Raw genomic sequence first — 72089 nt, 5'->3', positions numbered from 1 at the left:
TGCTGATGACTCTACAAGCTACACCAAAGGAAGCATACCACAGTAATACTATTACATTTGAGCCCAGGAGGGGTAGTAATTAGAAAACAACCTCCCCCATCCTTGTGCAAGGTGTGCAGAGAGATCTTCAATGCTACCACTGGTGGTTTATATTACCCTCCCAAGCAGAACATTTGTTAAAATCTCTCTCAACAGTCAGTAAAATTAGGAGAGATTTTAAAGGATTTGAGCTTGATTGGTGTAGTAAAAGAACAATCCAACCACTCCATTGGCTACTTTTTTTACAAACAGTTTCTGTCGAGGTTCATGAACATCGGGAGAGACGATGAAGAACGAGAATATCATTTCAAAAATATTGAGTTGCGTGAATATCATGTCAAAAATAATGCTAATACAAAAATATCAAGGAAGAGTACAGAAGATATTTATATATAAAATGCAGTTTCAAAAACTGTTGCTGTATACAACACCATTTAGTTTAATGTAGCTGTATTAATACATTTAGTATACATTAATCATAACATTCATTTTAGGTGTCATATTTGGTTAGTAAAATAAAATGTAGTGGCAGGTGTTTGAATTTGTAAGGAAACAGGTTGAGATGTTATTTAAATTATTGTTTTTTATTTTAAATTTCATGCTAATTTAATATTTAAATGGCAGTTAATTATGTAAAATATTAAATTTATTATCATTAATTTAATTATTTAAGTGAATTTTGTGATCTTTAATGTATGTTTTATTTATCTATAATGTAATAATTTATTTATAATTGAGGAATTTGTTTTTTGGGATTGTATGGAGAATGGGGTGGAAAATTATTTAGATTATAAATGCTTTTTAGCAAATTAACACTGAATGTTCATTAAATATTTATTTGGTAATTTGGTGAAGCATGGGGAGATTAAGGGCTTTGTCCAGAATCACAGGATGTTGAGCGTCTTTGCAGAGACTCGAACCCCGTTCCCCAGATTTGAGGTCGACAGATTGAGAGGTTGGCTGCCCAAGCTGTTAGGCCAACTCCTCTCCCCCTTACTACTTTAATTCTATTATTGTTTCGTTTATGCCACATTTTGATTTTGGGTAATTGGTAGGGAAGTGTGTTTGACTTAAATTTGTTTATTTTGTTTTTTATTTGTTTTATTATTTGCATTATTAATTGTTCCAAATAATTTATTTATAAATAAGGCTCCCGGTTTTCTGTTTTTACGGATTTTTACAGATAAATACAGACAGAAAGCAATGTGTTTTCTGTCTGCATTTATTGTTAGAAGTGGATAAAAACAGAAAATTGGGCTTCTTTTAAGTGACTCTGTGCTGTCTTTAATGAATTATAGGCCAGCAGCTGAGCAGATGGACATCATGAGAAATAAAAAAACAGGATTCAATTTCATTAAATAATGGCATGTATCAACAAACATTTGTGGCATCATGCTAATATTAACCAGTGGATGTACTGTTATGTAATATTTGGCAGCTGAAATAGCTAAAGCAGACAGACATCCAAGTATGAGTGCACGTCTATCAGTTAAATAAATATGGAAATGTACAGTTTTACAGCTTCATTTATCCGCAAAACAGAAAATAAATATGGATAAATACAGATAAAGTGGGCAAAAAAGAAATATGGATAAATACAGACGGAAATGCTAAAAAAATAAATACCATAAAACCGGAAGCCCAATTTATAAAGCATTTAGTTTTTATTTTTAATACCTTTTAATAGTTTTATTTGTTAGGTACTTAAATTTTATTTAATAATTGATTATAAAGTGGAATTTTCTATTTACTATTCCTACCTCCAACGTTTTCCCTCCTTTTTGTTACGTGGGAGTGGGAATAATAAATAGAACCCCTTCAAAATCCAATACTTTCCCTAATGATGCTTAAATTAGAGAGGAAACAATAAACCTAACCCTGCCAAAGTCCAACAATTGCCCTCATTTTGCTTTAATGGAAGCAGGAATAGTCAATACAACCCCTCCAAAGTCCACCAGGCTGTTGGACAGGGAGTGTGTCTACTCGTATTTCCGTGTCATTCAATGGTTGTTGTGTGGTTCTATATGACATTTTGTGGGTGGCCATAGGAGAGTGGGTGTGTTCACATATTGTAGTTGGGGTGTCGGCATAGGATATTGATTGTTTGGACATATGATTGTGAGTACCTTGGCATATGATTTATTTTTATGATATATATTGTGTAGTAAGTGTGCTACTTTGGTTTGAAAAGGCAAGTGGCATTCTAAACAGTCTATACGACGGTGGGAGTTAAACCTTTCTGTGCTCACGACGGAATGGTTCCATCATAAGCACCAGTGCTCCTGTGCTCATGACAGAACCATTCTGTCATGTGCACAATTGCACTGAATTCCTCTGCTGAAAAAAGCAGAGGGATTTCTTCTTTTTTCTTTTGGCCTCAGGAGGTGGGGAAGAGCTTTCCCAACCTCCAGAGGCATTATTTCTTCCTGAATGCAATGATGATTCCACGCCTGGCGCACTGATGACATCACATTGAAATTGAAGCTTAGTTTCAGTTTCACTGGTTTGGGGTTCATGGGCCACCGTCCCACGCATCCATAGAGCCACAGCTGGAGGCAGATCCTTCTCCCACCGCGGCGCCACAACCTGGAACACCCTCCCCCTCATCCTACGACAAACCGAAGACCTACTAACCTTCAGGAGACAACTCATGACCAGTAGCTACAGCACCCCCCTTCTCCCCTCCCTCAGCACCTTGGAACCCTTGCGGGTATGTAGTGCGCTCTACAAATTATTAGATTGATTAATTGTTGGGGCTATCTCAGCCCCCTAGCACTGAAACACATGGGAGAGGTATCATTGGAAAGGGGAGAATCTCCCATTTCCAATGATATTCTTCCCTAGTGGATCCCTGCTTGGGGATCACCCCAGGAGGGTAATCACCAAGTAGGGATCCACCCACTAGCCACCAGGGAGGGGGAGCAGCCCCTTGGGCAAGACTCTTTTCTCTCCCATTACTAATAGGCATAGTCAGTATTTCTGCTCCCCCCGGGGGCAGTACCCCCAATCTGCCCCCCCAGGGCCAGAAAGCACTCTAGACGCCACTGATTATTTTTTATGGTTCAGGGGTGGGGGCTGGCCAGAATGGGCATGCTGATGTCTCCACCCTCCCCCTATGAAATGACAAAGTCTTCCTAAGTCCCCCAGGAGGCAGATGGAGGCAATAGCACCTGATCTGCTCCCGGGCATATTTCAGGTGTTGGGGCTGCCCAGATGGGCATGCCAATGCCCCCACCACCCCCCAAAAAAACCACAGACGTTCAGCTCCCACAGGAGACAGATGGGGCATTAGCCCCTGAGCTGCCCCCCCCCGGGGGTGCAGTGAGCCCACTAGGCACCAGGGATTATGCTGGCTTTTTCATACGTAGGAGTAGAGGCTCACCAGAATGGGTATACCAATGCCCACACCCCCAAAAAATAGCCATAGTCTTCTGCCCCCCTTGGGGGCATATCGGGGCAATAGCTCCTGGTCTAACCCCCCCAGGGGGCATAAATCCCACTAGGCACTGATCTTTTTTTCGCAATGTGCCTATCTGTGGATTTGGGGGGCACTAGCGCAGCCGGCACCTAGGGAAACCTAGCAAACCTGTACATTTGTGAAAAGACTTGTGTGCCTCTCACCAGGTTCTGTTACCCAGAATCCCTTGCAAACCTAAAACTGAGTAAAATGAAACACATTTTCCTCGCATTTCTGTGATGGAAAGTTTTGGAATATAAGGGGAGCAACAAACTTCCACAAAACCATCATTCCCCCGAGTCTCCCGAAAAAAATGGTACCTCACTTGTGTGGGTAGGCCTAGTGCAAGTGACAGGAAATGTCCCAAAATGCAATATGGACACAACACATTTTTTCACTCAAAATTGACCTTTTTTTTCAATGTGCCTATCTGTTGATTTTGGACCCAAGCTCAGTCGGAACCTAGGCAAACCTACTAAACCTGTACATTTTTGCAAACTAGACACACAGTGGAAGTCAGGATGGGGTGACTTGTGTGGCTCTTAACCAGGTTCTGTTACCCAGAATCCCTTGCAAACCTCAAACTTTGTCCAAAAAATTAGCATTTTTCTCACATTTCTGTGATGGAAAGTTCTGGAATTTGCATGAATCTACAAATTTCCACCCACCCAGCAATCCCCAAACTCTCATGATAAAAAAGGTACCTCACTTGTGTGGGTAGGCCTACTACCCGTGACAGGAAACGGCCTAAAACACAACATGGACGCATCACATTTTCCCAGTGAAAACGGACCCTTTTTTCACAACGTGCCTAGCTGTGGATTTCGGACCCTAGGTCTGCCAGCACCTAAAGAAACCTAGCAAACCTATACATTTTTTAAAATTAGATACCACGGGGAATCAAGGATGAGGTGACTTGTATGGCTCTCATTAGATTCTGTTACCCAGAATCCCTTGCAAACCTCAAACTTTGTAAAAAAAAAAAAACAAGTTTTCCTCTCATTTCTGTGATGGAAAGTCCTGGAATCTGAGGGGAGCCACAAACTTCCAGCCGCCCAGCATTCCCCAAATTCTCCCAATAAAAATGGTATCTCACTTGTGTGTGTAGGTCTAGTGCCCGTGACATGACACGGCCCAAAATGCAACGTGGACACATCACATTTTTCCAGCGAAAACTGACCCTATTTTTGCAATGTGCCTACCTGTGGATTTTGGACCCTAGCTCTGCCAGTACCTGGCAAACCTATACATTTTTGAAAACTAGACATCCAGGGGAATCCAAGATGGGGTGAATTATGTGGCTCTCTCCAGGTTCTGTTACCCAGAATCCTTTGCAAACCTCAAACTTTGAGAAAAAAACACATTTTCCTCAAATTTCTGTGATGGAAAGTTCTGGGATCTAGGGGGTGCAACAAACTTCCCAACCCTGCATTTCCCCAAGTCTCCTGATAAAAATGGTACCTCACATATGTGGGTAGGCCTAGTGCCCACGATAGGAAACGGCCCAAAATGTACTGTGGATACTTCCAAATTATCGATTACAAAAAGACCTTGTTTTGCGAGGAAGTCACCTGCGTTTTTGACCTCGGGCTCGGCGGGCATCTAGGTAAACCTACCAACCCCATACATTTATGAAAACTACACACCCGGGGGAGTCCAGGGATCTGTGGCTTGTGAGTATCCCCCAACATTTTTCTACCCAGAATGCACTGCAAATCTCATGTTTAGCTAAAATAAATCACATTTTCCTTACATTTCTGTGTGGGATCACCGTGCTGGCACAAATGTCCTACCACTCAACATTTCCCTCAGTTTTCCTAGTAAAATGACACCTCACTTGCATGGGTGGGTCAAGGGCCTGTGACTGGAAAGGGCCAAAAACATATGGATTGCGGGGACAGCACAGCGAACTCTAAGCACTATATTTAAAAAAAAATACATTTTAAGGTGATTCTGCATTGGACACCCACACAAGTAAAGTATCATTTTTATCGGGAGACCAAGGGGAATGCTGTGTGGTAGGACATTTGTGCTGGGTAGGTAATTGCTGGGGGATCCACACAAGCCACACATCACTGGACTCGCCCGGGTATCTAGTTTTCAGAAATGTGTGGGTTTGGTAAGTTTCCCTAGATGGCCGCCGAGCCCGGGACCAAACACGCAGGTACCCCCCTTGCAAAACCAGGTCATTTTGTGATAGATAATTTTGATGTCTCCACAATATGTTTTGGGACCTTCCCTGCCGCAGGTACTTGGCCCACCCACCCAAGTGAGGTTACATTTTTATCAGGAGACCTGGAGGAATGCTGGGTGAAAGGAAATTTGGGTGTGACCAATGATCCTACAACTTTCCCACACAGAAATGTGAAATAAATGTGATTTTTTTCAGCTAAATTTGATGTTTGCAGGGGATTCTGAGCAGGAAATCGTTGGGGGATCTACGCAAATAACACCTCCGTGGACTCCTCAATGTGTCTAGTTTTCAAAAATGTCTGGGATTGATAGGTTTCCCTGGATGGCTGCTGAGCCCGGAATCAAAAACGCAGGTGACTCATTGGCGAAACAAGGTCTTTTTGTAATCAATACTTTTGAAGTCTCCACAGAACGTTTTGGGATATTCCCTGCGCGGACACTAGGCCTACCCACACTAGTCAGGTACCATTTTTATCTATAGACTTTGGGGTATGCTGGGTGCATGGAAGTTTGTGGATCCACACAGATTCCAGAACTTTCCATCACAGAAATGTGAGGAAAATGTGTTTTTTCATACAAAGTTTGAGGTTTGCAAGGGATTCTGGCAGTAGCCGCCATCGGCATTGCAGCGCGCACAATGTGATTCATTTTATTTATATATTTAGTTCCTTAAATCTGTTCGGCTGTATGCCGGAGTTTCCTACACCCCCCCACCCTGCACCTCCCCCGCCCCGCTCCACAGCCCCGCAGGACTCCCTCGAGGAGCCGCTACTGAATTCTGGGTACCAGAACCTGGTGAGAGCCACAGAAGTCACCCCATCCTGGTTTCCTCTAGATGTCTAGTTTTCAAAACTGTATAGTTTTGCTAGGTTTCCTTAGGTGCCAGAAGAGCAAGGGTCCAAAATCCACAGCTAGGCACATTGTGAAAAAAGGGTTAGTTTTCACTGGAAAAACGTGGTGTCCACGTTCCATTTTGAGACGTTTCCTGTCATGGTTACTAGGCCTACCTACAAAAGTGAGGTACCATTGTTCTCAGGAGACTTCGGGGAATGCTGGGCAGGTGGGAGTTTGTTGATCCACACAGATTCCAGTACATTCCAGCACAGAAATGCGAGGAAAATTTGTTTTTTTGACAAAGGTTGAGGTTTGCAAGGGATACAGGATAACAGAAGTTGGCGAGAGCCACACAGGTCACCCCATTCTGGAATTCCCTGGATGTCTAGTTTTCAGAAATGTATAGGTTTGCTAGGTTTCCTGAGGTGCCGGTAGAGCTGGGATCTAAAATCCACAACTAGGGGAGGAGCCTAGCGCGCAACCAAGATGGCCGCGTAGGTGCGAGGCTCCCGAGGACCTCCGCGACCTCCTGAATAAATCCTGACAGAATCCTGTCCCAGATGAGGGGACTGTATTTGTGAGCCCGAGCAGAGGTGACGCCCGTTTTCCGTTTTTAAATCGGACCTCGGACACCGGCAGGAGCATCGATTGAGGTTTGCGGCCTTCTCCACACCGGCCCCCCGTACTGGAGTTGTGGGGCGATCCGGGCACAAAGTGAACAACAGCGGCGGGCAAGGCTGGGTGACTCGCGTGCCCCGCACTTTCACTTTCGCTTTTGCGCCCTCCTTGCTGCCAGGCGAGTTTGGGCTGCGGAGCGGTGTGCGGTGGTGTGGTCTCGCTGGGGTGCCCTGCCGGTCCGCCAGCTGCGGTCCGTCCTGCGGAGCGGTGGTCGCTCCCCCCTGGACCCCTTGAACTGGATTGTCGGCCCCCCTTTTTTCTTGAGGAGACTGACTCGTCTTGGGGATCGAAACCATGTCCACAAAACAAGATGGCGATCGGGCTAAGATAAAATCGACCCGCCGTGGCGCGGCCCAGCAATCCAACAGTATGGACCGCTACACCCTCCAGAAGGGATCCCCAGAGGCGCCGCGTAGGTCCCCTACAGGCCCGACTGATGCTTCCGCTCTGCCCACGGACCTGACCCTCCGAGACGTCATGGGCGCCATCGCCGAGATGAAGGCCTCGGTGGACCAGCGCTTCGACACTCTGGCGCAGAAGATTGACTCGGTCCTCGTGGACGTGGGCCTCGTGAGGGCTGATTTGTCTAAAACCAACGACCGGGTCGACTCCTTGGCCCACTCTACCACGGGCCTCACAACGGACGTGGCGGCCCTCCAACAGGAGGTGCGCAGGCTTGGCCAGGCGAGCGCCCTGATGAATCGTCGGCTGGAGGATTCCGAGGGTCGGGCCCGGAGGAACAACGTTCGCATTGTCGGGGTGCCGGAGGGACGCGAGGAGGAGGCGGCGGATCTATTTGTTGAGGACTTGGTTCTCACCCATCTCCAGCCTCGGGGGCTGAGTAAATTCTTTGCGGTGGAGCGTGCCCACAGGGTCCCCGGGGGTAGGCCTAAGGTTGGAGCCCCTCCGAGGCCTCTCATCGCCCGGATCTTCAATTTTCGGGACAGAGACGCTATCCTACAGACTTCCAGGCTACAAGGGCCGGTCAAACTTGACAATATGGACATCAATTTCTATCCTGACTTCACTCCGGCAGTCCAAAAGCAGAGACTGAGCTTTCTTGGTGTTAAACGTCGCCTAAGGGACCTGAATCTCAAATATGCGATGCTTTTTCCAGCTAAGCTGAGAGTGGAGGTGGATGGCCACACGCACTTTTTTGATCGACCCGAGGTGGCCGGGGACTGGCTAGACACTTTGCCCGGAGATCGGGGCCGGGGGGGTGGGGGGGGGTGCGGTTGGTGGGGAGGGCCCTCCGGATCAGGACTGAGGGACTAATGGTAGGCCTTGCTCTGGACTGCGTTGTTGTCACTATTGACTGTTAGGGTAAGTTCCCCTCCTGTGGAGGTCGTGTGGGGTCTCTTGGGGGATCTCCCTCCTCCTCTGGGGGACTAGTTAGTTTTCTTATCTATGGGGCGACAGGCACACTGCACTTTGGGGGGGCTGTTTGGGCTCATGCAGGGGTGCAGGGTGGGGGGAGTTCTGTTGGGTTGGGTGGGTTGGGGTGGGGTGTGGTTCGTTTCTACCGCAAGGCAAACCCGTTATTGTATTGTTGTTTTTGAGATGCTCTGGGGGGGACAAATGATGGCTTCGCTATGTGATGGGGGGTAGGGATTTGACTTTGTTGTCCTGGAATGTTAACGGACTGGGTGATAGGATCAAGCGGGGTGTGGTCCTGCAGTATCTGAAACGGATTTCGCCTGATGTGGTCTTTCTGCAGGAGACACATCTTATTGGTAACTCCTTTTGTGCCATGAATCGCCGTGGCTTTCGCTTGGTAGCCCACTCGGGCTTCACATCAGGCTCACGGGGGGTGGGCATTATGGTCAAGACCTCGCTCCCGCTAGAAATAGACGAGGTGCGCCATGATGAGAGGGGACGCTACACTGTCTTGGTGGGGATGATGGAGGGCAAGGTAGTTGTCTTTGTCTCTGTGTACGTCCCACCGGGGCTACAGTCCACCACCTATGCAGATCTGGGGCGCCTCCTCCTTGACCTCCCGGGGGGGCTTCTGGTGGTTGGGGGGGATTTCAATGCGGTGGCTTCTGGGAATATGGATCGTCATCCCCCTAGGGACCTCCCCCGGGCACAGGCGTGGTTAGCGGGCCTTTTAGACACACTGGGATTGGTGGACTGCTGGCGTTTAAAGCATCCCGCCCAGCGGCAGTACACCTTCCATTCGGGTGCCCATGGTAGCCTCTCGCGGCTTGATTATGTCCTTGTCCCTGCGGCTCATGCCGGGAGGGTGGGGGAGGTGCGCCATCTGGCGCGGGGTATTTCAGATCATTCCCCGCTCCTATTGCACTTGGGTGTCTTCCCGAGGGGGGAGGGCAGGGTAGCCCCAATCAATGCTTGGTACCTGCGTGACCCCACTATTCGTGCTGACCTGATTAAATCATTGCAACGGTATTTTGAGGAGAATGTGGGGTCCGTTCCGTCGGCCATCTCTCTGTGGGAAGCCTTCAAAACAGTTCTCAGAGGGGAGGCCCTCTCCTTTATCTCTCATGCCCGCAGACGCGCACAGGAGGAGGTGACCCGGGTGGAGGCCGAAATTACTGAATTGGAGGGTGGTCTGGGGAGTGGGGTGACTGACGCGGCGCTGCATGTTCTACACCTTAAACAGGCGGCCTATAGGGCCCTCGTCACGGAGGCGGCCAGGGGCCTTAGCAGAGAGCAACAGGGGCGACTGTACGATGTGGGTGATAAGGCTGGCAAACTGATTGCGTGGTTGGATAAGAAGGAGAGAGCTAGTCGTGTGGTCCCGCTGATTGAGAGGATGGATGGTGTACGAATTACTGAGCCGGAAGGCATTGTTTCTTGCTTCGCGGATTATTTCCGCGAGGTATATTCTCCGGTCTCTCCCTGCTCGGAGGAGGATTCTCATGCCCTGCTGCGGGACATCGCGCTGCCCTCGCTTTCAGTGGAGGACAGGGATTCGTTGGATGCCGCTCCCACCTCGGATGAAATCGCCCTCGCCATACGCTCGGTCGCCTCGGGCAAGGCCATGGGCCCGAATGGCCTTCCTATTGAATTGTATAAGCTGCGACCGGATGTACTGGCACCTCACCTCCGCGCGATGTTCCTTGCGGCCCACTCGCGGGGCTCCCTCCCGCCGGACCAGCGTCTAGCTACCATCGTGGTTATCCACAAGGAGGGGAAACCGCGAGACCGGGTTACATCCTATCGGCCGATCTCGCTTTTGAATGCGGAGCCTAAAATCCTCGCCAAGGTGCTTGCTAACCGGCTGGTCGGCGTGGTGGGCGATCTGGTCCACCAAGACTAGTCCGGCTTTATTCCCCATCGCAACACGGCCCTTAACCTGCGGCGCTTGCACGGGGTGCTCGCGCGTGTTCCATTCGTGCGGGAGCCGGCCATCTTGGCGTCCTTGGACGCCACCATGGCGTTTGACACGCTCGAGTGGCCGTACATCTGGGCGATGTTGGCGAAATTTGGATTTGGCCCGGGATTCATCAGCTGGGTCAAATTGTTGTACTCTGACCCATTGGCGCAGGTGGTGGTGAATGGTCGAGTCTCGGCCCCATTCGTGCTGGGACGGGGCACGCGACAGGGTTGCCCCCTGTCGCCGCTCCTGTTTGCACTGGCCTTGGAACCTCTGGCGGAGTGGCTGCGGTGGCACCCTTCTATCCGTGGTCTCCGTTGGACCCCTGAGTATGAGGACCGCGTGTCCCTCTACGCCGACGACATCCTGTTGTACTTAGCCTCCCCGCGTAAATCACTGATTGTCCTGGTCGATGTTCTGCGCTCCTTCGGCCGTAACTCAGGTCTTGTCATCAACTGGGCTAAATCCTGTGTCTATGTGCTCTCCGGGGAGGCTCCTGTCCTCCCGCGGGGCTGCCCGATCCAGATTGCCTCGCAGGGGTTTCGTTACCTGGGCATCTATATTACGCTGGACCCGGTGGCCCGCTACGAGCGGAATTTGCTTCCCCCCATCCAGCGCCTGAAGGAGGACGTCGCGCGCTGGCGGCGCTTACCGCTTTCGCCGCTCGGCCGGGCGGCATTGTTCAAGATGATGTCATTGCCACGCTTTCTGTACGCACTTCAGAACTCGATGGACCTGGTCCCGGCGCGTTACTTCCGCGAGGTGGAGAGTTTGCAGCGCCGCCTGTTCTGGGACGGGAGGCCGCGTATAGCCCTGGCAAAGTTGACGCTCCCGTGGTATGACGGAGGGATTGCCCTCCCGGATATTAAGCGGTATTACTGGGCCTCCCAATTAGCTGCAATTAATCACGGCCTCTACGGGCCCGCCTTAAACCCGGCATTTGAAATGGACAAGATGCTCCTGCCCGGTGGCGATTACAATCGAGCGCTCTACACTAGCGTGCCCGATTCCCGCCTGACGGGACCCACGCGTGTCATGGTGCGAGTATGGCACGCGGCCAATGCAGCTATGGGATGGAAGGACCGTTTGACCCGGGCGTCACCGTTGTATGCATCTGAGAGGTTGGGCTCCCTATGGACCTCGAGGGGCTTCGATAGGTGGGACACGATAGGCATCAGTACAGTGGGGGACCTCTGGACGAGGGGAGGATTCAAAACGTTCGAGACACTGCAGGCGGAGTTTCAGCTGCAGGGCAGTGAATACTTTCGATATCTGCAGGTCCGTCACGCACTGGGTTCTGTCTTCCCAGACGTGGCCGCCATCCCGGAGTCCTCCCCACTGGAGGATAGAGTGCTAGATGGCCACGTTCCGGACAGCACGATCTCCCTCATCTACAAGAAGTTGATTAATGACCGCTCGGGCCTACTGACTGGGCTCCGCGAGGCTTGGGTTGCCGATGGGTTGGAGCTGGACGACGAGGACTGGATTTCCGCGGTGGCCTCCCCGAAGGAGGTGGCCATCCCGGCTCGCCTTCGCTTCGTCCAGCTTAAGATACTTCACCGGGTGTACATGACGGGGCCAGGGCTTCTGCGCATGGGCTATGCCGAGGATGGACTGTGTAAGCGTGGGTGCGGTGCATTGGTGACTTTTTTACATATTCTGTGGGAATGCCCGAGGGTGGAGCGATTCTGGCGTGGTGTGCATGAGGTCCTGCGAGCGGTTACGCATGTCGTGCTGGTGCCTGAAGCGAGGAGATGCCTGCTGAATGTGTGGGAACCGACCGACTACTCGGTTCCGCAGACGCGATGGGTGACGCTGGGTTATATGATTGCTAAACGTGACATCGCTCAACTGTGGGGATCCCAGAGGCCCCCGGCTGTGTCGGCCTGGAAAGAACACATGGATTGGTGCATGTTCCGAGAGAAGGTGGTGTATGTGGCGCGGGGTAAGCCTGGGGCGTGGCTGAAGGTGTGGGGCCCCTGGAACGCCTACCGCGGGGGTATTTGCGAGCCGCCATTGTTGCCTCCCGCTTCACCAGCTCCGTCCCCCTAGATGACCCCCTCCCTTAATCCCGGGCACAGTGCTTTCCCAGTCCCGGACCTATTCCCCTTCCCCTCCTTCGATCTTAGTGTATGGTTGGGGTCCCCCCATTTGAGGAGCATATATTGTCATTTTCGCTCTCGGGTTGCCTTGCGGGTGTGGTTTTATGTTGTTGTGTTGTATAAAACGAAACCGTATTGTGAGCTCAGAGTCATGTGGCCCACGTTGTTGATACCTCCTGCTTCAGCGTCTCTGTAACGCCAAGTGCCTCATTGTATACATGTCATTTATCTCTGTCACTTTTAGCGGCCGGCCGGAAGGTTGTAGGCCCATGCCTGTATATATTTGAGATTGTAATAAACGGTTTCAACAAAAAAAAAAAAAAAAAAAAAAAAAATGTCTCAAACATATGGTCCCAATCTATAGAGATAGGGATCTTACGTAGTCCTCTAAATTCCTCTTGTCTAATAATCGTACTCTCAGCGGTGCCCCAGCGGACCATTTCTGTCTGCCATGAGAGGGTTGAGGGGGGAAGCAAATTTCCACCGCATTGTGATGGCACCTTTTGCTATAAGCACAGCCAAGTCAGCAAATCTATATTCGACCTTCTGCCCCTTGGGTCGTTTATGTAGACCCAGCAGACAGCTTTCCGCCGATGACCACACAGTCATACCAGTGACTCCCCTGCTCTCTGTTTTCAACAGTTTGCCAGTATATGCGTAAACGCGGACACTCCCATAGCATGTGGAGTAGGTCTGCATCTTCTTCCTGACACCTAGGGCAGGTGAGTTGTATATTAGGATGTGGAAATCGCAGAAATTACCGTTAGCATAAGCTGAAGCCATTTTGTTCGTGGCATCCATTTTAGTTAGCCATGTGTTAGGCATGTGCTTCTTCCGTCTTCACTGTTGCCTGCTTTTCTATTCTGCTTGAGTCATCAACTATAGTTAACTCCTTCAGTACTGAGCCAGAGCACTGCGCATGCTCAGAAAGGCCTGTAGCTGCTAGAATGCACCTGTCTTAGAGCGTAATTGTCAGGCTGTTTTAACTGATGTAAGCATAAATGTTTCCCCTCCCACTCTGTTGACCAGCAATTTCTGTATGCCCATGTTAGTCAATAACTATTCTTGTATGTGCCAGTACCTCCCCTTTGAGTCTCCATGCTGACTATGCAACAAATAGTGTATAAAAGGCCCTTGGTTTCTGTATTCTATGGACTACCTCATACAGTGCCCGAGGGTGTTGTATAGATGTAGTCCCACTCATGAGAGGTTAATAAATATATTTCTTTGAAAAAAAACAAAAAAAAAACAAACAAAAAAAATCCACAACTAGGCACATTGCGTAAAAAGGTTCAGGCTTCACTGGAAAATGTGATGTGTCTATGTTGTGTTTTGGGCCGTTTCCTACCGCAGACACTAGGCCTACCCACACAAGTGAGGTACCATTTTTATTGGGAGACTCTGGGAAATGCTGGGTGGCTGGAAGTTTGTGGCACACCACAGATTCCAGAACGTTCCATCACAGAAATGTGAGGAAAATGTGTGTGTTTTTTTTTTACAAAGTTTGAGGTTTGCAAGGGATTCTGCATAACAGAACCTAGTGAGAGCCACACAAGTCATCCCATCCTGTATTTCCCTGGGTGTCTAGTTTAAAAAAATGTATAGGTTTATTAGGTTTCTTTAAGTGCTGGCAGAGCGAGGGTCCAAAATCCACAGCTAGGCACGTTGCAAAAAAAAGGGTCTGTTTTCACTGGAAAAATGTAATGTGTCCACGTTGCGTTTTGGACCGTTTCCTGCCGCGGAATCTAGGCTTACCCACACAAGTGAGGTGCCATTTTTATTGGGAGACTTTGGGGAATGCTGGGCAGCTGGAAGTGTGTGGCTCCCCACAGATTGCAGAACCTTCCATCACAGAAATATGAGGAAAATGTGTTTTTTTAAAATAGTTTGAGGTTTGCTAGGGATTCTGGGTAACAGAACCTAATGAGAGCTACATAAGTCACCCCATCCTGGATTTCTCTGGCTGTTAAGTTTTAAAAAAAAGTATAGGTTTGCTTGGTTTCTTCAGGTGCCGGCAGAGCTAGGGTCCAAAATCCACAGCTATGCACGTTACGAAAAAAGGGTCAGTTTTCACTGGAAAAATGTGTTGTGTCCACATTGCATTTTGTGCCATTTCTTCTAGCGGGTACTAGGCCTACCCACACAAGTGAAGTACCATTTGTATCGGGAGACTTTTTTTAATTCTGGGTGGGTGGAAGTTTGTGCCTTCTTGCAGGTTCCAGAACTTTCCATCACAGAAATGTGAGGAAATTGTAGTTTTTTTGACAAAGTTTGAGGTTTAAAAGGATTCTGGATAACAGAACCTGGTAAGAGCCGCACAAGTCACCCCATGTTGGATTCCCCTAGGTATCTAGTTTAAACATTTTTTAAAGTTTGCTAGGATTCCCAACATGCGGGCAGATCTAGGGTCCAAAATTCACAGCTAGGCACATTGCAAAAAAAGGGTCAGTTTTCACTGGAAAACTGTCATGTGTCTACGTTGCGTGTTGGGCCATTTCCTGACGCAGGCAGTAGGCCTACCCACACACGTGAGGTAGCATTTTTATCAGGAGACTTAGTGGAACATAGATTAGTAGAACAAGTGTTATTACCATTGGCTAGCTTTGCATTTCTGCCTTCCAAATCTAAGACAATTTGCAAAACATTCACATGCTTGTATGGGAACCCACAATTTTGGAGATGTGCAAATAACCACTGCTTCAGAACTCTATATTTTGTTCCAATTTCGGAAATATATTGATTTCCTTGGTACCTATTTTTCACTCTTTATATTTTACCAAATGAATCGCTATATACCCTGTACACAATGAAAAACCATTGCAAGACGCAGCTCAGTTATTGGGTCTGGGTTACTTGGGTTCTTGGTGAACCTACAAGTCCTATATATTCCCGCAACCAGAAGGTTCCAGCAGATGTAATGGTAGATTGCTTTAAAAAATCTGTCATACTTAGAAGAAGATACAGGTAAAAATGTTTGCACAAATGACTGTTTTTTCAACTCAATTTTAATATTTTTAATTTTCAACTGATAGCTTCTATAAAAAAACATGAAGGAGCTATACAAATGACCCCTTGCTGAATTCAGAATTATGTCTACTTTTCAGAAATAGCTTTTTGGGATCCATTATTGCTTTCATACCCATTTCTACCTCTAACTGGCAGGAGGTTGAAAGCACAAAATAGCAAAAATAGGCTATGTCCCAGTAAAATGCTAAAAGTGTGTGGAAAATTTAGGTTTTCTGACAAACGTCTGCCTGTCCCTGAAATCTGAGAACATGGTGATTTCAGCACCACAAACCCTTTGTGGAGACCATTTGCTGGGAAAAACAAATGCTTTCTTCTGCAGCACTTTTTTCCCATTTTTTCATTAAAATAACACACATTTGCAGTATTTTGGCTCATTTCTGGGTCCCCTCTTGGGGAATCCACAAAGCCTGGGTATCTTTAGAATCCCCAGTGTGTGGAAAAAAAAGGACACAAATTTTACGTGAATACCTTATGTGGACAAAACGTTACAGGGGCCTAGGCGCAAACTACCCCAAATAGCCAAAAAAAAGGCTCAGCACGGGGGGAGACTTAGCAGTGAAGGGGTTAAGAAGGAGATGAAGCTGGTAGATGAGATGAAGATAGCACCTTAAATTTGGAATTTCATGACTGTTCTTATAGTTTTATGGCAAAGCCATTATTAAAATAAGTCACACTAAATTCCGTTGTAATTTTAGTGTTATTTAGGGAAGATAGGTAGATGGATGGATGGATGGATGGATAGATAGACAGACTTTGGCGGACAGATGGATGGATGGACAGACGGATAGATGGATGGATGGATGGATGGATGGATGGATGGATGGATGGATGGATGGATGGATGGATGGATGGATGGATGGATGGATGGATGGATGGATGGATGGATGGATGGATGGACGGATGGATGGATGATTGGATGGATGGATAGGCATGCAGATATAAGCAGCTCTGAGGTACTTTGTGACATGTTCACTGGAATAGCACAGGTGCAGTGTTATTTTTCCTAGCACAGAACATTCAAGAGCCATTTTTTCTATGTATCACTGGTCACTAGCTACCAGGTAGCATAAGTATTTGCTTTTGCGTCCGTTTTCTGGCGAAAAGCGGCGATAATGTTAACGGCCTATCAGCATGGACACGCTAACGCGTGAATCCATGCCTTAGCGCCCATAATCTTATCACCTCGCATCGCTAATGAAATGCGAGGTAGGCGTTCCCGCGTGAACTACAGCGATATTAATCGCTAACAGGCATTCTCCCTATCATCAATCAAATCGCTAACCGGCCTAGCGACATTTAAACTAGCGCTAACCAGCTATATCGCAGGTTTCTTACGCCTGCTAATTTTCTGACTTGGCTATGTTTACAATGGGATGTGAATTATTATGCTGACTCCACATCTCCCTAGCAGCAATGTTTTTGTCTAACTCTTTTTTTTATCGCAGGTAATCCTGCGATATTGCCCCTTATCGCCGATATTGCCTGGATTTCTATCGCCTCGGCGATGCACGTTGCTGATAGTGCGCTCACCGGGCGTTAGGCGGCTTTAATTATCTGCACGCTAAACACGGCCAGCGATAATTATCGCTGGCCGTTGATGATATGCCCCTAAGTAGCTGCGGCAGAGGAAGGATGTTCCTGCGCACTGTTATAGCATTTGATCGAATGTATTTTCTTCACTCGCTCTATATAACGTAAGACATTTTCTGCAATACCTTTGGAACAATGTACAGTAGCATGCGCCGTTTAGCCAGAAACAGTGTTTTCGGCGATGAAGCCCACCAGCCCTATTTGACATGGCTGAGATTGCTTGCACGTATGCCCACTGCAATATACACCTGATATCACAAATAATCCTAGCACTTAGCCCTTGTCATGCAGTGCAGGAGAATAATATGATCGCACAGTGAAATTCATCACAGCATTTGAGCAATCAGGAGCTGTACAAACCGGAGCCCACATGTCAGACCCAAACACAGCCCTGAAAAAAGGAACTCTCTTTACTGTAAATGCTCCTGTTTTTATTACCACCCCCTTCCTGCTCACCTCCCCATCTAAAGAAGACTTTAAGGGTTGTACTACTGCAGTAAGTAAGTAAGTAATTCTTTATTGTTTGATTAGTTAAAATCTTACAATATTTCCAATACAAAGACATATTTAATAAATATGAGTAGTGAAAAACCAGGAAAGAAAATCATACGCATTTATGAACCCGCTTTTCCCACAGCAGGATCCCTAGTCCCCACACCACTGTCTTCCTCTTTGCTGCACTGCACCCCCATGACCTAGCTTGCCTGTCCTGAGTTGGCACCCATCCCGCATGATATGTATTTATCAAAAGCAACAGTGAACCAGACTCATTGCTATGAATAGCTCTGTAATGAGCGCAGCCAGAGCCTGTCAATGGAGGCTCAAAGCATTAAAATACATTCAAACGGACTCCATGAGGAGAGCTGAACAAGCATGGAGAAAAAGGACTTTTTTACTGAAGAGGAGGCGGACATAAGTGTACTTATATAACATGAAATATCATTACTCGGCTTGTGCTTGCGAAGGGATCCAATTATTTCCCACGGATGTCTGCTCGATAGAAACATCCACCAACAGTACATGCACCTGGGCAGCTTTAGACACCAATAAAACATCTTGAAGGCAGCAGTGGGTTTTTTAACTCAAATTCAGCATCCTGGTCTCAGCTGTCCACTCCGGTTTCGCAAATGATGCTCAAAACGGAGAGCTTACTTCTGTTTCTCCTTTACCTTACTGCACGGAGGTAAAGGCCTCCCGCTTTGGCATTTACTTCATATATTTTGAACTCTTTATGTATGATTGATAGCAATAATTTGATTATTGGGATGTATGATGTATAGCAATAATTTGATTACTGTGCTCAACTTACAAACTTTTGTAAAAATACATTTGGAATTTTCTCCCCTAGGCTTACTGTTTCCAGTCGAGAAAATCTACAATATTCGAACATTTTCTTGAGTGCTCAAATGAGGGTCTAGCTGAACATGGGAAATTGTACAATGCTGCATCTGTAAATGTTTTGCATCTCCAAAGACTACAATATTCTCCCCTCATGAAGAAACCTCTCCTACTCCATCCTTAATATGAGGGGGAGTCTCTCCTGCCTCCCCCTACCAACAAAGATTCGTAGTCCAGCCCTTGATAGGCGCAAATTTGTGTGTGCTTCCTGGATCAGGCGTAGCTCTATGCCATGTGACTTCTGAAGCCCCACTGCGCCTTATTACGATTAACTAACGGCTTTAAAAAGTATCTGTTGCAGGGTTCCATGTGTGTCCAACAGTTTTCATGCAGCAGTAAAAATGTCATGTAAACTCCGGTGATTAAGGTTTCTGCTGAATAGAGATCTTGTCTAGGGGCAGTTTTGACCCATCATAAAGAAGCAAATATGGCTGCTGTTGGGAACGTGTACCATGCAGACCACAGAACTGTATTTTCTGTGGCTAGCTCAGTGGGTTACTGCTTTTGTCACAGAGAGATGTGTTTGGTACTTGCAGTTCACAAGTTGCTACCCTAATATAGAACAGTGAGCTATGAACTGTCATAAAAGAGCTGAATGCAAACTGCATGGTATAGGTTAGAACATTATGTTTTTTTCACATCTTTCATAATCCTAATATCGCTAAAAAGGGTTTGTTTGGGTAGTAATACATTCTTTTTAATAAAGCCAACCCCAACCACTGTGGTACGTTTTGTGCCTCTCCAGACTAAACACTCTTAAAATATACTTCCTGCTGTTATGCAGGAGATGTGCCGCCTACACCTTTCAATTCAATTCTCAATTCTCTTTTTATTGTTTGATGAATTAAAATCTTAAAATATAGTAACAATAATTCCTATTATAATAAATTTATTATTAGTACAAGTCCGATTTAAAAATGTTAAAAACATACATTTAATAAACTAATCAATTTAATCTTCATAGTTAAATATAGAAGCACTTAATACACCTTTCTCATTCTTAGTTTCTTGCGTAACATTTACTTTAGGGTAATGTACACATATATGATTCACTGTCTCTGTATAATATGTGTGTGATGTAAAGGGTTCTGACACCCTAAACTGGTATGAATAGCGCTATAAAACAAATTAAATGCATGCGAGATGGGAGCTATAGAGAGATGGGCACTGGTGGAGTGTTGTAGTGAGGGAATTCGTGGAGAAGGAGGTCATTAAAAGAGTGTTGCATTGGGTGCCACCAAAGCTAAAGCCAGACCAGCCTTGGGTGAAAAACTACCTGCCAATAGTTTGTGGATACCTATAAACCTAGAAAGGCCCCATTGCGGTCACAAATCCTCTGAATAACCCTGTATTTGCAAATACTGAAATTCTACCTTGCTGCCGTTTCTGTATTATAAAGTTTGTGTTTGACTGTAGTAGTTTGCAATCAGGGCTCATTTTTTGTCATAGGGCCTGCAACACCCCATCATTTGATTCCCCTGTCATAAGTGGTGTTGGGGTAAGAGGACAGCAGTCCCATTCTCCGTTCCCAAAGCCTCTGCAATCTATGGCCCAATACAAGGGGTATTTCATCAAAGAACAGCGTTAAATATCGCTGAGCGGGCTTAGCGCGTTTTTGCTTAACGCCGACTATCGCCGGATTTGATCGCTGAGATATCGCCTTATTTACAACACACATCTCCACGGCGATATTAAATCCGGTGATAGCGGCGAAATCCGCGAACATCGCTGGAAATCCAGCGCAACAACGGAAGCGATGAGGTATTCCTTGCAATTAGGGAGATGTGGATTCAGCCATAGAATCCACCTCCCATCATATGTATAGCTAAGTCTGCTTTTTTGCAGACGTTAGCCTTTGGTGATATCCGCTGTTAGCGCGGATTTAAAACGTCGGTATTGGTGTCCTGGGCCAGCTTGTTGATAGGGAGAAGTGCTGTTAGCCATGATTCCTGTGTTGTGTTTGAAGGAAACGCCCACTTTACATCTCATTAGAGATGCAAAGCGAGGCGTCGGTAAAAAGGCTGCTAACATGCGCTAATGCATGTTAGCACTGCCTTGTAAATAGGGAGAAAACATTATCTCCGCTTTTTTGGCTTTTAAAGCCAAAAAAGCGGATATAAGGTCCTTGATATTATGCCCCCAAGTGAGCAAGGACAAACACAGGGGCATATCAGCAACAACCGGCGATAATTATCGCTAAGCGCACTTAGCGCTAGGATAATTATCGCCGGCTAGCATGGATTTTTATCGCTGAGATAGCGTGCTATTAGCAACGCTTATCTCAAAAGTGATAAAAATCCTAGAGCTAACTGCCAAACGTGAGATTATCGCTGGAAACCCGGCGATAATCCCACGAAGATTGGCGATAGCTTGCTGATAGGGCCTCATATTCTTAGCCATGATATCCACCTACCATAAGATATCATGGCTAAGTCAGTTTCAAAGCAGGCTTAAGGAAAGTAGCGATAACAGAGGTTATCGCTACTTTTCTTGTCACTATGCTGCTTTGCGTGAGGCTTGATAATAGGAGAAATGTCGCTTAGCGACATTTCTCCCATTATCCTGGGGAGGAACGCCCACTTTGCATCTCATTAGAGATGCAAAAGTGGGTGTTTAGGGAAATGGCGATAAGGCAAGGTTTCACGCGATAACGTGACCTTGCCGCTAAGGCAGTAAAATTATCGCCGCTTTTCGTCTGAAAACGGACGCAAAAGCGGCGATAATTTTTTATCGCCTGCTTGCTGATATGCCCCACAGGTATTTACCACCCCTGAACTATCATGTGGTGCGTTGTTTTCCGAAATTAGAAAATACCTCCTATTCAGATATTTATATCAGGAAAATTAGGAATTTCACATGTATAGGAATTTATCAAATGTTATCACCTGGTAAACCAGCATTCATGAGAAGGCAATTGTGTTTGGTGGGGTAAAGGCTGTAATTACCTTAAAGTTTGGAATTCAGAAACTTACGTAAAAAGGGATTTGCAAAGGGATCGAATTTATCAGTCAACCTCGAGTCGGGGCCTATGTAGGATCTAAACCATGAGACGTGTGTGACAGATAAAATTCGTAAACCTACAGCTGTTCCTCGCCGCACCGTCGAGTGACTCCAGTCCTTCCACCTCCATCGGCCCAGGGCCCAGAAAATTCCTAGATCCTCATTGCCTTAAAGCTTTCTGATTTCAGATGAGGTTTGTCACTTGCTTGCTTCCTTCCCCGCCATACTTCTAATTGTACCTCAGCTTTGAGCGGCCTGCATTTACAGGTGCTTGATCTGCACACTGAATGGATGTAAGAGAGTCTGATCTTAATAAACCGGCGCAGGCCCTGCATTTCAAAGATAGCACCCTTTAATAGGGGCTCATCTGGAAACTGTCAATGTGCATTAGAGCCTCGTTTTATACCCCATACCTCTAATAGTATCTGATGCTTAATGTTGTACATTTATTGAGCTCTAATCTCATTATTGTGCCGGGTGTGTGTAGTCTTACGTTTCATCTAGCTCACGTGCTCGTTCTCCCTTCCTTATTGTTCTTCTTCTCTGCCTCTAAGCACTCCGTCAGTTTCCTAGTTTCATCATTCTGTACTCCTTCTACCCTTGCTTTTTCCCATCCTCCCCTCCCCTTCCCTCCTCTCACTTCCCCTCCCCTCATCTCCCCTTTCCTTTCCTTTCCTTTTCTTTCCTTTCCTATGTTTATTTTTCCTTTCCTTTCCAACATTTCCTTTCCTTTTCTTTCCATCTCCTTTTGTTTCTTCCATTTCTTTTCCTTTCCTTTCCTTTCCTTTCCTTCCTCCCTACAGCACAACCCACATATTTAATACTGCTATTGTCCACTCCACAGATACTGTCACATCCCTTTGATCAGCACACTCAAATATGAGAAGTAAAGACTGTAATAAGGAAAGTCTCATATATTTCTTTCAAAAGGCTTGAGAAGATCATCAACCTGAAAAACTTTGGCTAATAGAAAGTGACCTCTACCTGAACAGTAAAAAGACAATGATGCCCACCCACCCCAAAGATCAACATGAGACAAATTCTCCTGGCCGCTACTGAAAATGACCCTTCCACCCTAGAGTATGTGAAACCTATTGATCTAAATCCAACTGTAGATCACAGCCTACAATCCTGTGAAAACTATCAGATCAATTTATCATACATTACTAGGACCCATAAAAATTGACCGAGACATCACGTGCAATCCAAAATTCTCCACCTTCGCACTCATAGGGGCATATTTACAAAGGCTTTATCTCCGCTTTTTTGGCTTAAAAAGCCAAAAAAGCGGAGATAAAACTATCGCCCTATTTACAAGAGGGTGCAAACATTCATAATCGCATGTTAGCACCCTTTTACCCAACGCCTCCCTTTGCATCTCTAATGAGATGCAAAGTGGGCATCACTGGGCGTACCCCAGATGGACAACCTTGTAAATATCGCTGATGTTCACATCGTGATATGTACAAGGCTGCCCCAGCATTTTAGCACCCGTTAGTTTTTGGAGCAAACAGCTGTTTTCTCCAGAAACTAACATCTGCTAAAATGCAGACTTACCTATCCCCAACATTGGGGTGGATTATGCTGATACGACCCTGTGGGTCGTATCAGCAAGGTTATCGCCGTTTTGCAGGGAACATCGCTGGAAAACCAGCAATGTTCCCTGCAAAAGGGCGATAACCTCGCTATCTCTGGAATTTTAATCGCCCTGGAGAAACGCGTTGTTAATAACGCTCTACGAGGGCGATAAATTCCAGAGATGGCCTGCTATAATATAATTATCGCAAAGCACGCCCAGCGATAATTATCGCTGGCCGTTGTTAATATGCCCCATACTTTTTTAACCAAACGCTTTCTAAGAGCACACACGGACATTTACACCAGTGATCTTCATTCAGCAATCTCTTTCCATAAAAATATCTTAAAATATGTGCTGTCCTATTAGTCCCCCTCTTTACAAAAAACTTCATAAACCAATAGCAAAGGGGAATTTCATGTCAGCTTCTAAGAAGCCACTGGCACCCCCCCCCCCACTAGAAAAACACTGAGCATCAACGACAACTAGCCCACCAGCCACCAACATTTTTATCTAAATACTAAGCTCTCCTCACTATTTGACCCTCTTCACCTACCATTGATTGTGTACCAACTTGGGCACGGGAACAATTGCTAAACAGATTGATTGGCAGCTCAGCTAGTGAACTATTTTCAGCCTTATTTTTTTTTTTTTTTTCATGTTTGAAAAGCTTTATTCAAGAAGGAGTAAATACATAGGCATCAGCCACAAAATAAGAGAAAGATAAATGGAATAAATTACATTGAACGAGCTGATGTCATTAAAAGATAGACCAAAGCATTTTATAAAGTTTTAAGGAAAAATGGGAAGGGAAGAAGGGGAAGGAGGATCAGGAAAATCAAAAGGGGAAAAAGGGAAACTGCAAAAACATATTATATAATAAAAGATCCTAAAACCTTGCTATAAGGAAGGAATGAAAGCTGTAGGCAATACAACAATCAAAATGCTACATAGCAAACCCAATAGTGTCATAAACCAGTCAGATATTATTAAAGTAGGAGAAGGAGGAGTAACTCCCTCAAGATGGTTTGAAGTTTTCCGAAGTGATGGCGGGAACATTCCTCGGGACCATCCGATCTAAGTATGTGGTAAGAGGTAGCCAAAAAAGATCCCTATTATGTGTAGGATTACAGAGGGAAGCAAAGGCAATATCTAGTCTGTGAAAGTGACACAAGGAATTCCACCAGTGACGGATGGAAAGGTTAGACAGGGTTTTCCAGTTAGAGGAAATGTGTTGAAAGGCGAGAGCAAGCATGAGGTCAAAAAGACCATGAGAACATAGAGGGAGATTTAAAGAATCAGATAAGCTGCCTAAAAAGAGAGTAGAAATTGAGTATGGAGAAGGGAGAGTGAAAATACGAGAGATATAAAGCCAGACAGAGTTCCAGAATTGAGAGACAGAGGGACATAAAAACAAGAGGTGAAAAAGATTAGCATTGGGGGCAGAACAAGTCCAACAACTAGAATCAGAAGAGGAAGAAAAACGGGCTAGAGAGAGTGGAGAGAGATATAGTCTGTGGTATAAGTAGAATAAAGATTGAGTAAGAGAGGCCGAACGAGAAATTTTTAAAGACCTAGACCAGAGTTTGTCCCACAAGGCGACGGACCAAGCACAACCCAGGTCTTCCTCCCAAGCAAGTTCTACCTTAGTTTTAAGGCGCTCTGGATTAGGGGATGAAAAGAATTTGTAAATGAGAGACGCCTTGGGTAAGGTTAAGAGAATTTTAAGAAGAGGTGCCTGGGAGAGTGAAGAAGGGGAGGGGGGAAGAGAGTAAAAAACCTCCAGGATAAGCGTCATCAAGGCAACAAACTTCTGCACGAAGGAGCGAGGACAACGAAAGGTCATCTGAAACTGGGGAAAAGAACAAGGGGATGCTCCGTCAAAAAACTGGTTCACCCAAATGATGCCCAGCGATCTCCAAGACCTCCAGAAGATGGGTCTATTCCTTATAAGATTAAGGGAGTTATGCCAGACAGTGGAGTTCAAGAAGGACTCACGAGTAATAGGCGTAGGGTTGAAGAGTGGCTTTAGAAGAGAAGAAGTATGCTTAAATAAAGGAAGAGCCAAGTGTGGAACCCTAGCAGAGAAGCGAATAACCTCCCCAAAAGAAAAGGGAAGTAATAATATATGCTCGATGGAAAGCCAAAGAGGGGCAAAAGTAGAAGGGGCAGAAGCAAGCCATCTAGATGCCTGGCGAAGGGAAAAAGATTTATGATACAGGCGGAAATCTGGAAAGTTGACCCCACCATTGGTCTTTGATTTACGGAGTGACGCCAAAGAGATTCTCGATCTTTTCTTGTTCCAAAGGAAGCGAGACAAACAAGAATCTATACGTTTAAAGAAAATTGCAGGGATATGAACAGGTAGCATAGAGAGAACGTAAATTAAAATGGGGGCGATCATCATTTTGATGGAGTCTAATCTCCCCCACCAAGAAAGGAAAAGAGGATTCCAAGAAGAAAATAAACGTTCAATGCGGGACAAAACCGCTGACATATTAAGAGCAATTGAAGAAGAAATAGAGTTAGAAAACCATACTCCTAAATATTTAATTTTAGAGCCATTCCAAGCAAAGCCCGTGGGGGCAAAGGCATGAGGAGTGCAAAATTTCGTAAGGGGAAGAATTTCAGTTTTATCCGAATTGATTTTATAACCAGAAACCTGTGAGAAAGAGTCGAATTCGGAAAGCAATGGGGGAATAGATGTTTCTGGAGCGGAGATGAAAAGAAGAATATCATCTGCGTATGCAGATAGTTTCAGTTGCTTGTCACCGTAAGGAAAACCAGTGATGGCATTATTGTTACGGATAGACGACAAAAAGGGCTCAAGGGCAAGAACAAAAAGCAAGGGAGATAAAGGGCAACCTTGACGAACCCCTCGCTGGAGAGGGAAATACGAAGAAACTTGACCATTGACCAGAACTGAAGCCTTAGGGGCAGAGTATAACAAAGAAATAAGAGAGATGAAGCGAGGAACAAAGCCATGCCAGCGCAATGAAGCAAATAGGAAAGACCAGTCAACTCTATCAAAGGCTTTCTCTGCGTCAACCGAGATTGCCGCTAAGGGAATAGAAAGAGATGGAACTTTATTTAGTACATTAAGGAAGAGACGAGAGTTATCAGATGTCAACCGACCCTTCACAAAGCCACACTGCTCCTTACCGATGAGATGGGGCATTAAGGGATCTAGGCGTAGAGCCAATACTTTGGCAAACAGCTTATAATCAACATTAACTAAAGAAATCGGACGGTAATTCTTACAGTATTTAGGGTCGCGACCGTCTTTAGGGATAAGGCAGATGGTAGCTTCTTGAAAGGTACCTTCCGCTCTCCCCGATGAATGAAACGATTGAAAAAGAGACAGGAGTTTAGGAAGTAACAGATCAGAAAAATGTAAATAAAATTCAACTGAAAAACCATCAGGACCTGGAGTTTTGCCCTTGGTAAGAATAGCCAACGCCGTGGAGAGCTCATGTAAAGAAAGGTCAACTTCCAGATCCGGGAGATGAAGATGAGACGTCAAGGGTTTAGGAAGTTTATCTAGGTAGGCTTGGACAAGAGAGGGAGAGGGAGAAGACTCAGGTGTATAAAGGGTACGATAAAATAATTGAAATTGTTCAAGAATATCCTGAGCTTTATGCAATAAAGTATTATCAGAGGAGTAGATGGAGTCAATGAATGAACGTTCTTTGCGTGATTTGAGATAATTGGCTAAAAGCTTCCCAGCTTTGTTGCGGCCACCATAAAACCGGGCAGAACTCCGAAGAAGCATTGACGAGGCATTATCGGTAGTTGATTTGTTAAAATCTAGTTTGGCACGAATAAGTTCCGGAGGAACGGAATTCTTAGAGGAAGAATAGAACTGGCGTTCCAGAGACTTAATATGAGCTAATGTATCTCTCCGCTTCTGAAGAAAGCGTTTCTTTTTCTTGGAAACAAAATCAATGACAAATCCGCGCGCAGTGGCTTTAAAGGAGTCCCAGAGAAGATGGGGGGAAATATTAGAAACATCATTTAATAGAAAGAAATCAGTAGCAAAAGAGCGGAAGGAAGAGGAGAAAAGGGGATCAGTAAGTAAAGAGTTGTTAAAGCGCCAACGAGAGGATCTGGGAGGAGGGGAGAGAAGGTCAAGATCTGTTACAATAGGAGCATGATCAGAAATAAGTATAGGTTCAATAGAGGAAGACAGCAAACTTTGCGACAAGGAAAGAGAAAGAAAAATATAATCGAGACGAGAGAAAGAGGAGTGAGGTGGAGAGAAAAAGGAATAATCAAGAGTGTCAGGGTGCGAAAGCCTCCAAGAGTCAATGAGAGATGTTTGAGAAATGGTGTCGAGAAATTGTTTGTGGGGTTTGTGGGGTATGAAACGAACACTTGACTTACGATCAATAAAGGGGTCCACGATCTGGTTGCAATCGCCACCTAGAATGAAGAGGTCATCTTTATATTGAAAACATTTGCTAGTAATTAAAGGCCAAAAAAGTAAATCAGGTTGCGTAGGGCCATAAACATTAAACACAGTTAAAGGGATAGAATTAATTGATAATTTAGCTAGAATCCATCTACCATCAGAATCCGACTCTTGTGTTAAGACTTTACATACCAATTTTTTATGACATAGAATAACCACACCATTCTTCTTGTTGGTAGAAGGGGAAAATAGAACCGTACCCACCCACCCACGTTTTAATTTGAGGGACTCAGTCTCCGAAAGGTGCGTCTCTTGTAAGAGAACTATGTCAGGATTGTAAGTAGCAAGGTGGGAAAGAATTCTCTGGCGTTTGATAGGGTTAATAAAACCTTTCACATTCCAGGAAATTACTCTGAACTTAAACAGTGAATAACATTATCAGGAACAATATCTACAGCAATGGGCAAGAAGTGAAACATTTGGAAAAGATAGATATAGAAAAGAATAGATACAAGAAAAGAAAGCTCAAGCAAGGTAAGGGAAATGAAGAGTAAAAAAAAAGTAAGAATAAAGAAGGGAAGAGAGGGGAAAGGTGAGGAGAAGAAAATACAAGAAGAGACAGTACAAATCCATAAAGGACGACTGAAAATAACATACCTGAGGGGAACACGAAGAGGATACCGGGGCAGTGGATGACGCAACAATACAAGCATGACCTCCCGAAACCAGGAGGACAATCCGACCGCACCAGGACGAAATGGAAAACACGACTCACATGAGGGAAGAGGGAAATACCTTAGTCGATCTGGGCAGGGAAAACAAACACAAGCATAAATGAATAAAAAGCACTGATGAGAACAAGGGCACGTAAATAGAAGTATAAACAATAAACAATGGAATGTAGACAGCCCAAAAATGTGGGCAATAATAAGAATGGAAAAAACAAAGGTTACGCAAAAGAGAGCAACCAGTAGGGTTAATCAAGGACAATGAAAGAACATAACAAAAAGCTCTTAAGAATAAAACAGAATAAGAAAAACCAACATCATAACAAGCCATGGCAATGCAGAAACATTATCAGGAACACCCTGTAAGAAAAAGGAGAGGAGCGTTCAGCCACTAGTAGAGGTGGAAGTATCCATGCCAACGTTGGACTGTATGTGAATAAAGTTTTTAAGCTCCGCAGGATCTTGAAAAGTCCAAGTCTTATTCTGATGAGTGACCTTGAAGGTACAAGGATGGAAAAGACCAAATCTGGCACCAAGAGCACGCAAGGGTGTACGCAGGCTCAAAAATTCCTTCCTTCTTGCTGCGGTAGCATTGGAAACATCCTGAGCAAGGAAAACTCTCTGGCCCAACCAGGAAACTTGGCGCTTGGCTCTAGCTGCGGAGAGGACAAGGAGCAGGTCAGTGAACTTCAGAAAGAGAATGATAACACCTCGAGGTTTAGTTGCAGTTGATAGGCGAGGACCAAGCCTGTGAGCCCTCTGAATGGTGAAAGAGGTGGTAGGAGGCATGTCCAGAAGTTTCGGAAGGAAAGTAGAGAAGAACGAGACGGGGTCATCGCTCTCCAAGGATTCTGGTAAACCATAAATGCGCAGGTTATTCCTCCTATTCCGGTTTTCTAAATCCTCGGTATGCTGCTGCAAAGCAAGAACAGATTTCTCCAATGAGGTGATACGATGAGAGTGAGATTGAATCTCCGAAGTCTGAAGTTCCACCACCGACACTCTGCTCTCGATAGTTGACCATCTCTCTTCAAAAAGTTGCATCTTACTATTGGTTTCCTCAATGAACGGACGTAAAGCCCGTATTTCTTCAAGAATTAACTCCATGGAGATAGGGGGTGACGGTGGATCCGGAGGAGGAGAGTCCTGTTTTAGACGCTTGGATGACGCAGTAGAAGAAGAGGATTTACTGGAGGTTGATTGTGTCAAGGGAGGACGACTGGACGACGTTGCCGCCATTGGATCTATAGAACTGGAAGAAGGATCAACTGATGAGGAGGAGGAAGGATGAGCCGCCGAAGAACCCTTTGAAGGTACGAAAACAAACTTCGGATTGCGAAGTTTGCCCATAGGTGCGCTCCAAACAAATCTCCACAAGTATCGCACTTCAGGGGAGCGTGCAACGCCGTCAACAGAGTATTAAAAGGCACATTAACGGGTCACAAGGATCCACTCAAAGACCCCACAGCCACCTCCACCTGCCACGCAGAAGAACCAAGGCATCCAAAGGAGTTGACGCAGAAAAAATAAAGTCACTGAGAACAGCGTCTGACCATAATCCTCAAACCACAGTCAGGCCAAGGAAAGGATAAGAACTATACATCCTTGAAGGTTGACCATGAAGGATTACACATAAAAAGAAAAAGAAGAGAAAAAAATAAGGTGTTATACAGTGTCTACCATGGTCGCAATCCAAGAATCCATGTTCGTGAGGAGAAATGTAGCTGCGTAGGAGTCATCGCGCCGAAATACAAAATGGCGGCCGTTATGAGGCGCTAACAAAACGGCATGAAAACGCAGCATTGAGGAGTCCCTGCGCGCTCATTTTAGGCTCACCATGTGCAGGACATGTTCCGATTACAGGAACCGGCAAGTAGCATGTAGCAACATCGCGTAAATCAACGCGAGGCGGAAGAAGGCATCCCGATGCGGCGGAGCCCGGGACTCAGGCGGCCATCTTGAACGGCGTCCAAGCCACGCCCTTTCAGCCTTATTTTTAACCTATTTTCGAAACTGTTCTGCATTTGTTTTTGCTTTTACTTTTGTTTCAGCTTTACTACTAAAATATTCACTTATGATAGGATGTCGTGATTGGCAGCATGTGATTTTCTGACATTTAGAGCTTCACCCACAAACAAGCAACCAAGACAATTACTTGGCTACAAATAGTTTCCACTATTGCCTACAAGTCGAGCCAAAACAACCTTGCAACACCACCAAATCTAGTACGGAAATAAATAAATAACAGATTGTATTTATTATGGATGACTAATATCCAAGAGTGTGATTATTGTGATGACCTTAAGAACAAAGTACAACAAAGTCTGTAATTTGTTAGTCAGTGGTGCATTATTGTTAACAAGTGGTCCAAGTACTGGATTCTCACGGATCCCATTGCCCATTAAAGAAATGATAAATCATTTAATGACCTTAGTGAAAGAGGGAAGGTTTGGCATCCAGGCTAGAATCACAATCATCAGCCAAAAGCTGAAAAGAAGAGCTTAAATATCTAGATGACACAACTGAAAATGCACAGCAGTAATGGAGACTAAACATTTTAAATTTCTAAAAGGAATATGTTTATCTGCAAACCACATGCGGTATATTGCCTACAAATGGGACAGTTTACGCATTGGGTCAACCAGCTCACAGAGATGCTAACCGAAGAAAATGATTAACACCAATGTGTCCAGTTTTAAGTCTTAAGAAATAGATCAATGAAATATTTCAAGGATTGCAATGGGTGAAATAGGTTTTCCTGATGTATTTCTGTGTGAATGTTATGCACAGAGGTGCTGGAATAGTTTCCAGAGTGTAGGAGCTGCTATCAATGTTACAACACTGAAGTCATGTGGTCTGTGAAAAACCCAAACGCCACACAAATAATAAGTATGTCAAATGAGCCACGTCCAATCAGCAGGAGTGGGGTGTGGGTGTGGTGGGTGGCGCGGTGGTGCAATTTGGAGCATACTGTCACAAAACAATTACTTAAAAAACAGATCAATTTTGCAAAAACTCACACTGACAGGCAGTTTACTGATAAAAAAATAGCTCAAAAACAATAATGTCTGAAAATTGAGTTTCAGCAAATATTTATTGTCACTTTTACCTCCTTTATCACTTTAAGTGCTCAAATATTGCTTCAGCCTCTAGCCAAATTAGGTTATTTTTACATAAAGGACACAACGTTTATAGAAACGTTGAACATTGCTTTTGAAAACCTGGGAATAATATATGTGTACTGTTTATGTAAAGTGTGGATACATTAGTATCTCTCATAGGGAGTGGACAGAAACAATAGAAATAGCATCACCACAAATTAGACACTTGGGGATGTGTAACAGAAGTTGTTCTGAAGGAACATCAGGCATTTGCAGCTGCTTTTTTGCATCCCAAAGGCACTTTGGTATTACAGAAGTGGCTGCAAACACTTGGGCAGACCTTCTGCAATATGGATTGCACTGCTGCACATTTTATGTCTGTGTGCTTTCAAAGCGGAGTTCTCGCTTATGCTTGTGGGTGTGATCCACAAATTAGGGGACATCATTGCTCTTGTGCATGTGCTCTATTACAGGAAAGAGCAAAAGAAACAAATGATGGACGGAATGCTGAACAAATCAAACATTCAATCTCCAGGCACAAAGATCTGGGTTTAATCCATCGTTCTTTTATTCACCACGCCACCACAGTTTGGACCCAGCCATATGCAAATCAGTCTTGACCCATGTTTCTCAGTCCAGCCCAAAACTGCCAAGCCAGGTCCTCCCTGGACCGGAAACAAGCATCCTGGGACCGGTTTTTGGGCATCACCCCTCACCAGCCAGGCTAGCCTAAATCCAGTGGTGCAATGAGAACGGAACCGCTCGTCGGAGGCTTACCTACCGACCCCGTGGTTTACAGTCCGACGACCGAATTTCATTGCCAGCGGTCGGAGTGTAAACCGTCTCATCAATCTGACTGTGTTCCAAGGGACTCAAGGAGCCCATCGGCCAGTCAGATACCTATCATAGTCCCCGACGGACTGCGCCTCCGCCGTCGGGATTATGATGTCAGTTTCAGACAGCCTTTCCATGTCGATCTTTCCGACATGGTAAGGCTGTCAGAAAGTGACTCTGGGGGACCCTAGCAGGGCCCCCATCCCTCTGCGGCCTACAGTTGTGGGCCTGGGGTCACGTATGGTGCCCCCTTCTCTCTATGGGAGCTTGTGCTGCGGGCGGTTCCCAAAGATAAATGGGAGTTTGTGACCGCACCACGTGCGGTCACATTTTAATCCTATGGTCATTCGGTTCCCACACCGAGACCGTGTCGGTCAGAGGCAACTTTGACCGACATCGTAATAGGGCCCCAAGCTGTGAATATGGTGAAGCTTACGGCAATGGAGGTAGCAGTAGGTTTGGGCAAAATTACCAAAAATGCAGCAGGCAATTACACTATAACTGAGATTGATAATTTAATCAAGGAGATTGAGTCAATGCTAGCCATTAAAAAAATCAGATGGTACCCAAAATTCTAAAATAACATGGTTTTATAAAATAACATAATTGTTCGAGACGGCCCTTTTTGCAGGTTTCTCCCCAAACTTTTTGCTTCTTCCTCCTAGTTTTTCCTGACCTGATGTTGTTGGTTTTAGGACTCTGGCCACTTGACCACTGCTATTCACTGCTAAAGTGCATATGCTCTCTGTGTAAATTGTGTTATGGATTGGTGTTTCCATGATTGGCATATTTGATTTACTTGTCAAGTCCCTAGTAAAGTGTACTGAGTGTGCCAGGGCCTGTAAATCAAATGCTACTAGTGAGCTTGCAGCACTGGTTGTGCCGCCCACAGAAGTAGTCCTGAAATGTAACTCTGGCTTGCCATTGCAGAGCCTGTGTGCAGTCTGGGACCGCCATGTCGACTTGTCAAGTGTACCCACTTGCCAGGCCCTAACCTTCTCTTTTCTTACCTGTCAGTCACCCCTAAAGTAGGCCCAAGGTACCCCTGTGGGCAGGGTGCAATGTATGTGAAAGGTAGGACATGCCCTGATGTGTGTGGCATGACCCGATAGTGAACTGCTGCCAATTTAGTTTTTCACTATTGATAGGCTATCTGGCCCATAGGAAAGCATGGTAGTTAATTTATAACATCTTATAAATATAATTTCCCATTGGGACCAGATAGGAAAATAAAGTTTAGTATGCCTGAACTCAGAATCTAAAGATGCATCTTTTAGTAAAGGTGTTTTTTACATTCTGTGTTTGAAAATACCACTTTTAGAAAGTAGGTCTTTTTTTGCTTGGCCATCCTGTGTGCCTCTGCTAGGATGTCTATTGACTGTCTGGCTTTGGAGTGACAGGAGTTAGGGAGGTGCATTCTCTCAGACAGCCACCGGGGGGGGATGTGTGTCCTGCCTTTCCTCAATGAGTCAGGGCTGGGCTGAATAGACCTGGGCTGCATTCAGAGTAGTGGGAGGAGTTGTCACTAGCACCTGAATAGGCCCAGTCTGCATTTAGAGTGGTGGGAGGAGATTTCCCTTGCACCTTAATAGGCCCTGTCTGTCTTCGACAATGCTGTCTTCACCTCCTGCCAGAAAGCTGCACCAGAGAGGACAGAACTGGTTTGGGCTAGGTACAGACACTCTCTGCCTTCAGAGAACAAAGGATTTGGTGGTATAAATATTGGGGCCCAGACCCCAGAAATGTAGAACTCTTTTGGACCAAGAAGCCTGCCAAGAAGAAGAGCTGGAGAAGCTGTGAGGAGGAACTACCACTTTGCTCAGTGCTTTGCTGTGTTGGCCTGCAGTGGCTGCTTCTGTCTTGGGCAGTGAAAGGACTGGACTGAACTTTCTACAAATTCTTTATTTGAGTATCTCCAAGGGCTTAAGGACAGAGCTTGCCTCCTGTTCAAGAAGTCTCAGGAACAGCAATGACTTCAAGTTCTGCTGCCCTCAGCACTGGGGACTGTGTGTTTTGTGCTGCAACAGAAGAAAAAGCATCTCGATGCCGTCTACGATGCCGCAGCCGACTCTGTGTTCTGAAGGCACCGCAGAGGGCACTGCCGCAAGGTAACGCCGTGACCCTAGTTTCACCAATGACACAATCTGGCATGGCCACAGAGCCGCTCCTCGCACCGCGACCTGTGCGCACCACACTCCGCACTGCCTTGCGTCACGGCACCGCCTTGGTATACCCGACGACGACACTTCATGCTGACATCAACGCCACTGCTTGCACCGGGGTTCGAGGGCACCGCTCGTTAAGTTACATGATGCACCACCTTCATCCCACACCGCAGCCTTGGCCTACCAATGCCGGCGCCATCGACTCCAGTTCGTCAGTTGGCGAGAGCACTTCAGCAACGAAGACGCTGCTGCTTGCACCGTGACCTGCCAGCACCGCGACGAGCACCGTGACCCTGGTCTCACCGCCGCCGCCATCTGATGCTACCATCGAGCCGCTGCTTGCACCGAGACGTTTGGGCACCGCACTCAGCACTGCCTCGCGTCACGACGCCACCTTCATATCCCCGACGATGACGCTTCATGCCGACATCGACGCCGCTGCTTGCACCGTGGTTCGAGGGCACCGCTCGTTAAGTTATATGATGCACCGCCCTCATCCTGCACCGCAGCCTTGGCCTACCGGCGACAGCACCATTGACTCAAGTTCGTCAGCCGACTACAGCTCTTCAGCAACGAAGACGCTGCTGCTTGTACCGTGACCTGCCAGCACCACAACCCTGGTTTCACCGACTATGCCATCTGACGCTGCCATCGAGCTGCTGCTCACACCGCGATCTGAGGGCATTACACACCCCACCACTGCACTTTGCAACGCAGCACCCGACGTCTGCCGATGCCAGTGCTCCTGACTTCAACCACGAGGAGTTCAATCTGCAACGCGTGTGACTTCAAGGGCCCGACGGCTCCCGCAATTACTTTCGGAACCGACGCCTGCGGACGCCGTGCTTTCAGAAGCTCAACGAGCGGGTCTCTCTGACACCGTAGCTGCCCTGCGACACCGCGGTCGGCCAGAACTGCTTGGATTTGTTTGTTCACGACGCCGTGATAGCCCCGGATAGAGCTATCAACTTCAAGGAACTGTATTTCAAGGTTATATTGATAACTGAAGATGATTAAGTACTGTATTGTGTATTTCTATCGTTTTTAGTCTTGTCTTGAGTATATAAAATATTGGTTTTTTTTCTAAACTGGTGTGGTGTCCTTTTGTAGTGCTTACACTGTATTACTGTTGGTTATGTGCAAATGCTTTACGCACTGCCTCTAAGATAAGCCTGACTTCTCGAGCCAAGTTACCAAGGGGGTGAGCAGGGGTTATTTTAGGAGTGTAACTCCCTCATCCTGACTAGAAGGAAGGGTCCCTACTTGGACAAAGGTGCAAACCCTTGCCAACTAGAGACCCCCATTTCTAACAGTAATGAAAAAAAAAAAAGCAGAATCCTATAAGCAATGTGGAATCTGTGTTAAGTTCTGAGGCTAGAGGGCAGGGTGATTGACCCACTCAACTGTGGCTTCAAGGGAGTCTTTAAGCCTGAGTACAACAGTAGTATACATGTCATCGATATAGATAACCAATTTGGTCAGTTCACTACTGCTGTGGTACTTGAAGTGGAACCTTCTATCCCATGTGGAAATAGGTTCTCCTCTCTGTTTTCTCTCAACAGGCAAAGCCAAAAATCAGGATTACGACTAAAAGGGAACAGTTTCTGGATGTGGAAGATTGATTTACTTACCAAAGAACTCTTAGAACTGAATCCTTAATGTCAGATCCATGCAGCCTAGGGGAGACAAAAAGTGACCTGCAGACAAAACACCTAGCAATCGTAGAGTCACATAATAAAGATATTGATAATGATCAGAGACAGAGAGAAGTTGATTCCATAATGACCCCTAATAAAGTCCATCCACCCTCCTGCAACCTGAGCAACCGAAGAAACCGAGATTACGGGCTTGGCCACCGAAGTGCCTGGAATAGTAGTGGGAATGATACCTCCTATGGTGCCTAAGGGGGTTCTAAGGAGACAAATAAACTAACATACTTTCCTACTGATGATTCCTTGTGGGTCAAAAACCAACTGTTGCCCCAATGAGTGTCAGAACTGGCCAGAAATCAAGATACGTTATTAAATGCAGACCCTGCATCATCTAACTTTATGAGTGCTGATTGACTCTCTCTGTTAAGGAAATCATTCCAGCTCATAGAGCCCCAATGAACAGATTGCCTAGACTCACTAATAGCAATTTCTTGTTCCACAACTTCTGTAACATCTAGTGTGGCAATCCAAGACCTTAAGGAAGGCAACCTTAGTAAACCTGCTGATTTTGCTAATGTAACATCTCTTTCTAATCAAGAATATAAATTTCCCATTGGGTCCCTACATCTTCTCTTACTGACCCCAACTGGCAGGAATATATTGACCAATTTCATGTTTGTATGTTTCAGGAAACTTGTTTAATCCCTCCACCTTATAGACCAGGCTTCAAAACATACTTTGTAAGTGTTAATGCTGCCTCTGGTGGGTAAAAATGTCTTTGAATGTCTGTATTGACACCCTACGTGCCAAATCTTTTGAAATCTTAAGGCTTAGAATAACAACCTAAAAGAGTCTTACAATGAACTTTTTTACCATCTATTTCAGGCCAAGGCAGAGAAATATGGAATCCTCACCTTTAGCCCTATTGGAAAACTTTCTAGTTATCGTAAAGCCCAAAGAGTCAGTAATTATAGGAGGGGAATTTAATATTGCATACAAGACTCTCTTTCGATTTGATTTGGTAACAAAGGAGGGCGATTTGTGGGGTATGCCATTCCTTGATGCAATCACCCTTGTACCCCAAACTTTGGCTGATATGCAGATGGCTCTTTTGACGCTAGCAAATGGCATGTGGGCATGAAATGGCCTGTCCAAATCTGACAAATCAGGTTCATGTACATTTAAGAAGGGAAACAGAAGGTCTAAAATTGATTACATATTGATAGATGTCTCTTTATGAGACAAAATGTGGGACTTTAAAATGGATGCTAGGGCTGACAGTGATCACTTTCCATTAAATCTTATGATGACAAGCTACTTGATTAAAGAGTTAGGTCGTCCTGATGGGCCCCCCACTATAACACCAATTGTTGGAAATGATCATACATCTATTAAATGGCCAAAGCTATTGGTAGCAAAGATGCCCTGACCAAAATTTATCCTGAGTGACGCTCTGGCTCCACTTGTTGATCTTCCATCATGCAATATCCCTATTGTCGATATTCATAATACTCTGGTTGCTAATCTAAAGTCATACCTAGCTAAGGTACGCTTTAAGATTTCTGATAAAGAACCACATAACAAATTGAGAAATCCCTGGTACTCGGAGGATCGCTGTTTGTCCAAAATGGCATTAGTGGGAGCTTTAAAATCAATCTAAATTCCCTCCCTGATGTTCACTTGGCAGGGCTCGATACAAGCGAGGACTGGCAGCTGGAAAGAAAAAGTCGGATGATACTAACTGGACAGACTTGATTGAAACAGCCAAGATGACTCTATGACCTTATGGAACATTATAGCACATGGCAGCAAAGATTCTCATACTCAGACTAACCACTATTTGCATCCAAGAGAGAGGTCAAACAAATTTCAAATATTTATTCATATAGCAAGGACACTGATATGTTAAAATCTATAATTGTCCACAAATCTTTTAGTGGCTGCACAATTAGTGATATAAAAAAGCAATTACGCTTTTCTCTGGAAGAGACTAAGTCGGCTATAGAGACCATGAAAGCAGGCAAGGCACCCAGTCGCGATTAAATCCCAGAGGACCTTTTGCTTCACAATCTCTCAATATGGGCACCCTGTATTAACTTGTGCAATTCAATAGCTTCGGGTGCACCGATTCCCGAAACACCGAAGGGGCTGAGACTATTTCAATTTTTTAAAAGGGTGATAAGCATGATCATGTTAATTATAGGCCTATAAGCCTCTTGGATAACCTTCAAAGGTTTCTGCAAGGCAGATTTTGAATAAGCTGAATGAATGGATGGTCAACATGAAGGTTCTTTCAACTTATCATATTGGCTTTAGATTGAAGAGTAACACAATAGACCAGGTGTTCAGCCTTGCTATTATCCTTTTGAAATACATCAAAATGATTGGTGGTCCCTTATTTGTAGCATTTGTTGATCTGAAAGTGACATTTGACGTAGTCCAAAGGCATCTGCTATAGGACTCCCTTAGGTCGCTAGGAATCCCTGAAGACATTCTCACTCAAATATTAAGATCGCACCATGAGAATTAAGCTCAAGTGAGCTGGCGGCCCCGGGGTGAAGTTACTAATCATATTCCAATATGGGGGGGAGTCAGACAAGACTGTGTGCTCGTGCCCACACGTTTGACACTTTATGTGAACTACGTTATTAAGGCTCTCTAAGAGTGTAATAATGACTACCCCAAAGATAGAAGGGATCCCTGCTCTTGCCTTCAAGTTCAAGGATGATACCCTTTTGCTGTCTCAAACTCTTATGGAATGCAGTTTTTATTGGACAACCTTAGGGTATACTGCGAAAAGAAGGGTCTCGAGTTCAATGAGTCTAAGACTACATACATGGTGAATAAACCCCATAAGTTCTTCAGAGGGAAAATATGTCTCGGTCAGAATGTGTTTTTAATTTTGAGTACTTGGGCATAATGCTAGCCAGCAAGATGTCATAGGCCCCTCATATACAAACACATGGAGCCACTCTTCTTCATTGTGCCACAGCAATATATAAGAGACAACAATCTACATTCTCTAGAGCTATTTCTCCTGCCATTAAAGTTTACAAGGCAAAAGCACAGACAGCTGCATTATATGACTCTGGAATTTGGGATACAGAAAATGTTAATCTGTTGACATTGGGTGAGAATTCCTTTATTAGATCTTTACTTCATCTTCCCTCAAGTACTCTGCTTATTACTCTGTTTTAAGATGTAGCCCTCAGACATAAACAAGGAGAGGAGAGGCTGAAACTGGGCAGTACTACAAGTCCCAGATGCCCTGTTGCTGTTGAGGAGGCAAGGAGTTATCAGCACTGGTCGAGCGCATTAAAACCCTCTTTTCACCTCTGGCACGGGATGCCCGGGGAGAGGAGAGGTGAAACAGCGCCGGGCTACAATCCCCAGATGCCCCAATGCTGTTGAGTAGGCAGGGACTGATCAGCGCCGGTCAGCAGGTTTAAAAAGCCTGTATTTCCCCTGCAGTGTGGGACGCATCCTGGTGCATGCCCAGGTGAAGACCGGGCCAAGAGCGTGCTGAACTGTGCCTGTCCAAACCCAGAGGGGGCTGAGCCACCCCCTAACATCAATGCACTAAATAGACTCCTGCTATCTGCAACAAGGGTGAGACTATTTGGAGTATCTCAGTGTCTATCCTCTGCATTAGTTACCATTTCATCATTGCCTTTTTAATTCCTGTGCAAGCTTTGGCATGATGGGTAAACATAAAGCTACGGTGTTGTTTATAGGAAAAAGGGATGAGACCACCATACTAATGCCTGCAGATTCTTCTGCTAAGTCTCAATCAAACACCACGCTGGAGGACATAGATACACTGAGCCCCACCCTCTTCAACGTCTACATGGACCTCCTCACGGCCTTCATCAGAAACCACAGACTCAACATTGTCTCATACGCCAAAGACACCCAGTTGATCCTCTCCCTCAACAACGAACCACAGTGACCAGAATTGACTTTCACAGAGGGATGAAGGCCGTTGCCACCTGAATGAAAGACAGCTGCCTCACGCTCAACTCGGACAAGACCGCAGTACTGATCCTGGGACCCTCCCTCTCAGCCTGGGATAACTCCTGGTGGCCCGCTGCACTGGGAACCCCTCCTGCCCCCTCGGACCACACACATAACCTCGGCATCATGCTGGACTCCTCACTTACAATGAACCACCAGATCAACGCTGTATCCTCATCCTGCTACCACACTCTCCACCTGCTTCGAAACACATTCAGATGGATCCCCACAGAATCCAGAACGATGGTCACCCGTGCACTCATCAACAGCAGACTCGACTATGGCAACGCAATCCATGCCGGAGTCCCCCCAGAAACAGCTCAGGAAACTGCAGAACGTTCAAAAGGCTCCAGCCAGACTGGTCCTCGACATCCCTGGCTGGAGCCACATAACAGAACACTTCAACAACTCCACTGGCTCCCAGTTTTAACAAGAGATTCACCTTTAACCTCCTCACACATGCCTACAAAGCTCTCCATGATCTAGGACCAGCATATCTGAACCACGGCCTCTCATTCCACGTACCCGCCAGACAACTTCGCTCCACCCAACTTGTCCTGGCTGCCGTCCCACGGATTCACAAGACCAGAACCTGAGGAGTATTCTTCTCTTACCTTGCTCTCAATACCTGAAACACCCTGCCCCTCCACCACAGACAATCCCTGTTGCTGACCCAATTTAGGGAGGATATCAAGACCTGTCTCTTTGATTGAATCTCCATGCCCAGACGGATCAGCAGTCCCCCTCACCCCTAAGCGCCTTGAGACCCTCACGGGTGAGGAACCGCACTATACAAAATCCTGATTGATACTCCATAAACTGGAAAACCCCAAAGACATTGGAAACTCACAAATTTTCAGTTGCCTCAGAGCTGTGGATCATTGGATGACATGGAGCCATCTCAAATTGAATACTTCCAAATCAGAAATACTCATGTGGTGATTAGAGAACTTGTGACCCACTCGCTGCATGGCCTGACAATATAGTAACACTAACTCAAGTATCAAAGGAAGTAAGAGACCTTGGAATTACCATGGGCTCCAATATATCAATAAATGCTCAAGTGATCAATTTCAAGATCAAGCTTTGTTACAATAGAAACTCTATGACGCATCTTCCCCCACCTGGGATATCCACATAAGGTCCATGATACTAACTCTCTTGTTCTGTCTAAACTCAATTACGTCAATATCCTCTACCACAGATCATCTTTAACAACTATGAAAAGACTAAAATAGATTCAGAACTCTACTGCCAGACTACTCATACATATAAAGCCACAAGCCCACATCTCCCCTGCCTTGAAAGCCCTACATTGGTTACCGGTTGCCAGAAGATCCACATTCAAGATTTTTTGGATCACCCACAAAACGATACATGCAACAGGACCGCTCCTTATCAAGAATAAAATCGCCAAATACATTCAACAAAGTAACATACACTCTAGACTGGAACCTCGTCTCAAAACCTCACCGTACAAGAAAAATACCATAGGTGGCACATCCTTCTCTCTTCAAGCAGTCAAACTATGGAACTCTTTACCCCGAAACATTAAATCACACGGATAACTAGCTTATCATTAGAAGACTACTCAATAGTTGGCTCCTTCCCGTATAACCACCATACTCAAACATAAATATACAGCATATTCCTGTGTATATTAGCATTTATTTGGACTATATATGTGTTATGGTTTGTGTAAATCTCTATAATAATTATGTTTATAAATATAAAGGTATTTGTTAGTTCTGCTTAACAAATGTACATATTACTTATGGTTATATTATTTAATGCTTAACATGTATATAGGTGAATGCATCAATAAGTAAATCGCTATCATAACTATTTATCTACAATGCCTTCACTATTGAATAAAAAAAAATATATATATATATATATATATTCACTGAAAAAACCATAGGTTTCAGGCACGTTATAGTTAGCTGGACTTTTCACTCGTACAAAACCATTGAAATTCCCCCGTTATAGTTAGTTCAGCTAACTATAACTCGCGCGCCCGCAATGCACTGCTGATGACGTCACATATTACATCACTCATGACATGGTCAGTGACATCACTCATGACATCACTGATGACATCTCAAATGACATCACTGCCTCGCGACGCAGTGGAGGGTCCCGAAAGGCGATACAATCGCCAAAGGGTTAGAGGGGGGGTTCCTCATGGTTGGTAGTGGGGGGGCACTGGGTGTAGGGAGCAAATGGGAAAAAATATACAGTCCTCATACAAGTAAAAAAAAAAAAAAAAAAAAAGTAAAAAAAAAAAAACTCCAAGAGTTATGGAGGAAAAGCTTAGGGTAAAACAAGATGAATAGGTTAAATAAAGTTAAGATGATAATATGGAATGTTAACGGGCTAAGGAATAAGAGTAAGAGGTCTCGGGTTATGGAATTTTTAAAGGATAGTGAGGCCCACCTTTGTTTTTTAGAGGAGACACATCTAGAATACCAGGAATGTAAACAGGAGCTAAGTAAGGTGAGATGGATCCAAGAGGTGCTTTGCTCTGATCAAAAGGGGAGTACTAGGGGAGTCGCTTTAATCATTAGGAGTGATGCTGGAATAAAGGTTGTAAAACAAGAGTCAGACCAGTCTGGGAGATGGCTGGTAGCCTCCTTAACAGTTCAGGGTACACCCCTTATATGTGCTGTATACTATGGCCCGAATCAGGATAATCCTGGGGCACTTTTGAAACTTTAGGCCAGTCTGCTAAGTACCTCTACACCAATAATAATAGGGGGAGAGTTTAACCTGGTTCTAAACAAACAAATGGATCGTACATCTAAAGCTAGATATAGCAGTCCACCTAAGACTTCTGTTCTGCTAAAAAATATAATTAAAGACTTTGATCTATTTGATGTATGGAGAACCAAAAATAGAGAAACTAGAGATTTCACGTTTTATAATAAAAAGTATAAACATCACTCAAGAATAGACTTTTTTTTTATAGACCAGGCACTGCTTTCAGATGTCAAGGAGATATACCATATTCCAGCTATCTTATCAGACCATTCAGCTGTAGCCTTGTCACTGGAGTTTAAGCAAAGAGAAATACAAAGAAGGTGGACTCTAGATAGGACTATGCTACTTGATGATGAAGTGATAGGGAAGATCTGTGATGAAACAAAAGACTATTTTAAATTTAATAACAGTACGGCTAAGGTTCAGACTGTGTGGGAGGCCTTTAAAGCTTATATAAGAGGGATATTTATATCTATATCAGTCGGGAGAAAGAGGACCATCAAAACTCAGGAGGCAGACAGGATAAGTAAGATAAAGGAAAAAGAAATAGAAGTACAAAAAGCATCTATAGAGAATAAGGGTACAGTGTCAAGTTTGGAGAAAGAGCTGGAAAATTTGCAGGCTGAATATCAAGCAAACTTAGATAGGAAGCTCTCTGAAAGGTGGAAAGTAAGCAAGTTGCAGCACTTCTCTTATGGTGAGAAATGCGGTCCTCTGTTAGCTTGGAAAGCAAGAGCTGATAGAACTAGGAATTCGATAAAGCAACTAATTCAAAGAGGCTCGGGAAGTATAATTTATGAGGACGAGAAAATTCAAGAGGAGGCTAGAACTTTTATGAAAGATCTATATAAGGAGGATATTGAACAAGGACAAGGGGTAACTCAGGAGTGGTTAAAATTGACTACTCTCCCACAATTGACTGAAGAATATAGGATCCTTTTGCAGAGGAGTATAACCGAGGAAGAAGTCGGAGCACAATGTAAAAAAATGGTTAGAGGAAAAGTAGCAGGACCGGACGGGCTCCCAATTGAGTTTTATTTAACTATTCTAGACATTGTAGTGCCAGTCTTAAATGGTCTGTTTAATAAAATATATACTGAGGGGGAAGATATTCCGGATACTTGGATGGAAGCTACGGTGACACTGATTTTAAAACCTAATAAAGATCCGCAGTCGATTGAGTCATATAGACCAATATCCTTACTAAATTCAGACTACAAGGTTTTTACAGGTATATTGGCAGCTAGAGTGGCAAAGGTTATAAAGGCTATAGTTCACCCCGACCAGAGAGGTTTTATACCAGGGAGACAATTAAATGAGCTTACCTTAGGCTATTCCTAGGTTAATTGAGAAGGCGGAAAAATATGGTGAAGTTTCAGGATATAAAATTAATAAAGGAAAAACTGAAATAATGGAATGGAACCAAGTGAAAGGAAGTCAGGGGGTGAGAAGTCATATGAGGTATTTAGGGGTCCAGTTAGTACAGAAGCTCGAGGATATTCCCAGTGTAAATTGGAAGAGGGTCTCTAAGGAGGTGACTAGTTTACTTACACGCTGGTCGAACCTCCCTCTTACTATCTATGGGAGGGTTAGAAGGGGGATGGAAGCACACTGCTACCTCCCAGCACAGTTTGCCCCTTTGCATCCTGGTACATGCAGTTCAATTTAAATGCTTACTTGAAATTTTGCAGAGTGTCTCACCAAAGTTGGTGGGTTAACCTTGTGAAAATGATAATATTGCCAAAAATCCCTTTTTTATTTAATTCAATCCCATTGATATTCAGGACTGAAGATATAGCTAAGTTACAAGGAAAAATAGGTACCTTTATCTGGGCATCGAAGAGTCCTATAAAAGCCTGGAAAAAACTTAGAAAAGGTCTCACGGTGGGTGGGTTAGCATTACCAGACCTACTTACATATTGCTATTCCTTCCAATTTAAAAATTTTAGGATGCTTGCTAATAAAACAGACTCATCCTCTTTAGGCTTATTATTTCAGGCCTTGTTAAAAGACATAGCACAAGGTTAGGAATTCTTTTTATTCAAATATGGACATCCAAAGTTTTTCAAAAAAGTTAGGCTGAAGATTCTGAGGGCCGCTCTAAAGATTTGGATGCGTATAAGAAGCAGGATGAGAATCCCATTTTACGCGCAACAAGCCCCCGTCTGGGATTCTCCTGGGACACATGAGTGCTTAAAAGATCAACTGAGTTTGCCTCTAAAAATGGGGGGTATAAAATTCTGGGGTGACATGCAAGAGGGTGGTAAATTAATGAGTTGGGAGGCTTTTGGCAGGTTAACCCAAGGAACCCTGTCAAGATTTAAGTATTATCAGATCTCATCCTGGTGGATGTCACAAGATTGGCAGGAGGGGGAGGAGGAGGTAAACTGTAAGGCTAATTTAATCATTTGAAAAGGTGTATGGAAAAAGGAAGTTTCATCTTGGTGTAGAGCTCTTTTGGAAGGAGAGGTTGAAGGGGAATCCGATGTCATAAGAGCATGGGGTAAAGAATTTGGAGATAATGAAGTGGATCTGTATAAATTATGGTCTGATTCTTTTGTTATGCTACAGGCTATAGTTAAACCAGCTGCATTGAGAAGGAATCATCTGTATACTATGTATTGAGTGTATTGGTCTCCAAAAAAGTTAACTAAGGTGACGGGGAAAGTCTTCTGCTGTCCGAGGTGTAAGTATCCAGCGGCAGACAACATCCACATATTTATGGAATGCCCAAGAATTAAGTCTTAGTGGATGGAGGTTTGTAAATTCTTGGAAGCTGTCTTGGAAAGACCGATAGAAGTAAGTGTTAGCCTCATTTTCTTCGGTCTAATGAAAAATTAACATGTGAATTTAATGGAATCCAACTTTACACTCTATGTTATAATATTGGCAAGGAGAGAAATCAGTCAGAATATCCTCCGACCTTTACTGAATGTTTGAAAAATATTATTTATACAACCAAATCAGATATGGCCTGTGACCAACAAAGCAAAAGTAAAGTTTGGGTGGCTCTATTAAATTGGATTGAGCAGTAAACTTGATTCCTATGATTAAGCCTGTACACCATTTGATCCAGTCTCCCTAGTAACACCCAAGGGCCCCCACAGATATGTGAATGGGATGGGGATAAGGTAATGGTGTGATCAAGAAAGGAATGCTCTCCTCTCACCCTCGGGAAGGAGAAGTCAGAGGAATTCCATCTAGTGACTTGGCTGTATGAGGAGAAAAAAAATGATCCAATGTACCATACTTGCGATCATTTTGAACTTGGTAAGAGGGAGATATTGAAAAAAAACCTGGGGTATTGATTTTCCCCTTTGAGTTACATTGAAAAAGAGGAGATTGTAGACAGGAGACAGATCAAATAAAGCCCATTTGAGCTTAAAAACATTGGACGTTTCCTGGCTGAAACGGGTCTGTTGGCATGTATGGTTGTACTACCACTGCCTCTTCCTTCTGCCCACAATGGTCTATTATATTGCCACAGCCTCTCTTGCCAGTCCTGTATTGTTGGTTTGTTGCCCCTGCCCCCCTTTCCACTGCCCTCCATAGTCTGTTGTGCTGCCACTGCCCTTCCTGCCTGCCCAGTGTGGTAAAATTGTTGCCTCTGCACTCTCCTACCTGCCTTCAAATTTCAGAGTCCGTGCCCCTGGCCTCTGCCTCTCAAAAGTATCCCAATGAACAACTAGATTTCTAACATTCTATATTTATTACAAAAGTGTGGAACGCCTGACGTCATCTTGATGTAATCAAAACTGTAATACCTAGAGTATTTCCTCTAGAAATTACATATATGAGAGGGTCTTATTTGCATCAAAATTATGGTTAGTGCTCTAAAAAACTAAAATGAGGACATATTTTCTGAGTTTTCAAATAGAGACAAAGAACTTTTAAAATATTTGTAATCTTTATGTTTTTTTATCCAGTTGACCACTTGATTAAATGTTACACCTTGGGGAGAGGATGTGGTGTTACTTCCAGAGCTGCAGACTTTGCGACTGGGGAACCAGGTTGGAGTTTCTGCTTCAGCTCAACATTCTGTGATTCTGGTCAAATCACTTAATCTCCCCATGTCTACAACCAAAATGAATTTGATCTTGTGTGATGTAACCAATGCTCATGGAAAGCACTCCAATACCTGACAAGTCTGCACTATATAAAACTGCAAATACACAAAAAATAAGGGTTTTGCACACTTCTGTCATCGGGCTATACTTGGGCTGCATATGGGTGATATTTGCGCTAGATTTGGGCTCTTTTGTCTCTGTTGGCCATCTTGGGAGATTTATTTGTTATGAAGTTTCCTAATTTCCTCATTTACTGCAGTCTCCTCAGTGGGAATACTTTCAGTTTTTTATTTTGGTCCCATCAAGAAGGCATTCAGATGTGTCACACATTTTCCATAAATTCTGAATGTTAGCACTCTAGTTGCTCATTAGATCACTGTGGTAAAACTACTGCTCACCAGGGAAGTCTGCTGCTGGTATTCAAAGTGCATGTTTCAGTCTGCATGTCAGAATTTGTTTATGAAATAGAAGAGGATTTGAGAAGTCAAAATGTGCCCTAATTTTTCTTTCTGCAGAACTAATCATAATTTCTATGGCAAAATGAACCCCCTCATTTTGTTCCTTTGTAAATTAAATGTTTTAAGTATTACCACTTTATTCCAATCATGATGGCTTCAGGTGTGCCATACTTTTGTCATAAGTAAGACTGTTAGTGCTCTAGTTGTTCGTTAGAACACTCTGGGACATTCTGTCATTGGGATATACTTGGGCTACATCTGGGTGATATTTGGGCTACATTTGGGCTCTTTTGTCTCCGGTGGCCAACTTGGGTGATTTATTTGCTATGAAGTTTCCTAATTTCCTCATTTACTGCAGTCTCCTCAGTAGGAAATACTTTCAGTTTTTTACTTTGGTTCCATCAAGAAGGCATTCAGATATGTCACACATTTGCCATAAATTCAGAATGTTAGCACTCTAGTTGCTCATTAGATCACTGTAGTAAAGCTACTGCTCAATAGGGAAGTCTGCTGCTGGTATTGAAAGTGCATGTTTCAGTCTGCATGTCAGAATTTTTTAATGAAACAGAAGAGGATTTGAGAAGTCACTCAAAATGTGCCCTCATTTTTCTTTCTGCAGCACTAATCATACTTTCTAAGTCAAAATGAAACCCCTCATTTTGTTCCTTTTTAAATTAAATGTTTTAAGAGTTACCACTTTATTCCAACCAAGATGGCTTCAGGTGTGCCATACGTTTGTCATAAGTAGGACTGGTAGCGCTCTAGTTGTTCTTTAGAACACTCTGGGAAGCTGCAGTAGAACACAAAGGAATCAACTGACAGTCTCTGCCCTTGTTGGATGTACGTGTTTTACTGAGAATGTCAGACTTCATTCTCACATGACTGAGAAAGATAATGTGAATTTACAGAAAATATGCTCTCAGCTTAGCTTATAGATCACCTTCCAAACCTCTGTGGGAAAAGCATGAGAAAATAGTTTTCTCTCAAACATGATTCATGATATCACAGCAGAAGGCTTTTTCACATGGTAATATCACCTTAGAACACACCACAATTCCCAAAATGAGTATGGTACCATCAACACATGATTTATAATGTAACTAAAGTCTTAAAACCTTCTATTAACTGCAATGCTTTTTAATGAGGTGCTATCATGTATATTGGTCCCAAGATGGCTGCCAACACTTCTTGGATGAAGTGCTGACAGCCAATCAGATCTCACGATGAGATGTGTGGTTAGGCTCCGCCCAGATATATATGTGAATTTACTTTTGATTTTCTCAAGAACACCTGAACGGATTTACACTATTTAAGCAAAAGGCACAAGTCTGAACTGAGGACTACCTCTTTGCCAAATTTGGTGTAATTCTGTTCAGCACTTCGGGCTGTAGCTGCGTCAACAGGTCCTATGTGAAAATGCATGGGGAAAACGCGTTTTGGGACCCCCCTTTTTTCTTGGCCCCCGCTTGATGAATCACTGTGAAATTTTCAGGATAGGAGCGAACCGGAGATGGCCAAAAGTTTGGAAACTTTCGCGAAGATTCATCAATCGACGCCAACGTTATTCCAAATAGAATGTTGCAGAATTCCTATGGAAAATAGGTCCTAACTATAACTACCTACTGGCGACTGCCAGTAGGTAGTATATATATATATAACTATAACACCCCTGAAACCTATGGTTTTTTCTGTGAATGTCTACGGTTTTTTTAAATGCCAATTTCTAACTATAACGTCTCTGAAATGTATTGTTTTTCCAGTAAATTTCAAAGCTTTTTTAAATGCTAATTCCTAACTATAAAGTCTCTGAAACCTATGGTTTTTTTAGTGAATTTCAAAGGTTTTTTAAATCCTAATTTTTAAGTTTAATAGTAGTTATAATTATCTGTTTGTACTGATTTTCTACAGTTTTTTAATTGTTTATTTATAAATATTTTATTCATTAAATAACATTATATATTTTTCTGAAAATTGCAAAAAAAAAAAAGAAAAATTACAACTGAAATATTGTTCAATTTTTGGGATTTATTTTTTTATTTTAAAATATTTATATATCATTTTCTTTTAAAAAATAAATTAAATTTTTTTTTCTGAGTCGCGCACCCAAAGCGTACACATCACATGAATATGTTGCAACTCTGTGCTTCCCTCTGCACTGCTGCACAAACTGCAGCCATGCGGTGACACAGGCACCCTTGCACCATGGTGCAAGGATGTCTGTGTCGTGTGGAGATTGTTTTTGTGCAGGAAGGGACACCTTCCTGCACAAAAACAATCAGTAAAGGCATTTTCCTCTTTCAATGTATGCTGTGGAATGCAGCATGCATTGAAAGAGGAAGAAATGAGGAGAAATTAAAACAATTCTCCTCGTTTCACCTCGCTACACCAACTCTAGGATGGTGCAGCATTCACACACTTCTCCAGATTTACGATTTCTCATAAATCTGGAGATGTGTCTTGTTCTATGGGTGTTGTGTGGGAACACCCACAGCAACACCTATGGGACGCCCCTTCAACACAAAGTTCTGTGTATGAAGGGGTCGTATTTACAAGGAGAGGAAAAACCACGCAGGGTGGCTTTTCCGCTCCTTGTAAATATGAAGGAGTGCCTGGCGCCATCACTACGTTACAAAAAGTGACGTACTGGTGGCGCAGGGTGCTTGTAAATCTGCCCCATAAGTGCTTGGGTATTGGCAGGCTGATACAATAAGAACATAGTGCTGGATGGGTTATTGAAGAATTGCATGAGACTGACAGGAGGTATCCTACGCTGCATGGGTACTACTTCAGTATTTAATGGAGTGGACCAACAGTATGTATCTGCTTAGAGATTTGTAGGGATTATGCACAGAATATTTTATGTGTACTTGTGATGGTGCTTAGGTCATTTTATAAGAATACCACTAGTAACTGGAATGATGACAGTGCTGCAAACAGAGTGAACACTTAATTTATAAGTGCTTACGTATTGGTAGAGTGATAGGATAAGTAGTTAGTGGTAGATAAGTGATTAAAGAAGTGCATGGGACAGACTGGACGATTCCTACACTGCATGAGTACTAACTGGGTATTTAGAAGAGTGTATCAATAGTATGTAGCTAGTTAGAGGTCTGCTTGGATAGTGCACAAAATATTATAGATGTACTTGTGTTAGTAGCTAGGCCATTCCATAAGTTAATGACTAGTAACTAGAATAATTACAGTATTACAAACAGAGTGTATAGTGAATTTATAAGTGCTTAGGTATTGGTGGAGTAATAGAATAAGTAGATAGTGCTGGATTGGTTATTGGAAAAATGCATGGGACAGACAGGTGGATTCCTACACTTCATAGGTACTAACTGGGTATTTAGAAGAGCGTATCAATAGTTTGTAGCTGGTTAGAGGTGTGCATGCATAGTGTACAAATGTTGTACCTGCACTTGTGTGTTTGACTACGCCACTCCTTAAGTATACGACTAATAACTGGAGTAATTTCAGTGTTGCAAAGAAAGTGCGTGCTGAATTTATAAGTCCTTAGGTATTGGTGGAGTGATAGGATACGTAGATAGTGCTGGATGGGTGAATGGAGAAGTGCATGGGACAGACAGATGGATTCCTAGACTGCATAGGTACTAACTGGGTATTTAGAAGAGCGTATCAATAGTATGTAGCTAGTTAGAGGCCTGCATGCATAGTGTACAAAATATTGTACCTGCACTTGTGTTAGTGGCTAGGCCATTCCTTAAGTATATGACTAATAACTGGAGTAATTTCAGTGCTGCAAAGAGAGTGAATGCTAAATTTATTAGTGCTTAGGTACTGGCAGAGTGATAGGATACGTAGATAGTGCTGGAAGGTTGAATGGAGAAGTGCATGGGACAGACAGAAGGATTCCTAGACTGCAAAGGTACTGAGTCTATAAAAGACTGTATCAAAGCTATGTAGCTGATTAGAGGTCTGCATGCATAGTGCACAGAATATTGTAGCTGTACTAGTATTGGTTTGTCTATGGTTTTGAGAATTGTAGTCTGTATTTTAGGGTGTGAGGAGGTGCATCAGATGATCGCGTGGATGATGTCATCAGTGATGTCATTTGAGATGTCATCAGTGATGTCACTGACCATGTCAAGAGTGATGTAATATGTGACGTCATCAGCAGTGCATTACTTTAATACAAAAAGCTGGCGTCCATATTGGCCAGGTCACGATGTGAAAATTCAGGAATTGATACAATAAAGAAAAGAAAACAAGTGTTAATATGCACACAATGTCATTTCAGCATATCTTGCCCCGTGACCGCCATACCTGTATGTTTGTCAATGTGACTTATTCATAATAAACATACTTAGAATTGCAAACATCAACATAAACAATGGACTACACATTACTTTAAAGTGAAAGGCTATCGGCCATATTAATCTGGGCACGTTGCGTATTATAATGGTTCTTACATGAAAGAAAAGGAAAAAAGGGGTGTTAATATACACACACTATCCCTAAATAAAGTTCTAGCAATTATAGTTCCATTCCATTCACAGCTCATTTGAGATGTCGTGAGTGATGTCATGAGTGATGTAACTGACCATGTCATGAGTGATGTAATGTCTGAGGTCATTAGCAGTACATTGCGGGGGCGCAAGTTATAGTTAGCTCAGGTAACTATAACTGCTGAATTTCAATGGTTGTGTATGAGTGAAATCTGAGTCTAACTATACCGTCCCTGTAATCTTTGTTTTTTTAGCACATTTAGAGGGTTTTTTTTTTAACGTTAAGTAAGATGCATATCACAATGGATGGTGGGGGTTTGGAAGCAAGGCCTAGCATTGTGCTGCCCCCACCCAAGCTTGCTGCTCCTGCCTTCCCTCCTCCTAGCCATCCATTGTCCAAGTCCATGTCCCTGCTCCCTTATTACAGCCCTGTGTGGCCGTTGTTCTGCCACTGGCCTTCCCGCCATCTCTGAACAGTTAGCTTGCAGCCCCATCCACCTCCTCCCTATCCTCTGTTGTCTGAATCCATGGACTAGCCTCCTCCCTCCTGCCATGCATGGTCTGATGTGCTGCCACTGCCCTCCATTTAGCATGAAGTACCAGTCCACTCCTCCTGCCCTCCATTTCCCAATTCAATGCCCCATCATTGACCTCCTGCTTAGCCTCTGTGCTTAGCTTGCTGCCCCTATTCTCCTTCCCCCTGACCTGCGATGTCTTTGTGCATGCCCCTGCTCCATCCTTTTTGCCCACCATGTTCCATGGACCTGCCACTCCTATCGACTCTAAGTGTTCTGTTGAGCTGCCACTCCCCTCCCACCTGCCTAGCATTGTCATATGACTGTAACCTGTCCCTTCCACCTCCACGCCGCCTGTCCACATTCCATGCCCCTATCCCCTTCCTCCTGTCCTCCATGGTCCATTTTACTGCCACACCCTTCTGCCCTCCCTTGTCTGTTGTGCTGCTACTGCTCATCTTGCCTGCCCCGCATGGTCTGCTGTGAGGCCCCTTCCCCTGAACTCTCTTGTCTGTGACCAGGTCCTGACCCTCCCTTCTAGCCTCCATGGTCCTTTGTGCATGCCACTGCACCCTCCTTCTTGCCCATCATAGCCATTGTGCGGCCACTAACCCTCCCGCTTGCCATGCATGGTCTTCTGTGCTGCCACGGCCCCTCCCACCTTTCCTGTGGGGTCAGCTAGCTGTCCCTGACCCCCTCCCACCTTCCCTCCATGGTCTGTGTTTATGCCATCATAGTCTCACTGTTGCTCTCCATGGTGTGTCTTGCTTCTAGTGCCCATCCTGCCTGACCTCCATGGTCATCTTGCTGCTCCTGCCCTGCCCCCTTGCCCCCAGCCCTCTGTTTCCATGTGCAGACCCCTATTCCCTCCCTCCTGGCTTGTCTGTTCCATTGTAATGCTCCTGATCCGTCCCTCCTGCCCTTTATGGTCTGTTATGCTGCAGCTTTCTTTCCTGTCTGTCCATTATGGTCAGCTAGCTACCATTGCCTCTTTCCCCTATGTTCTCTGTTGTCCATGTGCATGGTCCTGTCCCCTCCCTATTGCTTTCTATGGATTGTTGTGCTGCACTCCTGTCCCGCATGCCCTGTGTGGTGTATTGTGCTGCTGCAAACCCTGATGCCTGCCTTGTAGGGTCAGTTTGGTGCATCTCTCCATGTCCCTCCTGTCCTCTGTTATCCGAGTCCATGTCCCTACCCCAATTCCTCCTGCCTTCCATGATCCAATGTACCATACTTGCGAACATTTTGAACTTGGTAAGAGGGAGATTTTGAAAAAAAACTGGGGTATTGATTATCCCCTTTGAGTTACATTGAAAAAGAGGCGATTGTAGACAGGAGACAGATCAAATAAAGCCCACTTGAGCTTAAAAACATTGGATGTTTCCTGGCTGAATAGGGTCTGTTGGCATGTATGGTTGTACTACCACTGCCTCTTCCTTCTGCCCACAATGGTCTATTATATTGCCACAGCCTCTCTTGCCAGTCCTGTATTGTTGGTTTGTTGCCCCTGCCTCGTTTTCCACTGCCCTCCACAGTCTGTTGTGTTGCCACTGCCCTTCCTGTCTGCCCAGTGTGGTCAAATTGTTGCCTCTGCACCCTCCTACCTGCCTTCAATTTTAAGAGTCCGTGCCCCTGGCCTCTGCCTCTCAACAGTATCCTTATGAACAACTAGATTGCTAACATTCTATATTTATTACAAAAGTGTGGAACGCCTGACGTCATCTTGATGTAATCAAAACTGTAATACCTAGAGCATTTCCTTTAGAAATTACAGATATGACAGGGTCTTATTTGCATCAAAATTATGGTTAGTGCTCTAAAAAACTAAAATGAGGACATATGTTCTGAGTTTTCAAATAGCGACAAAGCACTTTTAAATTATTTGTTATCTTCATGTTTTTTTATCCAGTTGACCACTTGATTAAATGTTGCACTTAGGGGAGAGGATGTGGTGTTACTTCCAGAGCTGCAGACTTTGCAACTGGGGAACCAGGTTGGAGTTTCTGCTTCAGCTCGACATTCTGTAATTCTGGTCAAATCACTTAATCTCCCCATGTCTACAACCAAAATTAATTTGTTCTTGTGTGATGTAACCAATGCTCATGTAAAGCACTCCAATACCTGACAAGTCTGCACTATATAAAACTGCAAAAACACAAAAAATAATAAGTGTTTTGCACACTTCTGTCATTGGGCTACATGTGGGCTACATCTGGGTGATATTTGTGCTGCATTTGTGCTCTTTTGTCTCTGGTGGCCATCTTGGGAGATTGATTTGTTATGAGGTTTCCTAATTTCCTCACTTACTGCAGTCTCCTCAGTAGGAAATGCTTTCAGTTTTTTACTTTGATTCCATCAAGAAGGTATTCAGATATGTCAAACATTTGCCATAAATTCAGAATGTTAGCACTCTAGTTGCTCATTAGATCACTGTAGTAAAGCTACTGCTCACCACGAAAGTCTGCTGCTGGTATTAAAAGTGCATGTTTCAGTCTGCATGTCAGAATTTTTTTAATGAAATAGAAGAGGATTTGAGAAGTCACTCAAAATGTGCCCTAATTTTTCTTTCTTCAGCCCTAATCATAATTTCTATGGCAAACTGAACCCCCTCATTGTGTTCCTTTTTAAATTAAATGTTTTAAGTGTTACCAGTTTATTCCAATCAAGATGGCTTCAGGTGTGCCATACCTTTGTCATAAGTAAGACAGTAAGCGCTCTAGTTGTTCTTAAGAACACTCTGGGACATTCTGTCATTGGACTATACTTGGGCTACATCTGGGTGATATGTGTGCTACATTTGGGCTCTTCTGTCTCTGGTGGCCATCTTGGGAGACTTATTTGTTATGAAGTTTCCTAATTTCCTCATTTACTACAGTCTCCTCAGTAGGAAATACTTTGTTTTTTACTTTGATTCCATCAAGAAGGCATTCAGATGTGTCACATATTTGCCATCCATTCAGAATGTTAGCACTCTAGTTGCTCATTAGACCACTGTAGTAAAGCTACTGCTCACCAGGGAAGTGTGCTGCTGGTATTGAAAGTGCATGTTTCAGTCTGCATGTCAGAATTTGTTTTATGAAATAGAAGAGGATTTGAGAAGTCACTCAAAATGTGCCCTAATTTTTCTTTCTGCAGCACTAATCATACTTTCTATGGCAAAATGAACCCCCTCATTTTGTTCCTTTTTAGATTTAATGTTTTAAGAGTTACCACTTTATTCCAATCAAGATGGCTTCAGGTGTGCCATACGTTTGTCATAAGTAGGACTGTTAGCGCTCTAGTTGTTCTTAAGAACACCCTGGGAAGCTGCAGTAGAACACAAAGGAATCAACTGACAGTCTCCGCCCTTGTTGGATGCACATGTTTTTCTGAGAATGTCAGACATCATTCTCACATGACTGAGAAAGATATTGTGAATTTACAGAAAATATGCTCTCGGTTTAGCTTATAGATCACCTTCCAAACCTCTGTGGGAAAAGCATGAGAAAATAGTTTTCTCTCAAACATGATTCATGATATCCCAGCAGAAAGCTTTTTCACATGGTAAAATCACCTTAGAACACACCACAATTCCTAAAATGAGTATGGTACCATCAACAAATGATTTATAATGTAACTAAAGTCTTAAAACCTTCTATTAATTGCAATGCATTTTAATGAAGTGCTATCATGTATATTGGTCCCAAGATGGCTGCCAACAACTCTTGGATGAAGTGCTGACAGCCAATCAGATCTCACGATGAGATGTGTGGTTAGGCTCCGCCCAGATATATATGTGAATTTACTTTTGATTTTCTCAGGAACTACTGAACGGATTTACATCATTTAACCAAAAGGCATGACTCTAACCCAAGTGCTATCTTTTTGCCAAATTTGGTGTAATTCCATTCAGCAGTTCGGGCTGTAGCTGCGACAAAAGGTTCCTATGGAAAATTGCATGGGGAAAACACGTTTAGGGACCCCCTTTTTTCTCAGCCCCCGCTTGACGAATCGCCCCGAGACTTTCAGGATAGGAGCGGACCGGAGCTGGCCAAAAGTTTTGAAAATTTCGCGAAGATTCGTCAACCGGCGTCAAAGTTATTGGGAATAGAATGTTGCGGATTTCCTATGGATAATAGGTCCTAACTATAACTGCCTACAGGCGACTGCCCGTAGGATATATATATATATATATATATATATATATATATATATATATATATATATATATATATTGAACACAGATTCTTCTGAGATCAATGTGAGTCTAACATTCAAAAACAGAAACAGATGATAGGTCTTCTTATTCATTCGTTTTTATTCTTGTTCCGTCAGAAGTCAAAGTTCACAAAAATAACACACAAAGTGCCAACACGTGTTTCGCGCCAACTGCGCTTCTTCAGGGCTGTCACATAAACAAAAAATAATAGTATACTTTAGAACTCATAAGGACATACTTTTTCATTTACAAACTACACACATTTTGAAAAAAATCAATATTCAAATAAAGAGGAACTCCATCTTTGTATTATTCATATATACATACTTGTTTGTATACAAATTACACATACATTGTATAGATCAATATATTCAAATTAAATTAAAGAGGAACTCCATCATTATACATTTTAACAGTACCCCGTAACTCAATACAGAAAGGAGTTGGAAAAAGGAGTGAAAAGAGAAAGAAAGAGAAAAGTGATAATTGGGTAATTCAGTAATTCGGGGGATTCATGGAGGACTGGCCTAAGCTTGAAATTTTATAAATATGAGTATTTAATAGCTATGTGATCTAATAATCGGTTTCATGTACGAAAAAATTGTACCTTTTGATTCCTTATGTAATCTCTGTTAGAGTGGCTCCAATGTTGTTCCGAATTATATCAGGCTTCCTATTTTAAAACCAGTTTCTAAGGGATAAATTTATTATTTAATACAATGTTCAATGACTTGTCTGATTAGACCCACGTTTATTTATGCCAAACTAAAATAAAATAATCTCACCTTATTTATGTTCAAATTCCACTAATCAATATTAGTCAATTAGAATCCGGTCAAATTGAAGATTTATATATTTAGCGCTCCATGATAAGATCTAAAAAACAATAATTTAGAGCAAACTTTTAGATCACCCTGGACTTGCAGATATAATTACAAATAAAACAATACCTAGCATCTAAAATTGAGATTCGAACTCCTAACGCTGTAAACACATGAGTATACATCTTCTGACCAGGTGAGCTATCATGTTATTTGTAAGCAAGATGTGTAATTAGATGGATAGGTTATTTGAATTTATTACCCTGGACTCGCAGATATAATTCCTGTGTTACAAAAGTAATACCAAGCTGTCTACTGGGTTCCACTCTACTATCAATGTTCACTACGGACCATCTATGCACAATTAATACGGCGTTATGAGTGCAGTGTTCATCTAGATAGAACAACACTGCAAATAATGAAGATAGTACTGAAAGTAGATCACCACAGGTCAAATACCTTTCTATTTACTATCAGATGAGTTCTGAGAGTAGCAAGCAAAAGTACAGCTTCATCTAAGCAAGCAATATTTAAATCCCCACAGTTAGACTCAAATGCGGGTATGCATGGATTCCTTCTTACCGCTCAATCAATTAGCATCCAGAACTCGATCCGTCTGTTCAGCAAGTGAACCAAACGGTGTTACCCTACTTCTATTTATACTCCTCCTCTAATTGGTAGATAGGAAAAACGGCGGGAAAATATTTAAAGTGCCACCTCACTTCAATACATTATCAGGATTACCGGTAAATACGTAAAATAATTTAAATTGTAAAACATTAATCAGTCGAACCCATATATGCCTTGTTTTTATCAATACAAAATAAATGGTAACATAATATTTATAAGAAAAATAAAATAAAATAAAACAATACCTAGCATCTAAAATTGGGATTGCAAAACCTGTGTAATGATAAAAGTATTATTGTAAGGCAGGCTGATAAAGGTGGGAATGTGGTGATTCTGGACCATAATGACTATCACAAGGAAGCTTTAAAACAACTTAGAGATTGTAAAAGCTATGGGAAAGCTGATCCAGTACAAATTACTAAAGCAAGAGAGACTATTAAAAATACACTTAGTACCTATCTAGATAAACAACTTATAGATAGAGATGAATTTAACTATTTGTTAGTGGATAAAGCTAAGACACCGATTATCTACTTTCAGCCTAAAATACATAAAGGAGGAAAAACGCCACCAGGACGACCCATAATATCGGGTATTGGTAGCATGACTGAGCACATATCGGAATACATCGATATGTTTTTGATGCCATTTGTAAAAACTTTGGTGTCTTATATCAAAGACACTAAAGATTTTTTGCGTCAAGTTGAGAATATTGACTGGGAGAAGGGATACATTCTTGTGACTATGGACGTTAATAGTCTATACACAAACATTAAACATGAAAAAGGAATTGAAGCGGTTAAATATTTTCTATACACGAAATCTGCCAGTTATTTACAACATTCTAACATGATCTTAGATTTTTGGAATCTAGTTCTATCAAATAACTTCTTCTACTATAGAGATGACTTATACCATCAGAAAACCGGGACCGCTATGGGTGCTAAGTTTGCACCATCATATGCGAACCTTTTTATGGGTCACTATGAAAGGGAGCATGCTTGGAAATCCAGTAATACTTTTGATGACAACATTGTCTATTGGGGCAGATTCATAGACAATATTTTTATGATTTGGAACGGGAGTGAAGATAAATTGAAACTTTTTCATAGTCATTTGAATACCAACAATCACAATATAACTGTCACTATTGAGTATAGTACGGAGAAAATAGTCTTTTTAGACGTTGAAATGTATGTCAGTAAGGGACATTTAGAGTCGAGACTCTATCGGAAACCCACATCTACAAACTCTATTTTACATGCCAGGTCAGGACATCTCAAAAGGCAGATTGATAATATTCAGTATGGGGAATTTTGAAGAGCCAAAAGAAACTGTAGCAATGAGAGAGAATATCTGAACATCAGTAAAGATATTACTGAAAGATTCCTCAAAAGAGGATATGAGAAAAAGATTGTAGATCGAGCTAGAAACAAAGCAGGTAAAGTAAAAAGAGACAGATTACTATATGACAGACCTAGACTAGAAATGGACAAGAAAGAAGTGATCAGGTATATCACGACTTATAGTGATGGCAACAATAGATTTAGATCACTCTGTAAACATTGGGAAGTACTAACGATCGATAAAGATATCTCTGATTTTTTGGGGGTCAAACCTAATATGGTGTATAAAAAAGCCCCCACACTAAGGAGCATTCTTAGTCCAAGTGATACGAGATCATATCCTGTACAAAACACTGATCATGATCAATGGTCACGAATTAGTCAACCAACACCAGGTTCATACAGATGCAGTCAGTGTATCTGTTGTAAACATGTCATAAATAAAAAGACAACCTTCAATGACTTTACTAACAAAAAAACGTATAAAATCAAATCCTTCATTAATTGCAATACAAGCTATTGCGTATATGTTATGACTTGTGTATGTAAAAAGATATATGTAGGTTCGTCAACGAGAAAGCTTAAAACAAGATGGATGGAACATTTGAGAGCAATTAAAAATTGTGACCCAAAATATCCGATGGCAGTTCATTTTAAAGAAAAGCATAGACGAAATGAACTGAACAATATTGAGTTAATGAGAATTGAGCAAGTCACTATTGATCGGAGAGGAGGTGATTTAGAAGCGAAACTGAGATCCAGGGAAACGTTTTGGATTAATAAACTACAAGCGGTTAAGTTTGGTCTTAACATTGATAGAGAGATTTATACCCTTCTGATATAATATGGACTTTAAATGTCCCGTGATTAAATCTTTTTCACATATAACTTTTTTGATTTTGATTTTAAACTGTTTATTGATCCCGTACCTCTTGTGCATCAATAGTTAATGTGTTAGATGAACGAACAATATTGAGGTATTCCTCTTTGATGGTGATCTCAAAAATTTATTATATTGGAATTATAACCCGGTCTTTTCCTTCTTTTACTTCTTTTACTTTTTTACTTCTTTCCAAGAATTGTGTTGTATGATCTAACGTTTAATATGTTATCAATTTAATATGAAGTCAACCTATGAGATAGCTCACTTAACTAAAACCCCATACTATCGCATCTAGCAATACGGGGGTTCGAGTCCACCTCGAAGAGTCAAAAAAACATAGACTTTTGATATAATTTTTATTTACAAATAAACATATAGATGTATCGAGTGTTGATATAATGGTACAAATGGAGAATAGATATCCTTATTCTTTACATTTAAAATATATAGATTGGGTAGCCACCATGTGCATTTCTTACTCTAATCATCGAGTAACAAATATTGGTAATAAATTCAAATAACCTATCCTTCTAATTACACATCTTGCTTATAAATAACATGATAGCTCACCCCGGTCAGAAGATGTATACTCATGTGTTTACAGCGTTAGGAGTTCGAATCCCAATTTTAGATGCTAGGTATTGTAGTATTTTATTTTATTTTTCTTATAAATATTATGTTACCATTTATTTTGTATTGATAAAAACAAGGCATATATGGGTTCGACTGATTAATGTTTTACAATTAAAATTATTTTACGTATTTACCGGTAATCCTGATAATGTATTGAAGTGAGGTGGCACTTTAAATATTTTCCCGCCGTTTTTCCTATCTACCAATTAGAGGAGGAGTATAAATAGAAGTAGGGTAACACCGTTTGGTTCACTTGCTGAACAGACGGATCGAGTTCTGGATGCTAATTGATTGAGCGGTAAGAAGGAATCCATGCATACCCGCATTTGAGTCTAACTGTGGGGATTTAAATATTGCTTGCTTAGATGAAGCTGTACTTTTGCTTGCTACTCTCAGAACTCATCTGATAGTAAATAGAAAGGTATTTGACCTGTGGTGATCTACTTTCAGTACTATCTTCATTATTTGCAGTGTTGTTCTATCTAGATGAACACTGCACTCATAACGCCGTATTAATTGTGCATAGATGGTCCGTAGTGAACATTGATAGTAGAGTGGAACCCAGTAGACAGCTTGGTATTACTTTTGTAACACAGGAATTATATCTGCGAGTCCAGGGTAATAAATTCAAATAACCTATCCATCTAATTACACATCTTGCTTACAAATAACATGATAGCTCACCTGGTCAGAAGATGTATACTCATGTGTTTACAGCGTTAGGAGTTCAAATCTCAATTTTAGATGCTAGGTATTGTTTTATTTGGAATTACATCTGCAAGTCCAGGGTGATCTAAAAGTTTGCTCTAAATTATTGTTTTTTAGATCTTATCATGGAGCGCTAAATATATAAATCTTCAATTTGACCGGATTCTAATTGACTAATATTGATTAGTGAAATTTGAACATAAATAAGGTGAGATTATTTTATTTTAGTTTGGCATAAATAAACGTGGGTCTAATCAGACAAGTCATTGAACATTATATTAAATAATAGATTTATGTAAATGTAAATGTAAATGTTGTAGACTTGTAAAGCGCACAGCTGCCCCAGCAACGGGGCGTCCCGGCGCTGTAGACCGCTGGGGAACCCGTCCTGGCTATCCCTGTGAGATGGTCCCTTTCTGGGTATCTCCAAGGTGAAACCAGGCATCCCCGGCGTCTGTGGGGGGCCGTTGTAGAGATGAGGCAAGCTTAATGCCCAGAGTTGCCAAGTGTGTTCCTGGTTAGAGTAGGTACCGAGGCGAGAATTATCGAGTCCGTTTTGACCCTGGTCCACAACCCTGCCGCGTCGGGAATTGAACCCTGGTCCCTGGCCAATTCTCTGCTTACGGGTCTGCCGCCTCTAACTAGTGAGCCACACCTCTCCACACTAGTGAGCCACACCTCTCCACCCTTAGGAACTGGTTTTAAAATAGGAAGCCTGATATAATTCGGAACAACATTGGAGCCACTCTAACAGAGATTACATAAGGAATCAAAAGGTACAATTTTTTCGTACATTAAACCGATTATTAGATCACATAGCTATTAAATACTCATATTTATAAAATTTCGAGCTTAGGCCAGTCCTCCATGAATCCCCCGAATTACTGAATTACCCAATTATCACTTTTCTCTTTCTTTCTCTTTTCACTCCTTTTTCCAACTCCTTTCTGTATTGAGTTACGGGGTACTGTTAAAATGTATAATGATGGAGTTCCTCTTTAATTTAATTTGAATATATTGATCTATACAATGTATGTGTAATTTGTATACAAACAAGTATGTATATATGAATAATACAAAGATGGAGTTCCTCTTTATTTGAATATTGATTTTTTTCAAAATGTGTGTAGTTTGTAAATGAAAAAGTATGTCCTTATGAGTTCTAAAGTATACTATTATTTTTTGTTTATGTGAAAGCCCTGAAGAAGCGCAGTTGGCGCGAAACACTTGTTGGCACTTTGTGTGTTATTTTTGTGAACTTTGACTTATGACGGAACAAGAATAAAAACGAATGAATAAGAAGACCTATCATCTGTTTCTGTTTTTGCATGTTAGACTCACATTGATCTCAGAAGAATCTGTGTTCAATATATTGTACTACACTGGTGGGGACCAGTGTCTGAGACTGTTTTAAGCGCCGGGCAATTGACCTGTAACCCACAATCTTTTTATTTTCAATATATATATATATATATATATTTATATATCACAAAATACGTAGCCGATAGATGCGCTCTCAGTAACATAGAACTCCACAGCCAGTCTCTTCAAGAGGTGTTTTAATACGACGCGTTTCAGCTCCTTGTAAATCCTTGATCACGTAATGACTTGTGCAAACAAACAGGGTGACTGATAAAGTTAATCATGGACATCGACAAGGGACAACATAAACAAATACCATACTATCGTGTGTATGGCAGACATGTTGGAACGGTATGATATAGATAGAAACTCATCAAAGTTGTATCCTATATACACAAGTTCCTCGGAACATAATGTCCTTATATATACATAGTATCTATACCAAGTATGTCATAAGACTGGGGTGATAAGGACAATCCTTAAGACCATAGGCGTGGTGTCACAACACACGAAAAATGAATATTTGACAGCCAAAACCACAACAAATGTTGAATATTATGGACATAAAGACACATAATGACACAAAATGATATGCTCCCAACACGTATACATATATAGAGGCAAGATGATGTAAAATACATCATGAGCGCGGGTCAGCTCATGAGCTAGTGCATGCACTAATGGTGCTGTTGCCACGTGTAGGAGCAAAGGTGTCCCTGTCTGCCAGACATGAGCTAGTGCATCTGTGCAAACTAATAGACAGTATGTCGTGTTGTAGGAAGGCAATATCAAAGAAAATCTATATGTGAATATAGAGCGTGTTTGTGCTTGACCACATTCTGAGGGTAAAGTGCAAATGCATTACAAGTGTACATGTTGGGCCAGTGTCCAGACTACTCAATGGTAGAAACGACACACACCGTCAATATGCAAAAAGTCCCTGTGGAGTCACATACTATACCCTTCAGACGCCCACTTTAAGTGATGATGAGGGGAAAAGGGTAGGTTGCCGGTGATACGTGAGTGCCGGTGACTGGGCCCCTTCCTTTCCTCCTGTGGAAAATGATACAATAAGGGAAAAATTAGGAAAAAGTATAAAAACATGTAAGAACACATTACCAATTAGCAATGATACAGTGCATAAATATTTTTCTCCTTTCAATGCACAGTTGCAACTAAAGACGAATAGGATGAGAGAGAGAACAGAGGAAACATATGCATTTCTGAGACAGCATAGCAAAAGACATAGAGAATTAAGCCTGATCATAGGGGGTAAAAGGTATATAACGTCAGTGATTATTCTCTAAGATGAATTTCCAATTCCTCATCCTGGTTGAGTCCCCCAGGATTCTTGGCTTGGAAATTGACAATGTACTTAGATTCCTTTTGTCTAAGTTTAAGAACTCGATTGCCACCCCTGGGGTTGCTGAAAATGTGTTCCCCGCACCTCAGACACGAGAACAGAGGGGGAGGGGTAGGGGCAGAGGACACGGAAGCGGAGAAACAGAAGCAAATGAATACACCAGGGATGGCAGAAGAGGCAGATCAAGGGGCAACATGAGAAACAGAAGATCACGTCCCAAGAAAAACTACTAATGGATCACAAAATGGTTAATAAGACTATAATTAATCTTTCCAGCAGAGTCATGGGTGATGTTGAGAAACAAACTTTATGTCTAGGTTTGTCGTTTTGTCCTTCTAAACCATTTGATTTCATTGAGACCAGAATAGATCTTTTCAAATTTACGAGGAAATTAAAACTAAAGAAATGGCACAAGTTGAAAAGATTAGGGGACAATAGAAGGGTGATAACTTCCATGTCGAGATGCCAGGATAACATTAACTCTGGTGAAATAGATACACTAATCACCATGATAGAGTTAAGACAAGAATCAGATATTAACAACAGCAATAATATCATAGAATCCACACAAGCAAGTACATCTACAACTGACAGTGAATTGTCCACTACACAACTCATTGTGAGCTTAGAGTTATCCACTGATTCACCATGCGCTACAGGTTTTAAACCCAAATCAACGTTTTTACCCATGATGTCACACGATAGTATAGACACTTTCCATGATAGTGTCAGTAAGGCACTTTGCACCTTCAGACACAAGAATAGATATCAGAATAGGACTACTAACAACCTCTCATACAAACAAAGAGAGGCGTTAAGATCACTTGCAGAGGATACTAAGATTGTCATCCGCCCAGCAGACAAGGCCGGGAATGTCGTTATACTAGATAGGGACAAATACATTCATGAGGCTTTGAGACAACTGTCAGACAACAAATACTACATGCCGATCTCGTTTGAGATCTATAACAACAGCATCACTACCATTTGGGAGAAACTGGGCACTTGGCATGACAAAGGCATTTTAGTATGGGAAGAATACTGTTATCTTAAGAACGACCATCCCATTCTTCCTGTGCTGTACCTATTGCCCAAATTACACAAAGATCCTATCAATCCACCAGGGCGTCCAATTGTATCATCCAGGGGGAGTGTCTCCAAAAACATTTCCAAGTACGCAGATCACTTCCTTAGGGATTTTGTTATCAAGTTGCCCAGTTATGTGAGAGACACCAAGGATTTCTTAAACAAATTACAAAAGTTAAGCTGTGAGGAAGGCTTTCTGTTTATCACCTTAGATGTCCAATCTCTATACACCATCATTGATCACAAACAGGGTTTGGCAGCATGTAACCATTTTCTTAAAAATAGGCCCATTCGCTTCGGAGAGCACACCAATATGATACTAGACATGATTGAGTTCTGGCTCAACAATAACATCTTCCTGTTCAATGGTGCTCTTTACAGACAAAACATCGGTACTGCGATGGGTTCTTGCTTCGCCCCCAGTTTTGCAAATCTTTTTATGGGGCGCTGGGAAGAAGAACTTTTTGCGAACCCTGAAATGGCAGGACACCTTGAACATGTAACTACTTGGATGCGCTATATTGATGATCTGTTCATCATATGCAAGGGCACTGAGTCTGAAGCTACCCAATTCATTGAACAGCTTAACATCAACACTTACAATATTGTCCTCACTAGTAACATCAGCAGCACGATGGCTGAATATCTCGATGTCAGGCTTGACATCAAAGATAATTCCATTTGCTCTGTCCTTTTCAGGAAATCCACCGCAGGCAACAACATTCTTCATGCCCTCAGCAGCCATCCAGACACTCTTAAATGGAGCATTCCTTTTGGAGAACTGTTGAGGGAAAAGAGAAACTGCAATACTGAAGAAGCCTACCAACTTGAGAGCGTTTGCATGCTAGATCGTTTTAAGGCCAGAGGTTATCCCAATTGGGTATTACGTAGAGCTAAGGACAGGGCTGATGGCATCAGTAGAGCCTCTACCATTGAGGACAAACCTCCTATCATTAATGAGGAAGTTGCGAATGATACCAGGTTGATCATGACATACAATTCTGATTCTAGTAATATACAAAAAATATTGACTAAGAATTGGGATATCCTTAAATGCGATAATATCATTGGGTCGAATATCCCCATCAGACCGAGCATCACTTACAGGAAAGGGTGGAACATCAGGGATCAACTAGTACAGAGTGATGTTACTATCTATCCCAAAAGACAGGAACACAGTCTCCAAGGGTTCTTCCCTTGCGGCCATTGCAAGGCATGTAAAAACAGCACTTTCTGCAAGAGTGCCAAGTGCAACGGGATTAACAAGGAGATCAATCAATTCTTGACCTGTAGTTCCACTTTTGTCATCTATGTGATTGAATGCCCGTGTAAGTTGTGGTACATTGGCAGCACCACTCTTATGGCCAAAAAACGCATTTTAGAACACTACCGGGCAATCGTACACAAAGATGAAAAATATCCTGTTGCCCGACATTTCAGAGATAAACATTTCTCGAATCCCGCTCTACTTAAATTCTTCATTTTGGAACAAATTTTCAGCAACCCCAGGGGTGGCAATCGAGTTCTTAGACTTAGACAAAAGGAATCTAAGTACATTGTCAATTTCCAAACCAAGAATCCTGGGGGACTCAACCAGGATGAGGAACTGGCAATTCATTTTAGAGAATAATCACTGACGTTATATACCTTTTACCCCCTACGATCAGGCTTAATTCTCTATGTCTTTTGCTATGCTGTCTCAGAAATGCATATGTTTCCTCTGTTCTCTCTATCATCCTATTCGTCTTTAGTTGCAACTGTGCCTTGAAAGGAGAAAAATATTTATGCACTGTATCATTGCTAATTGGTAATGTGTTCTTACATGTTTTTATACTTTTTCCTAATTTTTCCCTTATTGTCTCATTTTCCACAGGAGGAAAGGAAGGGGCCCAGTCACCAGCACTCACGTATCATGGGCAACCTACCCTTTTCCCCTCATCATCACTTAAAGTGGGCGTCTGAAGGGTATAGTATGTGACTCCACAGAGACTTTTTGCATATTGACGGTGTTGGTCATTACTACCATTGAGTAGTCTGGACACTGGTCCAACATGTACACTTGTAATGTATTTGCACTTTACCCTCAGAATGTGGTCAAGCACAAACACGCTCTATATTCACATATAGATTTTCTTTGATATTGCCTTCCTACAACACGACATACTGTCTATTAGTTTGCACAGATGCACTAGCTCATGTCTGGCAGACAGGGATACCTTTGCTCCTACACGTGGCAACAGCACCATTAGTGCATGCACTAGCTCATGAGCTGACCCGCGCTCATGATGTATTTTACATCATCTTGCCTCTATATATGTATGCGTGTTGGGAGCATATCATTTTGTGTCATTATGTGTCTTTATGTCCATAATATTCAACATTTGTTGTGGTTTTGGCCGTCAAATATCCATTTTTCGTGTGTTGTGACACCACGTCTATGGTCTTAAGGATTGTCCTTATCACCCCAGTCTTATGACATACTTGGTATAGATACTATGTATATATAAGGACATTATGTTCCGAGGAACTTGTGTATATAGGATACAACTTTGATGAGTTTCTATCTATATCATACCGTTCCAACATGTCTGCCATACACACAATAGTATGGTATTTGTTTATGTTGTCCCTTGTCAATGTCCATGATTACTTTATCAGTCACCCTGTTTGTTTGCACAAGTCATTACGTGATCAAGGCTTTGCAAGGAGCTGAAACGCGTCGTATTAAAACACCTCTTGAAGAGACTGGCTGTGGAGTTCTATCGGCTACGTATTTTGTGACATTTCAGCCGGCATGCTCCGCCGGCATATGCGCCACCTCCCTTGGGTCCCATATGGTCAGAAGGAGCGAGATTTTGGGAATATATTTATATATTTATATATATATATATATATATAAACAAACAAATTAGCTCAAAGTACAGCAATACTTGAAAGTTTATTAAATACAGCTTAAATCTACATATATTACCTTCCTTTTACATAGATACTTTCCATTTACTTATGTATCTTTATATTTATTACTTTACTTCTAATTTATCATTTCCTATGTACTACCCTATATCTCACCCTATACCTCTCAATAACTCCTCTACCTCCACTCCCTGATTCCAGTGACGTTTTAAGGTGTGGGCAAAGTGTGCTCTGGCCCAGGGGCCCAGACTTTCAGGGGGGCCCTGATTGAGCCAGCTCTGTTCTCCACACAGTCCTGCCCTGATGACCTTGAATGGTTCTTAAACATAGATTGTTTTAAATACCATTTGCCTTTAATTTATGTTTAATATGAGTGATGTATGGGAGTCTATTGCAGATATGTTGCATAGAAATGTTGTTTTTCAGAACCATGCAACATCCATAAAAAAGTTCCTTTTAGATTAAAACAGGATCTTTCATATGAGAAATGGCAATTGGTCGTAGAAATTATTTGTAGTAGTATTAGTAAGCTGCTGCTGTGTTACAATATTGAAAACACACATCACACTCCCTGACAAATAAATCAAAACACATTTAGTATTAGGACTAGTGTGCCTGTGCAGTGTCGGTCACCTGTCCAAAGAGGGCATGAAAAAGCTGAAGTTGAATCATAATTCAAAGCTGTTCTGACCATGGGCCCCCAAAATACTTGAGAAGTTCTTGCCTGACTCATCTCAAGCCACATTCATCTACTCTGTCCAATGCACTACCATATTTCTCACCTTATACCTCTATCAATATATCCCTTATTTCCACTCTCTGACTCACCTCAAACCCTAGAAAGTGTTTTATGTTTTTTTGGCGCTCATAGCAATAGGAAGAGGTTTGGGATGAGTTAGGGGGAGTTGGAGGGAGGAAGAGTCAGAGGGAAGGGTTAAAAATGCTTGTTTTGGGGGATCTGAATAGTAAAAGAGGTATGAGTTGATGCAAGGAGTGGTCGAGGAGGGAAGAGTTTAGAAAGTGGTATATTGGGGATCATAGTAGTAGAATGGTAGACCCTTCCCTCTTATATCCCTTCACTATCCTTTTCAATCCAACTAACAGACTAACATGTTCTCCGCTCAAATTAATTTCATATTTCCCTAAATGAATTATTCACTAATCCTGTTTGAGTTCTGGAGTAACATGCTACCTGCTGAAAAGTGCTCCGACACCTCATCAGGGGTAGTAAGCGCTATATAAATGAATGTCTTCCCTCCTCTATCACTCCACTATCCTTTTTCAATCCAAATAACAAACTCACATGTCAACCGTTCAAATTAATTTCCTATTTCCCTATACAAATTCCCCACCAATTTTCTTTGGGTTCCGGAGTAGTGTGCTACTCGCCGAAAAATCACTTTGGCGCCTCGTATGGGGTAGTAAGCATTATATAAATGCAATTACAATTACAATGTACCAGAGCCAGACTGGCCTTTCTGCTACTATGGCATTTCCCCAGTGGGCTACAATTCAGAGGAGGATGAGCTTTCATCTTCCACCCATGCCTCAATTGCTCAATTCTAGTTGTATAATCATGCACTGGAGGGCTGCTTTCAACATTTTTGCCAGAGCTCAGACCAGCACTGCGCATGTCCAGTGTCACATTTGCTGCTGGAAACTCTGCCATCCTTGAAATTTATTGACAGTTTTTGGAGTCGTCCCTTCTTGCCCTAAATGGTTTCTCCCATGGCCAACACAGCCACTTAGGGAAATCTCAACCACCCTGTCCTCCAGTCCTAACTGAGGTTGATTTCTTCCTGCTTCCCTGGCAGCAGTATGTGGTGTGTGCAGTGTCCACCAGTCCCAGCTCCAACTGAGCCACAGTCCATTTGTTGGCTCTCATCCCTCTATGCAAGGCAGGTAATGTGCCTCAGCCGTGTTTGGGACCCACCTCAAGGGTCACCTGCTAACAGTTTGAAAGGTTATCTTCTAATGCTCTGAGAGTGCTTATCTGTACTGAAGCATTTCAATCTAACATGCTGTTCCCCAGACACAACGAAAAAGGTAAATGTCAGCAGATTGACTTAGCCAACACAATTACAGTTTTCTAATATACAGCGGGTCCGGTTTCTGTGTGTCTCTGAAGAAGAGGAAAGTCAGAAACGGATGGAAACTGAAGCATTATCTTCCCACACAGAGCAGACCGCAAGTGAGGCAGCAGTATATCCTTTTGCACAGTCCGCTGTCAAGATGCTCCGTCCTTAACTTAGCAGGTTTTGTGTATGCCATGGAGAACATAAATCAGTATGTCATTTATTCCATGACATTCGATGAATTAATACTTTAAAGAATGTGTTGGAAACGGGTAGCGTGGTGCAGAGCGGGTGGGCCAAACTCCCGAGGAAATGTGCAAAGCATCCACGCAGTACACACAGGCGACACACAAGGCACACTACAAAAAGAGACGCTACACAGAATGGTGTAAGAATAACTTTTGTATTGTAGAAACACAAGGTAATTTCAGTAATCTCTATACTGCGCCAAGCGGCGCCAGGTCAATATTTACAGGGTAGAGTATATACATGGCAGGGCCAATCAGGCCCCTGCCAGAACCATAGCGACATACAAAGAAAATGACGATAAGTCCACCAGCCTCAATTCCTGCAATAAAAACACATCAGGGCGTAACATTAGGCATTAGGCCGGAACACCTGCAATGAAACATCACCATATGCATAAACGATATGAATGACCCCTGAGGCCGGAAAGCTGTAAGGGGAAAACATTAGGCCTCCACCTGTGGGCACAAACACAGTAGGCATCCAGTAGTAGGCATAAAGGCATTATTCTCGAACATGAACCTGTGGGCATAAAAATTAGGCAGAACTCATGAGGCAGAACACCAACGCTGTAGCCTTAGGGAAAAGAGCCCCCTCGCATTAGGCATGAAAGAAACAGTGGTCAGGCGTAAATCATGAGGCCGAACCCCAACTGCATAAGTCCATGAGACCTAAGATCAGCAACGTGAACTTTAGGGAAGCATTAGCATAAAAGCATGATTCAACACCTTATGCATACCGTCACTGTGGATCTGAAACATGAACAATACATTAGGCATCAAATTATGAGCATGGGGCAGCATCCTAACATAGACCCCATCCTGCATAGCGTTAGGCTCGCATCCTGACGTTAAGCTTCCCCATAAGCGTCAAGGTGACATCATCAGACCTAAAAAGACATTCTACAGAACCACAACCGGGGGTATAGTCACATGAGCATGAAGTCACGCAACCAAGCATCATATCATGACATTCGGCCTGAAACACGGTTAGCATGGGCAGAAACGTACGGCGTCATAACATCAGCAGGAGACCCAATTGCACGGGGCATAACACGACGCATTTCAATGGGCATAGAAAGACATTAGGTACAGCCCCCATAAGTCCCATTGGCCATAGCATATTCCCATGGAGGCAATACTTCCAATAAGCAGAGATGCAATAGTAGGTATACCAAAATATATCATGCCCTTCTCCTGGGGCTCAGAAGTCAGGAATGCCCCTTTGTTGCAGCTGCCCACTGTCCAGCGGGGCAACTGTGTTCAGCATATCAGGCCAGGAAGCACAGCCCTCGTTGGAGCCCCTTCCCAGGACTCTAAAGTCTACAATACCCCCAGCCATTTCAGCTGTGAGGGCAGACTTGTGGGCGGCCTGCCTGAGCCTCGGGGGCCTTAGGCACCGACAATGTGCCTCGGCCGAC

This window comes from Triturus cristatus, chromosome 7, assembly GCF_964204655.1.
Source record: "Triturus cristatus chromosome 7, aTriCri1.1, whole genome shotgun sequence".
Taxonomy (NCBI): domain Eukaryota; kingdom Metazoa; phylum Chordata; class Amphibia; order Caudata; family Salamandridae; genus Triturus; species Triturus cristatus.
The sequence above is the reverse complement of the archived record's forward strand: the minus strand, read 5'-3'. Positions refer to the sequence as shown.